The following is a 72089-nucleotide window of genomic DNA, read 5'->3' as shown; positions in this document are numbered from 1 at the left end:
TGTCATTTATAGTTGGGAAGTGTTAAAACAAACTGTTATTTGCTTTTCTTGTATTTATTCGAAAACTAAATTATATACAATCTGTATGAGTTCACCTTCACCCTTCTTGAATTCATGACTCGGCGCATCTTCTGTGCTGTGAGAAGATGAATAATGTTGTTCCCTTGGGGACACAATTTTGGCAGAAACCCAAAGTTTTTCTTGTTTAACCAACTGATTTATTGCCCTGTTCAAGTTCTGTATTTGCCATATATTATATACCTAAAGTATTGAACTAGAAAGTAAGGGCTAAAAACATTGTGCCAACTTCTATTAAAATGACTGGGTCAATATGCTAAGAGTTTCTATGAAACTATAAAAAAAACCTTATCCACAACAGGTCATTTCGAATCTTTCTGAAACCTTCACAAAATCAACTTGTAGTTCTGCTTTCTTAGGCTGGTTTCACATTTGCGTTTTTTTTCGCGGTAATTTAGCGCTAAATAGCGCATGCGTTTTTTTTTCCTATACTTTGCATGGGATGCGCTTATGTGCGCATACACATGCGTTTGTACGCGTTTTACCGCGCATGCGTTTTTTTGCGGTATGCGCTTGGGCGCACAAAATGCAACCTGTTGCATTTTTTGTGCGTCCGATTTGCCTCAAAAAAACGCATGCGCGCGTAATGCGTTTTTTTACAGCAAGACACCCAATATAAGTCTATGGGTGCGCATATGTGCGCATTGGCATGCTTATGTATGCGTTTTTTTGCACATGCGTTTTTTTTTTGTTAACCATGGAATTTAGGGGTTTGGGTTAGAGTTAGGGTTAGTTAAGGGGGTTTAGGGTTAGGGTTAGGGTCAGGGTCAGGGTTAGGGTTAAGTATGGTTTGGTTAAGGGTTAGGGTCAGGGTTAGGGTTAGGGTTAGGGTCAGGGTTAGGGTTAGGGTTAGGGTTAGGGTCAGGTTTAGGGTTAGGGTTAGGGTCAGGGTTAGGGTTAGGGTTAGGGTCAGGGTTAGGGTCAGGGTTAGGGTCAGGGTTAGGGTTAGGGTCAGGGTTAGGGTTAGGGTTAGGGTCAGGGTTAGGGTCAGGGTTAGGGTTAGGGGTTAGGGTCAGGGTTAGGGTCAGGGTTAGGGTTAGGGTTAGGGTCAGGGTTAGGGTTAGGGTTAGGGTTAGGGTCAGGGTTAGGGTTAGTAAAGTCATGGTTTGGGTTAGTGTGAGGGGCCACCTAATGTTGGAAAAAACGCAAACGCGGTAAAAACGCACTAAAACGCATACAAACGCATAAAAACGCTGCGTTTTTTTCATGCATGCTCATAAAAATGCTTGAAAAAAACGCAGCAGTTGTATGCTTTTGTATGCGTTTTTTCAATGCGTTTTTTTGCGGGAAAAACGCGCTGCAAAAAAAAGCAAGTGTGAAACAGGCCTTAGAACAGTGAAAAGTTAGAATTGTAACTTTTCAGTTTATTGTGGAATTTCATATAATAATTGCCTCTGGAATCATTTTTATGATAGACAAGCAGATTTTATATATCATCAGGTACTGGGCATAGAGAACTTCAAGAAGCAAGTCTATTCACTTGCAGTTATTTTCATAAGTCATTGGTTTTGCAACTATCAATTCCTTGCCTTACGTCTGAAAATTTATTCTATTGGCACTTTATATTCACATGTATTATGCTGTTTAACTATAGTTTTTACATTAACCCATCCTGTAGCTAGATATTGTTTTTTTTAGACCTGGGATGCACAATTCTAGGCGTAGTCACTTCACTATGTCAGGAGAAGAAATATTTGATAGATCTTGTTAAGGCCATGGTCTAGGGTTGATTCAATAGCTTCAGATAAGTACTTATCTGAGTAGCTATAGCACTTACTGAGTAGCTTCCTCAGGAACCTGGATCGTTCCTGATAATCATCTGTTTGGCGCTGAGGGTGCCAAGGGTGTGTGACAGTCACAACACATGCACGGAGAGCCTGTTTGTTGTGACTGTCACACAGCCGCTACACATGCAGCTGCAGCACCAAACAGCTGGTTATCGTGAGCGATCCAGGTGTCCAGGTTACCAAGGCAGCTATTCGGTAAGTGCTATAGCTAATTGGATAACCTCTTATCCGAAGCTATTCGATCATCGCTACTAGGGTCACATGACCGATTTTCTAGAATAATTATGCTAATCACACTCTGATCAGACTCTGATGTGGAAAAGAAATCTATCTACTCTATTCTGTCTACTCCATGAAAATCGAACTACACTGAGAAAACATTTGATTTTTCCATGGGCCCACAGACATGAATGACTGAATATGATCCGATAATCGGATGCAACTAGTGCATGCTCCAATTTTTTTGCTCAGACCACTCAGTCAGAGGAAAAAAATTGGACATGTACACAGTCCTATTAAATAACATGGGGACGATACCATGGATAGCACTTATCCGATATTTATGGTTTTCTGCATGAGCCAATAGTTTTACTGCTTCCTTTCTCCATCCCTGGCCAGAATTATGGACACCACCTGACAAGGCAGCTTTACATCACCTGATTTGTGACGTTGAGGCTATGTTCACACACTCAGTATTTGGTCAGTATTTTACATCAGTATTTGTAAGCCAAAACAGGAGTGAAACAATCAGATGAAAAGTATGATAGAAACATTTGCACCACGACAATCAGTAAACATTTACAGATCAACTGTCATTTAAAGCATGTTCAAACAGACAAACAATCTTTAATTAGACGTCCTCAACAATATATAATAAATTGTTCACTGCATATTGCTCTTGACAGCTTGAGTCCTTTACAGAAAATTATGTGTTGAGGAGTGCAGAGAATGTTGATATTAGTTGCGCAGCACACAAAATTATTAGAAATGACAAAAGAGCGTCAAATCCTATTTATACAAGAACCGCAAAGGAGATTTCTTCACCAAAGTTATCAATGTAATCAGTATAACAGCACTATTATAGCCATGCCTTTTACATTATATTGTTGAATCCTGTTGAAAGGTTCTCTTTAAGTATTTACTGCGGACATTATTACACCAGAAATGTGTCTTTTCCAACGATCTTTTTTGGTATTTTAAAATTTTTAAAGGGGATGGATAAAATATAGGGTATAAAAGGTGGGAAAGTAATGTAATAGGGAAGGGAGGGGAATAAAAGGGAAAGAAGGAATAGGGAAAGAAATGAGTATCCCTATAAAGATATTGGAAAGACAGGCATACACATATACACTGTAATGAATTAAGTATAGTATGACACATGTAGTTTAGTGCATAATCCGAAGAAGTTGCTTGTTACAAATGGTAACACCTGTAAAAGGAAAGAGTATCCTAAATATGTCGCCTATATTACACAATGTATTCATTAGCTTTGCAATATGTGGAAATATATACATTGATTTGCAGTGCGTAAGACAATGACGAATGTGAGGCTCAATACAGACTATGCAGGTGTAGAACAATATGCATAATGCACTTCTATATAAGTTGCTTAGTTTCGGCACCTAAAAATAAAAAGTTAGTACACAAATTATATCACAAAATTAAACAAAGTTACTATTCGCTTGACCAATATATGTAGACCTGTCGTGTCCAGATACACATCTGCGTGACCCCAAGACCTTGTGGAGGCAATGTCCTGTTCAATAAAGGCCTTAAAGTGGAAAATACTTCTTTAGACAAAATACTTCCAGAGTAAAAAAGCTAAAAGAAGAAGAATGAAGCTGTAGCAAAATTTGAGCAGTTCAATTTGGACGAAGATCTGAAGTAGACAGTAAGGAGTGTTCAGAAGAGGTCCCATAAGAGATTATTCTGGCAGATTTTAAGAAATCTAGTTATTCCTCTGGAGAGGCAACAGAGATTATTTTAAATGCATAGTTCACTTGCAGAGTGGAGGATTGAGTCCAGTTATAGAAAATTCCATTATGCAGGAGTTCACGGGTAGTAAGGTGAAACGATTTGCGCTTTTTTAGAGTGGCTTTAGATAGGTCTTTGAATAACATCAGCTGATTATAAGGGGACTGTAGGAGTAGAGTATCTCTTGACAATCTCAAAAGTGCATTTCCACACCCAGTTCGGGTAAAACGAGACTATAGCATCTCTACACACATTCGACGGTAAAGAGGGTGGTCTACGTAGCCTGAAAACCTTTTCAATCAAATTGGTTTCTTTAAGATTTGGGATCAAATGAGAAACCAAAGAGGAGATATATTCCTTTATTTGTGAGGGTTGTACTGATTTGGGGAATTCCTCTGATCTTTAGATTATTTTTCCTTTTATAGTCCTCAAAATTAGCCAGAGAATCTTTAAAGGTGATGATGTCATTTGGTATTTTATCCAGGGAATCAGAGAATGTAGAAAGATTCTGGGAATTATTTGAATGTAGAGTCTCATGATTCTTAATGGGGTCAGATATCTTTAGGTTATTTGTAACGTTGTCAGAATCCTTAATAGAATTTGGATATGAGTCATCCGTTAAACGTAGCAGAGTGTCTTTAAAAAAATTTTTAGCAAAAATTTCAGATGCTTTTACATTCATTTTGTTGTCTGGAGGGGTTTCCCTGAGTTATAAGATTCTTAGTAGGAACGTACAATGATTCCAGGAGAGCTTGACACAACCTGGATAAAAAGTCCTCTGTAGGATAGTTATCTGAGGCCGGTAAAGCATCTATTAGTGAAGTGACAGTCTCATGCCTGGTGTCCCCCTCAGAAGAAGGGTGAGAGGATGAAGTCTCATCAGAGGTTTTGTAAGCAGAGGAGTCATCCCCATATTCTATAAATGAATCCACCTCCCCAAACGATTCCCCAGAATGAAGACTTTCCACATCATCTGACGAATTGCCCAAATGACTCGCTCGATCGTTTGTGTCCCAAGCATAATCTTGTGGTGTTTGAGTGAAATCAGTACTATCAATACTATTGGTATAAGCATTACCATTCAGCTCCAACCCCTCTTACATATTTTGGATGCTCTTCCCCTTTAATTACAGAGGTATTAGATTTTTGCATGCTTTTACCTAAAGTAAGCCTATTCTTTTCTGTAAAAGCTTCTAACCAGGCTTTTTGATTATCAAAGAACTGCTTGAAGGAGTCCCTAATTTGAAATGTACCAGTTAGTTCATCCCCTTTAACAGTCAAATTGCATTGGTCTATTAGAGGGTTGCCTTTAGTGTTAACATTATATGAAGGGTTAATGCTGGCACCTCACTTTGTTGTATGAGGTACAGGAACTGGGTGAGGAAAACTGCTCACTGCTTTTTCCTGACCTCCTCCTTTCACCAGAGATTCTTTAAATTTGCCCTCCAGGACCCTGTCCCTAGAATGCGCTCCAGGGGAATCCCCTTCCATTTGGCATTCCCCAAGTGTCAGCATCACACTCCCCTGTTCCAAAGCTGTTTCTGCCAGTGCCCGATATCCAGCCCCAGCCTGCGCCCCTGGCACAAATACAGGCTCGTCACATCTCAAGTATCCTACACTGATTTGCTGGCCTGGAGATGCCCGCTGATGCAGGACTGCTGATTCATTACAGGCTCCTCTCTGCAGCGTCTCGTCATCTACATATGTCCCGCTGAGCTCACGCTGCAGCGGAACCGCTGAATCACTCCCGGCTTCGCTCAGCAGCTGCTCAGGTAAAGTCTCGCTGAGCTCACGCTGCCGCGAGACTGCTGTGTAATCGCCTGCTCTTCTCTGCCGTGTCCCTGGGCCTAGACTCACCGCGGCTTCCTGGCTCCTCTCCACGTCGCTGTCAGCTGATGGCAAGGAGAGATCTCCTGCCGGCGGGTGTCCTGGGGTCGGATGTGAATTAGGAAGCCCCAGCTTCCCTGGAGTTCGGCGGGGAGCTGGCACTTGAGCTGCAGGCTTGCTCTACTTGTCTCTAGAGGCTGAGTGTCCACCATTAAGTTCCCTGCTGCTGCTTTGTCCTGTGAGGGGGTTTTTCCTCACAAGATTTGGTCCCGTCTTCTTGTAGCTTGCTTCAGGCATATTCCTATTGCCTTTGGGTCCCATAAATCCACTTTTTGTAAGCTTTTAGTTGCTTTTAAAAAGGGAAATAGCAGGAGCTCCTGCTGCACAGGTCTGCTCCTTTCCCCTGCAAATCACACCTCCGAAATGAGTCTTTTGACAGAAAAAAAATGTTGCATAAATGTGGAGGGTTTTTGCAGGCCTTTTTTTTTCATTTAGCGGAATGGGTAAAAATTGTGAAAGCATTGACATGCCTCAGACATGAAAATACTTCAAATCTGCAAAGAAAAAATAAGTAGCATGTTCATGAGATTTCAGATGCGTTTTTTCTTGCAAAAAAAAAGTGGAAAAAACGCACCTTGTGAACAAGCCTTAAGAGATATTTTCTCTGCTTTGCCGGAAAAATACATGTATACCAAATATGAGCACAGTGGCTTGTCAAAGTATACACCCCCTTGGTTTTTTGCCTATTTTATTACATTACAACCTGTGTTTAAATATTTTTGTAATCTGATTTTTGTGTGATGCATAGGCACTAAATAGTTTAAGTTGATGAAGTGGAGTGAGTAAAATAAATTACATATATGGGGGAAAAAAACTAAAAATTGGCATGTGCATGTGTATACACCCATTTTGCGATGATGCTCTAAAAATTTCTGGTTCAAGTAATTACCTTCATAAGTCACATGCTTAGTGAAAGGAAGTCCACATGTGTGCAATCTAAGTTTCACATGGCCTGTCAGTATATACACACATTTTCTCAAAGGCTACAGAAGCTGCAACACTATTAAGCTAGAGCCACCGCTAACCAAACAACACTATGAAGACCAAGGAGATCTCAAAAAAGTCAGGGACAAAGTTGTTGAGAAACACAGGTCAGTGTTGGGTTATAAAATAATATCCCAATTTCTGATGATCCCACAGAGCACAATCAAATCCATTATCTTTAAATGGAAAGAACATGGTACCACAACAAACCTGCCTACAGAGGGTGGGCCACTAAAACTTTCAGCCCAAGTAAGGTGGGCATTAATCAGAGAGGCAGCACAGAGACCAAAGGTAACCCTGGAGGAGCTGCATAGTTACTAAGCAGAGACTTGAGTATCTGTCCATTTGACCACAATAAGCGTACATTCCTTAAAGGTGGTCTTTATGAAAGAGTAGGCAGAAAAACCCTTTGCTTAGACACAAAAATCGAAAGGCTTGTGTTGAGTTTGACAAAAGACATGTGAGAGACTCCCCAAATGTATGGAGAAAGGTGCAAGACAAAGAGAAATGGTGTAAGCCATCAACTACTAAAGATTAATATAAACTAAATAAATTTTATTAATACAAAATATGCAGAAATGTTAAAACAGAAAACACATAGCAAAATATAATAAAGACATATGAAGGAGACATGGAGGTCGGCATGGAGAGGGTAAAGGTCAGAGTAAGACCTGAGGAAGCAGAGCCACAGAGTCACTGTGGCGTATATAGATGCAGAACCAGAGAGTAGATACAGTTAATTGTAAATTGCATAATGTGTATCGGCAGTATGAGCTGTCGTCAAGAATCATGCCTGCTACCTTTCGATAAAGCAGGTATGTGAAACGCGCATCAAGGGCTGCAAGGAGGGTGACCGTGGTCCAGACCTTCTATGAGTAAGCATGTATGAGTCTTGATAACTGCTCACACTGCCAACCCACATTATGCACTTTACAGTTAATTATATCTACTCTCTGGTGCTGCAGCTATATACACCATGACGGCTCTGCTTCCCGAGGTCTTACTCTGACCTCTACTCCCTCCTTGCCTACCTCCATGTCTCCTTCATATTTCTTTATTATATTTTGTTTTTTTGTTTCTGTTTTAACGTCTGCATGTTTTTTAGTAATATAATTTAATTAATTTATATTAATCTTTAATGGTTTATAGCTTACTCCATTTCTCTTTGTCTTGCAATATTATTGTGAGTACTCTACTTGTGTTACTATACCTTTTCGATATGTTGGGAGAACTATACTTTAACATGCTCTCAGCCCTAATGCAGAAATTGTGCTTTATGGTTATTGTTTCAGTCTGTTTGGATAAAGGTGCTATGGTCAGATGAGACCAAAATTGAACATTTTGATCACAAAGATAAACACTATATCTGGCGCCAAACCAACACAGCTCATCACCCCAAGAACATCATCCCTACAGTGAAACATGATAGTGGCAGTATAATGCTGTGGGGATGTTTTTCGGCAGCAGGGACAAGTAAAATGGTCCGAGTCCAGGGGAAAATTGAGGATGCGTCGGTGATTTGAGACTAGGACAGAGGTTCTTCTAACAACAAGACATTAGCCCAAAGCATATTGCTAAAGCAATACTTACTGTAAGTGGTTTAAGGGGAAATGTGTAAATATTTTGGCATGGCCTAGTCAAAGCCTAGACCTTAATCTAATTGAGAATCTGTGGTCAGACTGGAAGATTGCTGTTCACCAGAGGAAACTAACTTGAGGAATGGACAAAAATCCCAAGATGTGAACAGCTTATAGAGACTGATCCAAAGTAGCTTGCAGTTGTAATTGCCACAAAAGGATAGTCTACAAAGTACTGAATTTAGGGGGATGAATAGTTATGTACATTGAAATTTCAGTTATTTTGTTGTTTGCTTTACAATAAAAAGAAAACCAAATAGTCACAGATGTAGGTATGTTCTTTACATGAACTGATGCAAGCCCTAAAAAAACAGTGAAATTCCAGGTTGTGAGGTAGCAAAACATGAAACATGCCAAGGGGATGAACACTTTTGCAAGTCACTATACAGCATATGTTGTTTCTATTGATTCTAGTAGTTTAGCAGTTTGGTATTTGCTCTCGAGAACTATGGCAATTGTCACTATTTGTGAGCAATGATCACAGTTTATGCTTCTGTCATTTTCTTTCTTGGTCATTTTCTAACCACTGATCTTTCCGATATGTCATAAAGTGATGCAGAGGGCTGGTACGGCTGCATTTATAGTCCTGAAATCAATTTTCTGATATCTGCTCTTCGCTTCTTGAAGGCTAAGCAGCACCAATAAATCTATATTAAGTCTAAATTAGGTTAATATAAAAACAATAGAACAGAAACAAGAAAGCAGAGCAACCCATAATGTTCTCATTAGGCTGCGAGTATCTGATGGGTGTCCAGTCAGGTGATGCTGAATTTCTGGATTCCCTTCATTAGCCCCAAGGTTAATTATAACAGAACAAATGAGGTGAATCCTCTATTCATGCAGGAGATTTTCCATGGAGACCTTGATTCTGCTTACACATATGACTATGATTGTTCCTGGCTTTCTGTGAGTAGGAGCTCATGCACAATTGCTGCAATGTGTCATGAACATTAAGTGATTATAGGAATTATTAACATGCCTGGGATTTTTTAAAACATAAATTCCAATTCCGATCCTGACTCCTAAAGCTTAATTCATATTGGACAACCACCAATTTGTAATCTAATTATAATATAATACTTGGAACCTGCTGCTCTACATTTTTCTAAAAAATCCCAATTTAGGGGGTTATGTTGCTTGCATTTTTCTAAAGCTCCTTAACATGGAGCTATGGGTTCATCAAGTGTATGGTGCTCTAAAGCAATGCGGCTATGGACAAATAACTCCATAAAACAGTATCACATAGGCCATTGCCAAACTTAAAAATGCATGGCATATTGAAGCATTATAGGGATCCATATGAGGCTGGTTTCACACTTGCGTTTTTTTGCGCTGGATTTTAGCGCTAAAAAACGCATGCATTTTTTTTCCTATATTTTGCATGGGATGCGCTTATGTGCGCATATGCATGCGTTTGTATGCGTTTTTCCGATCATGCGTTTTTTTGCGGTATGCGCTCGGGCGCACAAAATGCATCCTGTTGCATTTTTTGGGCGTCCGACTTGCCTCAAAAAAACGTATGTGCGCGCAATGCTTTTTTTTACAGCAAGACACCCATTATAAGTCTATGGGTGCGCATATGTGCGCATTGGCATGCTTATGTATGCGTTTTTTTGCGCATGCGTTTTTTTTACCATTAGTTAGACAATGGAATTTAGGGGTTTGGGTTAGAGTTAGGGTTAGTTAAGGGGGTTTAGGGTTAGGGTTATGGTTAGCTAGGGTTTAGGGTTAGGGTTTGGGTTAGGGTTAGTAGGGTTTGGTTAAGGGTTAGGGTTAGTATGGTTTGGTTAAGGGTTAGGGTTAGGGTCAGGGTTAGGGTCAGGGTTAGGGTTAGGGTTAGGGTCAGGGTTAGGGTTAGGGTCAGGGTTAGGGTTAGGATCAGGGTATGGTTTGGTTAAGGGTTAGGGTTAGGGTCAGGGTTAGGGTCAGGGTTAGGGTTAGTAAAGTCATGGTTTGGATTAGTGTGAGGGGCCACCTAATGTTGGAAAAAAACGCAAACGCGGTAAAAACGCACTAAAAACGCATACAAACGCATAAAAACGCTGCGTTTTTTTCATGCATGCTCATAAAAATGCTTGAAAAAAACCGCAGCATTTGTATGCGTTTGTATGCGTTTTTTCAATGCGTTTTTTTGCGGGAAAAACGCGCTGCAAAAAAAAGCCAGTGTGAAAGTAGCTTTAGTCTTTGAAGTGCTGTGCTACAGCTCTGGAAAATGTAAAGAGTATGCAAGATAATTAAGGCTCGGGATTTCAGACAAAAGGGTGCAAATGTTGCGGCTTCAGTTACCACTCAGTGCACAGTGAGCGCCAGTTACAATCACACCTCATCACTGATTGACTGTCAGCGCCAGGGTGTGGTTACATCCGCCTTACACTATGCACTGGGAGGTGGCTGAAACTGCAGCGTACCACCCCTGTGACGGAAATCCCGAGCCTGCCAGGAGGAATATAGTCAATTTCCACCTGGCACTGGGACTCTCATTGCATCGGACACCTTCAGAATGCTGTTATCCTGCAGATTAACCCCATATCTGCAGGTTGATTCTTTTTTTTCAATGACAGGTTCTCTACTTTGAGCCAATAATTCAATATTTGTGAGCATTTCACATACTGCAATAATTCTGCTTTTTTGAGCACTTCCTAAGTATATATAAATAAGATGTTTCCTCATAAAGCTTTTGAAGCTGTTTTTGATGTGGATTTAGGAACAAAATTACCGTAATTCCAAGCTTGTGCGGTATATGTGGCAACATTCCTGTGTTGTCTTCTGAACTGAACATTATTATTAGATGTGCTATTGCATAGGTATTAGGATGAAAGATCACAAGGTGTAAGTGAAATTTAAATGTCAAGCTCCTAGGGTGTTTTGGCTTAAAAACAGCTTGTGTAAGCTACAACTCAAAGCTGCACAAACACGCATGAGTACTGCATATGGAGCTATTAACATCAAATTCCCAAATGATGATTTTAGCTTTCATCATTATTCATTTTCTTTATATTATATTATAGACTCTTAATAAATGTAACACAATTTTACTTGAATTTTTCTCTATTGTCAATTCTGAAGCACTAAAATACAATTACATTTACATTTGTTTGGATTCTGTATACATTAATTCTACAGCTAAAGTTGTAAAGATTATGTTTTATTAATAAACAGATTTTCTTTTAACTTTTCAGCTTATTTTATTTAGAGACATTCAATTCTTTATTTATTAATTAAAGTATGTGACTGTAATGCTAATAATTATATTATAATACCTATTTTTACAAAGTCATGCCTCTTCAAATTAATACAAACTGTTTAAGAATTCATGTTGCTTATTAAAAGCTATAATTTTTTTTCCAGGATAACACCTAATTTGCATGTCATGAACAGGTGTCAGCTAAATTAGCGCTACAGTTGATAACTCTGTGTTATTAGGCTGTAATATATATCAGAGAATACAAGTAGAAGGGGTATTTAAAAAAACACTTCTGATCTTTGGATTAAGAGTTTAATAGCTTTTTTGGACAACACAGGTTCAAAATTGTTGACCCAACAAAAATACACTGAATATCAAACCGATTTGATGATTAACTTTTCACTAGACATTCTGCCTTACAGGTCCTAGGAGCACTTTTTTTAACCCTAGCACAGGTTAGACAATGACACTAGTCAGAATGATTGGACCACCTGTCCATTGGCCACTCCAATAACAGAGATGTCAACCTGAGAGAGCTCTTCAAATGGTAGTCAACCCCTTTAACTTAGACCAAAGTTCGGAACATATACTTAGGTCTCAAATCATAAAAGCAATTTCTCCAGAATTCAGGCATGTATTGCTTTGAAAAGCCAAAAAAATGTAGGTGCAACTCCATTTTCTCCAAGTTCCACCAAGATCGGCGGAGCTTGGGCAGTATAGGGTGCATCAGGGGCATGATGCCACATGTCATCTAATTCATGACAAGCTGTGGCATTATTTATGCCAGAAATCTTACTCCACACACACCACTCATCAGATAGTTCCAATTTATGAAGATGAGTACACTTCAACATGAAGTAGGAGCCTATGACTCCAGCATGCCTTCATCGAGAAAATCGCCAGTCTTGATGAATTGCAGCTTTAGTCTCCAAGCCTTACTCCACCAATTATAATCATAGGTAGCCATGATGTCACAGCCAAACTATCAAATTAACTTTCTTATATTAAAGTACAACACAAGGTTAGGGGAGTCATATACATAAATTTGTGTTGATCTGTGATCAAGACAATAAATCTAACCATCTTTTTAGAAAAGTTTACAATTACTGGCAAAGTGAGAGTTTCTATTAGCAATGTAAGTAAGGTGCCATGCAACCTCCACCACAGGCTGCAATACTCTATCTCTGATCATTCTCCTGACTAAACTTAGTAGTTGACTGGCAAATAGAAGCATTTCTTAAAATGACAGCTCTATTGATCATAACAGCTGGACAGCACACATTCCACTCATCATGCAAGGAGAACCTGTCCCAAGTGGAGTCCTTGTTGCTGCTAGAATCAAAGCATCCAAAAATAGAAGCATTACCCCATCTCACTAACTATTTTAACTCCCTGAAGGATGGATAAAAGCCAGGAGTAGCCGTTTTTATGGCAGCTATATCTATGATACCCAATCCAAACTCAGACCACTCATTGAAGTCCCAGAAGACTGTGGAAGAGCAAATTTTTTTCCTATCTTCACAAAGGGAAGAAGGTGGAAACAGGGAACTATAGGCTGGTGAGTCTGACTTATATACCAGGAAAGATCTTTGAACAAATTATTAATCAACATGTATGCAAGTACCTGGATAAGTATGAAGTGATTAAACAGATTCAGCATGGGTTTGTAACTAATAAGTCATGTCAGACTAACTTAATTTCCTTCAATGAAGAATCACTGACTGGGTGGATCAGGGAAATGCTGTAGATATAGTATAGCTTGACTTCAGCAAAGCATTTGACAAAGTATCTCACACCATACTTATTGAAAAAATGACTAAGTATGGAATGGACAAGGCAACTGTTAGGTGGATTTATAACTGGCTTACTGATTGCTCCCAAAGAGTGGTGGTAAATGGCTGTACATCCAGCTGGAAGAATGTCTCAAGTGTGGTACCACAGGGGTCTGTTCTGGGCCCTGTAGTGTTCAACATCTTCATCAATGATTTCAATGAAGGAATTGAGGTTACACTGATTAAATTTGCTGATGACACAAAGATAGGAGGGATAGCTAGTACTAGAGTAGAGAGAGAGGATTTAAAAAGATATAAATATACTGGAGCAGTGGACAGCAACTAACAAAATGGTTTTTAACAGGGAAAAATGCAAAGTAATACATCTGGGTAATAAAAAAGAAAAAAACATATACAGAATGGGAGGAATAGGGCTAAGCAACAGCACATGTGAAAAAGACTTGGGTATACAGTCAACAGTGTGATGCAGCAGCAAAAAGTAAAATACAATTCTAGGATGTAGGCCGGAGTCACACGAGCGATTAAATCGGACGAATGCAATGCAATAAAAAATCGCATTGCATTCGTCCCAATGTTATTCTATGGTGCTGCTCCCATCATGCGTTTTTTTATCAGATCCGTTCCTCGGACCAAGACAATCGCAGCATGCTGCGATTGTCACCGATTTTCGGATCGGATTCGCCAATGCAAGTCTATGGATGAGATTAAAAATTGCATTGAAAACGCACCACACGTGTGAATTGCAATTAAATCGCAAGACTTCTCCAGGTCAACAGGAAAGAGCATCAGGCATTGGCATTGGATGTCAATTTGATGCTTAGATGCGAATAAAATTGGTTCATAGCCGGAAAATGGGATGACAGACGGATCCCTGGACAAGAAATCTTTGTGCGATTTCGTACCGTTAAAATCGGACCAATTTTTTATTCGTTGTGTGTGACTCCAGCCGTATTAATAAAAGCATACAGTCTAGATCACATGAAATCATTATCCCTCTCTACTCCTCTTTGGTCAGACCTCATTTGGAATACTGTGTCCAGTTTTGGGCACCACATTTTAAAAAAGACATCAACAAACTGGAGCAAGTTCAGAGAAGAACGACCAGAATGGTGACTGATCTGCAAACCATGTCCTATGAGGAACTGTTACAGGATTTGGGAATGTTTAGCTTGCAAATAAGAAGACTGAGAGGAGACTTAATAGCTGTCTACAAATATCTCAAGGGCTGTCACATTGTAGATCATCATCTTTATTCTTATTTGCACAAGGAAATACTAGAAGCAATAGAATGAAACTGATTTTGAGTAGACACAGATTAGATATTAGAAAAAGCTTTTTGACAGTGAGGGTGATCAATGAGTGGAACAGGCTGCAATGAGAGGTGGTGACTTCTCCTTCAATGGAAGTCTTCAAACAGAGGCTGGACAGACATCTGTCTGGGATGATTTAGTGAATCCTGTTTTAAGCAGAGGGTTGGACCAGATGACCCAGGAGGTCCCTTCCAACTCCACCATTTTTTGATTCTATGATTCTACTTGTTGCAGAAGCAGGAAGAGGAGGAGGAGTTGATTTCCTGAAATGATTTTGGATGGTAAGGTTGGATGTTAACTAGAGTTGAGCGATACCGTCCGATACTTCAAAATATCGGATCGGAATGGATCGGCCGATCTTTAAAAAAAGTATCGGTATCGCCGATGCCGATACCGGAAGTCCCATTCAAGTCTATGAGACTTCCGGTATCGGAATTGGAAAAACCCTTTCCTGCCCTTGTACAGCCTCTCGGGGGTCTGTACGGGCCTTCTGGGGGTCTCTGCCGGCCTGCCGGGGGGCTGTGCCGGCCTGCCGGTGGGCTGTGCGGACTGCCCGGGGTCTGTACCGGCCTGCCGGGGGGCTGTGCCGGCCTGCCGGGGGGCTGTGCACCCTGTGGGGGTCTGAACCGGCCTGCCGGGGGGCTGTGCCGGCCTGCCGGGGGGCTGCGCTGATGTCCGGGGGTCCGTGCAGGCATCGTCCGATGGGACTACAAGTCCCATCGGGCGATGCCTGCTACCATGACAGTGATTGACACATTAGCCAATGATGGGACAGTAGTAGTCCCATCATCCGGCTAATGTGTTAAATGTAAAAAAAAAAAAAAAAAATACTACATACATACTACATGCATGCTACATACATACTGCATGCTACATACATAGTACATATATACTACATGCATGCTACATACATACTACATACATACTACATATATACTACATGCATGCTACATACATACTACATGCTACATATATACTACATGCATGCTACATACATGCTACATACATACTACATGCATGCTACATACATACTACATGCTACATATATACTACATACATACTACATACATACTACATGCTACATACATACCACATATATACTACATACATACTACATACATACTACATGCTACATACATACTACATATATACTACATGCATGCTACATACATACTACATACATACTACATGCTACATACATACTACATATATACTACATGCATGCTACATACATAATACATGCTACATACATACTACATATATACTACATGCATGCTACATACATACTACATGCTACATACATACTACATACATGCTACATACATACTACATGCTACATACATACTACATACATACTACATGCATGCTACATACATACTACATGCTACATACATGCTACATACATGCTACATACATGCTACATACATACTACATACATACTACATGCATGCTACATACATACTACATGCTACATACATGCTACATACATGCTACATACATACTACATACATACTGCATGCATGCTACATACAATACATTCATACAATACATACATAGACATACAGTACATATAACATAGAGTAACATACTTACCAATACTTGTCACATTGTTCCCCGAAGCCATTGTCTTTTACGGAATAAATATTAACATAACAAACCACAAAAATACACACCCATGATCAGAAGCAGTCCACGAGTGTGTCCCACGACGATCTTGGGTAGAGAACTGCAGCATCAGCTGATGCTGCCGCTCTCTACGGGCTGCAGGAATCCAATGACGGAAGGTAGGTATCCTTCCGCACTGTATTCCTCCGCCACTTAAAAAAAAAAAAGTCCCTAGTCTCACTTTATGGTAAAAGCTGTGTGGGAAATTTCCCACACAGCTTTTGCCATAAAGTGAGACTAGGGACTTTTTTTTTTTTTTAAGTGGCGGAGGAATACAGTGCGGAAGGATACCTACCTTCCGTCATTGGATTCCTGCAGCCCGTAGAGAGCGGCAGCATCAGCTGATGCTGCAGTTCTCTACCCAAGATCGTCGTGGGACACACTCGTGGACTGCTTCGGATCATGGGTGAGTATTTTTGTGGTTTGTTATGTTAATATTTATTCCATAAAAGACAATGGCTTCGGGGAACAATGTGACAAGTATTGGTAAGTATGTTACTCTATGTTATATGTACTGTATGTCTATGTATGTATTGTATGAATGTATTGTATGTAGCATGTATGTAGTATGTATGTAGCATGTAGTATGTATGTAGCATGCATGTAGTATATATGTAGTATGTATGTAGCATGTAGTATGTATGTAGCATGCATGTAGTATATATGTAGTATGTATGTAGCATGTAGTATGTATGTAGCATGCATGTAGTATATATGTAGTATGTATGTAGCATGTAGTATGTATGTAGCATGCATGTAGTATATATGTAGTATGTATGTAGCATGTAGTATGTATGTAGCATGCATGTAGTATGTATGTAGCATGCATGTAGTATGTATGTAGTATGTATGTAGCATGCATGTAGTATGTATGTAGTATGTATGTAGCATGTAGTATGCATGTAGCATGTATGTAGCATGCATGTAGTATATATGTGGTATGTATGTAGCATGTAGTATGTATGTGGCATGCATGTAGTATGTATGTAGTATGTATGTAGCATGTAGTATGTATGTAGCATGCATGTAGCAAGTAGTATGCATGTAGCATGCATGTAGTATATATGTAGTATGTATGTAGCATGTAGTATGTATGTAGCATGCATGTAGTATGTATGTAGTATGTATGTAGCATGCATGTAGTATATATGTAGTATGTATGTAGCATGTAGTATGTATGTAGCATGCATGTAGTATGTATGTAGCATGCATGTAGTATGTATGTAGTATGTATGTAGCATGTATGTAGTATGTATGTACCATGTAGTATGTATGTAGCATGCATGTAGTATGTATGTAATATGTATGTGGCATGTAGTATGTATGTAGCATGCATGTAGTATATATGTAGTATGTATGTAGCATGTAGCATGCATGTAGTATGTATGTAGCATGCATGTAGTATGTATGTAGTATGTATGTAGCATGTAGTATGTATGTAGCATGCATGTAGTATATATGTGGTATGTATGTAGCATGCATGTAGTATGTATGTAGTATGTATGTAGTATTTTTTTTTTTTAGCATTTAACACATTAGCTGATTAGATGATGGGACTACTACTGTCCCATCATTGGCTAATGTGTCAATCACTGTCATGGTAGCAGGCATCGCCCGATGGGACTTGTAGTCCCATCGGACGATGCCTGCACAGAGCCCCGGACATCAGCACAGCCCCCCGGCAGGCCGGCACAGCCCCCCGGCAGGCCGGTACAGACCCCCACAGGGTGCACAGCCCCCCGGCAGGCCGGCACAGCCCCCCGGCAGGCCGGTACAGACCCCGGGCAGTCCACACAGCCCCCCGGCAGGTCAGCACAACCCCCAGCAGGCCGCTACAGACCCCCCGGAAGGCCCGAAATGACGGCGCATCATGATGCGCACACACCGCGCATCATGATGACGTCATTTCGGCTGTCAATCACCTTTGAACTTCCGATTCCGATGCCCGATATTGAAAAAATATCGGATGTCGTTATCGGAATTCCGATACAGCAAGTGTCGGCCGATACCCGATACTTGCGGTATCGGAATGCTCAACTCTAATGTTAACACAACTTCCAAAAACAAACATTTAACCTGCATTTAAATAATGTTGCTGTCATCATCCATAGGGCTTACAAAGTCAGAGAAAATCCAGTCCTTGTTCAATTTTAGAAGAGTCAGCCTTTCTCCATTTTCCGTTGACAAGCATGTGTGCCTATCCATTACGATTGCACCTGCTGAACTAAAAACCCGCTCAGACAACACACTCACTTTAGGGCATGGAAGCATCTCTAAGACTGGTTTCACATTCGCACATCTTACATGCAGCACACGGCACCGCTAAGCCCCGCCCCCTACCTGCTCCATGCCCGCCCCATCCAGTCATCGCCTCCTACTATCACACACGGCTGCATGCGATCTGCGCACCCTATCTTTAGCATAGGGTGCGCAGACCGTGATCTGGCCGTGACCTAGTAGGATTTTGGCATTGCTCTGTGAGAAAGTTCCCACGCAGCTTTTGCCATAAAGTTAGACCAGGGACTATTTTTTACAGTGGCGGAGGAATACAGTGCGGAAGGATACCTACCTCCCGTCACTGGATTCCTGGAGCCCCGTAGAGTGGTCGCATCAGCTGATGCTGCTGTTCTCCACGGGAGATCGGCGTGGGACACGCATGGATTTCTGAGGATCAGGGAGTATATTGTTTGTTTGTTATTTTCATATTTTTCCACAGATGACACTGGCTTCAGGGATCAAAGTGACAAGTATTGGTGAGTATGTACTCTATGTTATATGTACTGTATGTCTACATGTATGTATTGTATGAATGTATTGTATGCAGTATGTATGTAGTATGTATGCAGTATGTAGTATGTATGTATGTTGTATGTCTGTAGCATGTTGTATGTAGGTATGTATGTAGTATGTATGTATGTTGTATGAATGTAATATATATGAAGCATGTATGTAGTATGTATGTATGTTGTATGAATGTAGTATATATGTAGCATGTATATAGTATGTAGTATGTATGTATGTTGTATGAATGTAGTATATATGTTGTATGTATGTAGTATGTATGTTGTATGAATGTAGTATATATGTAGCATGTATGTAGTATGTATGAATGTTGTATGAATGTAGTATATATGTAGCATTATGTAGTATGTATGTATGTTGTATGAATGTAGTATATATGTAGCATGTATGTAGTATGTAGTATGTATGTATGTTGTATGAATGTAGTATATATGTAGCATGTATGTAGCATGTAGTATGTTGTATGAATGTAGTACATATGTAGCATGTATGTATGCTGTATGAATGTAGTATATATGTAGCATGTAGTATGTTGTATGAATGTAGTACATATGTAGCATGTATGTATGTTGTATGAATTTAGTATATATGCAGTATGTATGTATGTTGTATGAATGTAGTATATATGCAGCATGTATGTAGTATGTAGTATGTATGTATGTTGTATGAATGTAGTATATATGTAGCATGTATGTAGTATGTAGTAAGTATGTATGTTGTATGAAAGTAGTATATATGTAGCATGTATGTAGTATGTAGTATGTATGTATGTATGTTGTATGAATGTAGTATATATGTAGCATGTATGTAGTATGTAGTATGTTGTTTGAATGTAGTATATACACTCACTGGCCACTTTATTAGGTACACCATGCTAGTAAGGGGTTGGACCCCCTTTTGCCTTCAGAACTGCCTCAATTCTTCGTGGCAGAGATTCAACAAGGTGCTGGAAGCATTCCTCAGAGATTTTGGACCATATTGACATGATGGCATCACACAGTTGGCGCAGATTTGTCGGCTGCACATCCCTGATGCGAATCTCCCGTTCCACCACATCCCAAAGATGCTCTATTGGATTGAGATCTGGTGACTGAGGAGGCCATTTGAGTACAGTAAACTCATTGTCATGTTCAAGAAACCAATCTGAGATGATTCGAGCTTTATGACATGGCGCATTATCCTGCTGAAAGTAGCCATCAGATGTTGGGTACATTGTGGTCATAAAGGGATGGACATGGTCAGCAACAATACTCAGGTAAGCTGTGGCGTTGCAACGATGCTCAATTGGTACCAAGGGACCCAAAGAGTGCCCAGAAAAAATTCCCCACACCATGACACCACCACCACCAGCCTGAACCGTTGATACAAGGCAAGATGGATCCATGCTTTCATGTTGTTTACGCCAAATTCTGACCCTACCATCCGAATGTCGCAGCAGAAATCGAGACTCATCAGACCAGGCAACGTTTTTCCAATCTTCTACTGTCCAATTTCGATGAGCTTGTGCAAATTGTAGCCTCAGTTTCCTGTTCTTAGCTGAGAGGAGTGGTACCCAGTGTGGTCTTCTGCTGCTGTAGCCCATCTGCCTCAAAGTTCGACGCACTGTGCGTTCAGAGATGCTCTTCTGCCTACCTTGGTTGTAACGGGTGGCAATTTGAGTCACTGTTGCCTTTCTATCAGCTCGAACCAGTCTGCCCATTCTCCTCTGACCTCTGGCATCAACATGGCATTTCCGGCCACAGAACTGCCGCTCACTGGATTTTTTTTCTTTTTCGGACCATTCTCTGTAAACCCTAGAGATGGTTGTGCATGAAAATCCCAGTAGATCAGCAGTTTCTGAAATTCTCAGACCAGCCCTTCTGGCACCAACAATCATGCCACGTTCAAAGGCACTCAAATCACCTTTCTTCCCCATACTGATGCTCGGTTTGAACTGCAGGAGATTGTCTTGACCATGTCTACATGCCTAAATGCACTGAGTTGCCGCCATGTGATTGGCTGATTAGAAATTAAGTCTTAACACACAGTTGGACAGGTGTACCTAATAAAGTGGCCAGTGAGTGTATGTAGCATGTATGTAGTATGTAGTATGTATGTTGTATGAATGTAGTATATATGTAGTATGTAGGTAGCATGTTTTTTTTGTTTTTTTTACACCAAAACACATTAGCCGGATGATGGGACTACTACTGTCTCATCATTGGCTAATGTGTCAATCACTGTCATTGTAGCAGGCATCGCCCGATGGGACTTGTAGTCCCATCAGACGATGCCTGCACACACACAAGACCCCCGGCAGGCCCGCACAGACCACCAGCAGCCGGCACAGGCCCCCGGCAGCCGGCACAGACCACCGACAGCCGACACAGGCCCCCGAGAGGCCCGTACAGACCACCGGCAGCCGGCACAGGCCCCCGGCAGCCGGAATAGACCACCGACAGCCGGCACAGGCCACCGAGAGGCCCGTACAGACCACCGGCAGCTGGTACAGGCCCCGACAGTCGGCACAGACCCCCGAGAGGCCCGTACAGACCACCGGCAGCCGGCACAGGCCCCCGACAGTCGGCACAGGCCCAGAGAGGCCCGTACAGACCACCGGCAGCCGGCACAGGCCCCTGACATTTGGCACAGACCCCCGAGAGGCCAGCACAGACCCCACCCGCACACACAGACACGCACAGTGTCCGCCCACACACCGCCCACACTCTTCCCCCCGCCCGAACAGGATGTACAAGGCAAGAAAAGGTTTTTTTTAATTCCGATATTTCTGTCCCATTGACTTGAATGTGACTTCCGGTATCGGAATCGGCGATACCTGATACTTTTTGTGTATCGGGCTGATCCAATCCTATCCGATATTTCTGAATATCGGATGGTATCGCTCAACACTACTTGTAAGAATGTTTTCTATTTTATGGGAGGCATTCATATTCATCATATTCATTTATAAATGCTTGTATTGCATTTTCATCTGTTCATGAAGGAAAGAAAAAGAAAAAAATGTAAAAAAATTTGTAATAAATAAAAAAAATTATTTAATGTTGAAATAAGGAACTAGAAAAATTGCAATAATTGAAACGCTACAATTTCATAATTTTTAAAAAATATTTTAATATAAATTTTATAAAAATAATGTAATTGGAAGAATTCACATTCACCTTCATATCATAGTATATTTATATCATGTCATTATTAAATATAATTTTTTTTTTTTAATTCTGGGGTATGATTTAATTTCTCTTAGGCTAATTTCACACTTGCGTTTTTTTGCGCTGCGTGCGCAGTGCAAATGCGCATAAAAACGTATCACATGTTTTTTATGTGTTTTCTTGTTTTTTGCGCATGGTTTTTACAAAAAAAAGCATGCATTTTTTTTTGCGCTGACGTGCACATAACATTGCTCCAGCATCTATTTGTCAAATAACAAATAGCAATAAAGCAGATTTAAGGCCCATCAATGTTGAAACGTCTGCAAGACAATTAAAAGTGGACAAGCATATGTTGTTCTTAGCTGGTTGACTGACCCTCTGAATAGCATGGGCAAAAGCAAATGTCTTCGTGTATTATGTTACATGATTTTGTCTGTCACATGTAAAACTCACCCCCGCTGCATTGACAAACTCAGCCTTACTGCTTTTTTACATATTCATCTAGCTGAAAATATAATAATTCAATTTACCATTCACGGTAAAACTATAGAAATCCTTTGACTTTGAATTCCTGTACAGAGCTGGATATTATTGTCTTTATTTAAGAAGTGCAAAAATTAAAGTGTTATGTGCGTGTAGTTCATGAATCACTGCCTTTACCATTAACCTGACAGTGAAAATCACTTGGCACAGTAGGAACCTGCTCCACTTCAGATGAGTCATCCATCTTATGTAACACATTCAGCTATTTATTTTTTTGGAGTCATCAAAGTTCTTCACTGAAGAAAAGTAATAATTTTCAGGTTTAAATAACAAAGTATGAAGCACTGATTTACTTTTAGGTGTTTGAAGGTTAAATGACAATGTAAGTTCTGTTCTTGCATGCCTTTATTGTAAAGTATAGATCACATCCTACATTGTGTAAAGCAGATTTTCACAGAATCTTTTTTTCCTAGCAAAAGAAAAGCTTTGCAATATGAAAGCCAGTGGCGACAGCACAACATTGGAGGCCTGCAGAGGTCCAAAAAGCATAAACTTCTATGTATGTTTTTACTGTTCCTTGTAACATCGTAAAGAAGTTTTGGATTTTTTGGTAAAGGAATTTAGGTACTGGGTTTAAAGGTATCCACACATATAAGGTAACAGCAAGGTAATGAATGCAATAAGTTTAGTCAACTGATCCCTGAAATTTGGACAATGGTTCCCAGAAATATAATAATAGCCACTGTACCAAGTGACAGTAAGACAGTGGATGCAATAAGATATACAGTTGTGCTCAAAAGTTTACATACCCCTGCAGAATTTTTTGCTTTCTTGGCCTTTTTTCAGAGAACATGAATGATAACACCAAAAGTTTTTCTTAACTCATGGCTAGTGGTTCGGTGAAGCAATTTATTGTCAAACTACTGTTGTGACGTCTGTCTGGTGTGAATCTGAGCTGCAAGTAAGACAGCACCCAGAGAAACTCTGAGACCTTTTACCCCTATACAGGGATTTGAAATTACAGATCCCTCACAGTCTCACAGCCTGATGACCTAATCTGGACTGCCCCCAGAACCAAGCCAGACGGTGATGCACCATCCCCTTCACCTCTGACAGAAGAGTGAAGCCTGTGCCCACCAGTTGCCTGAACAGGGGCCCTTCTCTGTCACCACCATCACCCACAGGAGAAACACGGCGATGCCCAATGACAGAGGCATGCGTCAAAGGAGCGGGACCACATGAGCACATAGCCCTCCTATCGCCGGCACCACCAGTCGAAGGAGTCCGGTGCCTCCAAGTGGCCAAGGCAGGAACACCAGCCCCCGAGTCAGATGGCAACATGACAGTCAGGCGCCTCCCAGTGGCCGAGGCAGGAGCACCAGCCCCCGAGTCCGACGGTGATGTGACAGTCCGGCGCCTCCAAGTGACCGAGGCAGGAACAACAGCCCCCCGAGTCCGACGGTGAAGTGACAGTACCCTCCCTTCTAAGAGGGGCCTCCGGATCCTCAAAACCAGGTTTGTTGGGATGAAGGAGATGAAACTTCCTGATCAAACCCTTGGCATGAATTTTACTGGCAGGCACCCAGGACCTTTCCTCTGGACCGTAGCCCTTCCAGTGCACCATATACTGCACGGATCCTCTCACTAAGCGGGAGTCAAGGATTCTTTGGACCACATATTCCAAGGCACCCCTGACCAAAACTGGAGGAGGAGGGGACAGGACAGGATGAATCGGAGAGCAGTACAGTTTGAGAAGGGACTTATGGAATCTATTAGGCAGTTTAAATGATTGAGGGAGTTTCAGACAAAAGGCTACTTGGTTAATCACCTCAATAATCTCATATGGACCAATAAACCTGGGACCCAGTTTGGCAGACGGTACTTTAAGCTTAATATTCCTGGTAGAAAGCCAGACTTTGTCTCCAACTCCCTGGTGCGGGCCCTTGGAGCACCGTCTATTAGCAGAAGAAGCTTATCTAACCTGAGCCCCTTTTAAGTTTACGTTGACTTCTGACCAGATAGTTTTCAACTGATGTATTGATCTTTCTACCCCAGGGAGCTCTGACATCTTAGAAGAGAATGAACCAATGTGCAGGTGCAGCCCATGATTACAGTAAAGGGGTAGTCTTGATGGACTCCTGGTACTGATTATTCATGGCAAACTCTACTAACGGCAGGTGTTCCACCCAATCGGACTGATGCTCAGAGACATAACAATGGAGATACTGTTCAAGAGCTTGGTTAGTGCGCTCGGGTTGACCATTGGTTTCAGGGTGATAGGCAGAGGAGAAGGACAATTCAATTCCAATCCATTTACAGAATGCCCTCCAAAATTTCGAAACAAACTGGGTACCTCTGTCGGACGCAATATTCACAGGAGCACCATGCAGTCATACAACATGAGTAATGAACAGTTTGCTCAGGGTCTCGAAATTAGGTAATCCAGACAGAGGAACAAAATAACACTGCTTACTGAATCTATCCACCACCAACCAGATACACGTCTTCCCTTCTGAGAGCGGTAAGTCAGTAATAAAGTCCATGGAGATGTGAGTCCAAGGACCCTCAGGGGTAGGCAAGGACTGGAGCCACCCGGCAGGGCGATTATGGGGAGACTTAGCACGAGCACAGGTTTCACAAGCCAGTACATAGTCCTTACAGTCCTTTACTATAGTTGGCCACCAAAAATTCCTGGTTACAAGTCTGATGGTGTTATTGATACCTGGATGCCATGCAAGGACAGAGTCATGCGATTCCTTCAGAACTTGAAGGCGGAATGTGGCCGGGACAAATAATTTTTGGGGACGAGTAGTGTCAGGGGCTTGTTCTGGGGATTTAAGGATTTCTTCCAGAAGATCCAAAGACACAGCCGAAATAACAATCCCGTTAGCTAATATTGGAGTCGGTTCAGAGTCCTCGACCTGTGAAGGGCAAAAACTTTGAGAAAGGGCATCAGCCCTTACATTTTTAATACCTGGTCTGAAAGTGATCACAAAATCAAATCTAGAGAAGAACAAGGCCCACCTTGCCTGTCTAGGATTCAGGCTTTTGCTGACTCCAAGTAGGTCAGGTTCTTGTGGTCAGTAATTACGGTGATCTTATGTTTGGCACCTTCGAGGAAGTGGAGCCATTCCTCGAAGGCCCATTTGATTGCCAATAATTCCCAATTACCTATATCATAATTCCTTTCGGTGAAAGAAGGCACATGGACGAAGTTGAGTGAGGAATGCAGTGCCTTGCGATAGCACTGCTCCTACTCCAACTTCAGAGGCATCTACCTCTACAATAAAGGGGCTGTCCAGATCAGGCTGCACCAATATCGGATTAGAAGAGAAACATTCCTTTAATACAGAAATTGCATGAAGTGCTTCAGGTTTCCAGTTAACCACATCCGCCCCTTTCTGAGTCAAATCAGTGAGTGGTTTGCCTATCTCCGAAAAACCTTTAATGAATTTGTGATAATAGTTGGTGAAACCTAGAAATCTCTGCAGCGCTTTTAGCGACTTGGGTTGTACCCATTCTTTAATGGGTTGGATCTTAGCAGGATCCATGCGAAACTCTTTAGCTGACACAATGTATCCCAGAAACTGTACCTTCTAAGCCAAGAAAACACATTTCTTTAGTTTGGCGAATAAAGAATGCTCTCTAAGTCTCTGGAGGACAGAACAGGCATGTTGGACGTGTGTCATAAGATCAGCAGAATAAATCAGGATGCCATCCAAATAAACGACTACATATACCCCACAGATGTCTCTGAAAATATCATTCACAAAATTCTGAAACACTGCTGGTGCATTACTGAGCCCGAACGGCATTACGAGGTACTCAAAGTGGCCAAGTGGCTTGTTAAATGTGGTCTTCCACTCATCTCCCTTTCTTATACGAACAAGATTAAATGCTCCTTGGAGGTCAAGCTTAGTAAACCAACGGGCTCCCAACAGCTGATTAAAAGATCAGGTATGAGTGGAAGTGGATACTGGTTTTTCACAGTGATTGAGTTTAACTCACGGTAGTAAATGCAAGGTCTGAGACCACCATCTTTCCTTTCCACAAAAAAGAACCCGGCCCCAACTAGTGAGGTGGATATTCTAATAAACCCTTTTTCGCAAACTGTCTGCTATGTAGTCTTTCATGGCCTGACGTTCTGGACCAGAGAGATTAAATATTCTCCCCTTTGGGAGACCAGAATCGGGTATCAAGTCTATGGGGCAATCGTACTCTCTGTGAGGTGGTAATTTCTCTGATTCCACCATAGAAAAGACATCCCCAAAATCTTTGAATGCATAAGGTACAAAGGGAGGTTTGACTTTAACTTGGTTCACTGATAGAAAAATACAGTTGTCTTGACACTCAGGGCTCCAGCGCACAATATCACACAAGTGCTAGGCTATGACCGGATTATGTTTGCGTAATCATGGTATACTCAGAATAACTGTGGATGATAAATTATCGATTAAAAAAAATGACACATGTTCAGCATGTAATGATCCCACTGACATTAATACTTCCTTAGTGGCAAACTCCACTCCACCCTGGACAATAGATATGCCATTAATCGCAGTGGTTTTAATGGGGGCATTAAGCCTTTGCAGTGGTACACCAAGATTCCTTGCTACCAGGAAATCTATGAAGTTCCCTTCAGAACCACTATCTACATAAGCCTCCAAACAAACAGATTTTTTAATGTATGACAAAGAAATAGGTAAAAAAAATTTGGCCGCATCCATGGGCAATACCTGGGCACCTTGGGCAGGCATGACCAGAACTAACCAGGTGCTGACATCCCAGGGAGTGAAGACTTCTGACGCCCAGTGTTTTGCCTGAGGTCTCCAGACTGTGGCTTGTGCAGCATGCTAGTGCATGATGATGGGACTGTTCCTCCACAGGGCTGAGCAATGAAGCAGGTAACAGGTGCTTTAGCCACAGAATCAACTCAGAGAAAGCGAGGCAGGAGAGAAAAAAAAAGTTCAGGGAAAAGGTAAGGTAATGCTTTTATATATATATATATATATATATATATATATATATATATATATATGCTGGATATATAAAAATGATTTTGGGCCAGATATAATATGACGTCCGTCTGGTGTGAGTCTCATATGCAAGTAAGACAGCACCCCCAGAAACCCTGAGACCCTTTACCCCTATACAGGGATCTGGAATTACAGTGGAGCCCAAGGGGTAGCTGTCTATGAGAGCAGCGGACCGGAGCAGGACGGTGACCAGGAAGGGATGATAAATGGGACCGAAAGCGTAGTCAGGAGTCCAAGTCAAAACAGAGCGGCAGCAGCGGTACAAAATCGACAGGCTGAGGCAGAGTCAAAATCCTGGCTATGGTCAGAGTCATAAACCGGGAGAGCAGCAGAGGTAAAAAATCGGTAGGCTGTAGAAGGGTCAGAAATCCAGGCTGAGGTCAGAGTCAAAATAGCAATTTAAACTCTAGCACACTGGGGAAACCAAGACTATATCTGGCAGCCTGCAGGACAGGATCCAAAGTATTTGAAGGATATGGCTATCCCTCACAGTCTCACAGTCTGATGACCTAATCTGGACCGCCCCCAGAACCAGGCCAAATGGCGATGCACCAACCCCTTCACCTCTGACAGAAGAGCAAAGCCTGCGCCCACCAGACGCCTGCGCAGGGGCCCCTTCTCTGTCACCACCATCACCCACAGGAGAAACACGGCAATGCCCAATGACAGAGGCATGAATCAAAGGAGCGGGACCACATGAGGACCTAGCCCTCCTATCGCCGGCACCACCAGTCATAGTAGTCTGGTGCCTCCCAGTGGCCGAGGCAGGAACAGCAGCCCCCGAGTCCGATGGCGACGTCACAGTCCGGTGCCTCCCAGTGGCCAAGGCAGGAACACCAGCCCCCGAGTCCGACCGAAACGTGACAACTATGCTTTCTCTTTTTAAATCATTATGGCAACCCAAAACATCCAAATTACCCTGATGAAAAGTTTACATACCCTGGTGATCTCAAAAGCTGACACAAATGGGTTTGAATGGCTACTTAAGGTAACATCATCACCTGTGACCTCTTTGCTTGTAATCAGTGTGTTTGCATAAAAGCTGAGTGAGTTTCTGGGATTCAGACAGACTCTTGCATCTTTCATCCAGCCACTGACATTTCCGGATTGTGAGTCATGGGGAAAGCAAAAGAAATGTCAATGGATCTAAGGGAAAAGGTAGTATTGTTGAACTGTATAAAACAGGAAAGTGATACAAAAAGATATCCAAGGAATTGATAATGTCAGTCAGTAGCGTTCAAACTGTGATTAACAAATGGAAAATCATGGGCTCTGTCAAAACAAAACTACGGTCAGATAAACCAACAAAAATGTTGTTCACAACTGCAAGGAAAATTATTCGGGATGCAAAGAAAAATCCACAAATAAAATCAGCTGAAATACTGATCTCTCTGAAAAAAAAGTAAGCAAAACAGCACAGAGGCAAACCTGAAAACTTCTAGAACAAGGTAATTTGGAGTGATGAGACCAATATTGAACTTTTTGGCCACAACCATAAACGTTACATTTGGAGAGAGGTTAACAAGGCCTATGATGAAAGGAACACCATTCCTACGGTAAAGCACGGAGGTGGATCGCTGATGTTTTGGGGATGTGTGACCTACAAATCCACAAGAAACTTGGTCAAAGTTGAAGGAAAGATGAATTTGGCATGTTATCTGCAAATACTGGAGGCAAATTTGCAATCATAAGCCTGGAAGCTGCGCATTGGACGTACTTGGACGTTACAACATGACAGCGATCCAAAACACAAGACCAAGTTGACCTGTCATTGGCTACAGCAGAACAAAATGAAGGTTCTGGAGTGGCCATCTCCGTCTCCTCACCTCAATATCATTGAGCTACTGTAGGGAGATGTCAAGTGCGCAGTTCATGCATGACAGCCCAGGAATTTACAGGAACTATAGGCTTTTGCCAAGAAGAGCGGGCAGCTTTATCATCTGAGAAAATAAAGAACCTCATCCACAACTACCACAAAAGACTTCAAGCTGTCATTAGTGTTAGAGCGGGCAATATATGGTATTAATAAATGGGGTATGTAAATGTTTGATCAGGGTAATTTGGATGTTTTGGGTTGTCATTATGATTTCAAAAGAGCAAACACAGTAGTTTGACAATAAATGGCTTCATCCAACCACTAGCCATAAGTGGAGAAAAAGTTTTGGTGTTATCATTCATATTCTCTGAAAAAAGGCAAAAGAAAGCAAAAATTCTGCAGGGGTTTGTAAACTTTTGAGCACAACTGTGTAGCACAGGTTGAATCAGAAATAAGATGGAAGTAGCTGGAAGAATAGACAGAAATTCAGTAGTAATACCAGAGGATGTAGAAAATAAAATAAAACTATAAGTCATGACAAAGGACTGTAACCATAATGTAATAAAAACAAGTGTGGCAAGTGTGGAAGGTCGGCTCACTTAGCTGCTCCCCAAGGTAGACACAGGAACATGTTTGTTAAAGTCTCTGGGAGGTTTATTGCATCATAAACCAATAAGCCCAAACTATTAACAGAAAAACAGCATTTATGTCTCAAATCAAAGGCAAAAATTCATATACAGTCTTTCCCAGTATGGCTCCTGCCTTCTAGGACAACATATGTGGCAGCTCTTGCAGGAACTTCAGTCTGGAGGCTGTCACATGCGTGGTTTATGGAACCACTGTGCCAGAGATCGCGGAGAGCCTGGAGGGGTGTGACTAAGCAATCACCTGACTATTCACAAGAGCCTCTGATGGTGAGGTTAGACTTGGCTCCCGATGAATGCCAGGTACCACTCCAGGGCAGACAAATGGTCACACAGCAGCTGGACCTGAAGAACAGACTGGATGAACCAGCTAGCAGAGATTGCGTCATAGTGCAGCAGACAGAGTTGGTGTCAGAGACAGAGTTTGAGTCAGAGTTCAGCTAGCAGGATTTGCTTCAGATTGCAGCAAGCGGGATTTGCTTCAGAGTGCAGCAAGCAGGATTTGCTTCAGAGTGCAGCAAGTGGCATTTGCTTCAGCGTGTAGCAAGTGGGATTTGCACTTAAAGTACCGCAGGCAGAATATGTATTTGGAGTACAGCAGGCAGGATTAATACTTGGAGTACAGCAGGCAGGATTTGCACTTGGATGCGACCTTACACAACCTAGACTGAAACAGGAAGGTTGCTCAAGCACCTCCCCAGTGGAGAAGAAGCAATATATACATAATGCCTCAAAACCATTGGCTGGGGAGGAAATAATAAGTGCATGCGCTGACCCTTTAAGAGGGCGGGAGCATGCGCATGCCGTTAGAACATGGCCAGAGGCCCAGCTGGAAGTGCTGCTGGAAGCATGCAGAGCATGAGGGGGAGAGGGACCAACTGGAGCTCGGGTGAGTGAACGGACACGCCGGGATGCCGGCGTGGTGCTAACAGAGGCTTCCTTTCTCCAAGCCACAGACAGAGAAAAAAAACTGGCCAGACAATTATCTTCCTCCAGCCACACCCTGGAGATGGAGATATGGTGGGTAGGTGTCCCGCCGATCTCTGACCTGCCCTCCATGAAAGCCAAACCCATATAGCGACTAGATTGCTCTCAGCACATATCATGCTGGAAGAAAACGCATGGCTTTCAAATCACCCAGGATAGCAGCCTTTGCGACACATATCTCCACTCACATATGGCGCTAGTGATTCTGTCACACAAGGTAAATATAAAGTAGCTAAACAGTCCTGGATCTGTCGATAACAGTCCATGTGATTTTCACATCAAGCGTACACTGCTCAAAAGAATTAAGGGTAAACGTACATCACATATTGGATCTCAATAACCCAGATATTCAAGTAGAAAATGTTTATTGATCTAAATTGTGTAATTTGTTGAGAACAAAATGAAATATCAATGGTCTATGAGAAGCAAAATCATGAACTCAAAAGGGCTGAATTCTGAATCACCCCAAAAATAAAAATTAAATCATAATAGTATTCAATTTCTGTGAATTCCATCATGGCATCTCATAGAGTGGCTCAGTAATATGTAAGACTTCCACATGCCCATAAACACTTATGACAGCATCTGCTGAGTATGCAACTGGCAAAATGGTGAATGGTATCCAGGGGAATCTCCCAATTTACCTTGATTGTGTAATAAGTGAGCATCATGAAAGTCTATGGCAGTACTTGCATGCACCGATACACAATACCTCAGTGGCTATCAACTGGATTCCAGTCCCATGAATATCACTGCCAGTCAATGGCATCAATGTCTTCATCATCCAATAACTGAGTGAAAACTCTGGCCACCAAGAGGAACCCACACAATGTCCTGCAACAGGAGAAGCCCACAGCTCATGGCACCAGCCTAAGATATGACAAAGCCATTGAGGATTTGATCTGAGTATTAACAGTAGTAAGGTTTGCTACATTTATAGCATACTGGCAATTCTGGTGTTCTCTGGTGAATCCGAGTCGAGTTACATGGTACTGTACTGTATGAGCACTACAGGACATCAAGCTCATATGCAACCCTCATGAGTCTTATTCTGACACTTTGGTAAAAAGCATGCCCAGCAGTTGGATATAGTTTTGCAGAGCTCTGCCATTGCTCTCCCTGTTTATTCTCACGCAAAGGAGCACATACCTTTCCTGCTGGTGAGTTTATGCCCTACCATGGCCCTCTCTGACTCACCTCATGTATTGGCCCATGCTTTAGTATCTGCTCCATGCACTTGACACTGTGCTTGGAAACACTAAATCTTCTTGCAATGGCACATGTGGATGTACCATCCTGGGGCTACTGGACTACCTACAGAATGTGCATGGATCGCATATCTCACCTCATGCCAACAATAGTGACTAGAACTCTAGCAAAACTAAGAAAGATTGATGAGAGAGTCATTTTATGTGACTAAAGGCCCTTTTACATTTAGCGATGCACCAGCGATCCGACGAGCGATCCGACCCGGTCAGGATCGCTGGTGCATCGCTAAATGGTCGCTAGTGAGCTTTCATACAGAAAAATCTCACAGCGATGCAGCAGCGATGCAGCGCATGATACTTACCTTTCACACACAGCGATGAAGACATCCTCCCGCCCGCCTCCACGCGTCACTCGTCGTCACAGCAGGAAGCCCCAGCAGGAAGCAGACGACGAGAAATGGAGCCCGACATTCTCGCGCGATCAGCGATGGACAGCGGGGGAGCCGGTCGGAGGTAAGTATCACACATAGCGATATCGCTAGCAATATCGCTATAGCGTCACAAAATCAGTGACGTTTTAGCGATATTGCTAGCGATATCGCTATGTGTAAAACCCCCTTTAGGCCTGAAAAGACTTTTGGATTTTTCTGTTGTATCTCCAAAAAGAATACAAGTTGCCTGATAGCTGGACAGATTGATACTCATAAAGTATAATTGACTTGGAGTTTTTCTGTGATTTGTAATTTTTTAAGCTTTGAATTTTGTGAAACACCAGAAAATTTGTTATATTGATAGGTCATCATGGACTGAACCCATTATATAGTACTCTGTTAAACAATGTCCGCAAACAATGTCTGCAGTAATCCAGACAGAATTACCATCAATGTGACAATGATTCACAATGACATTAACCCAAACTGTCAAGGAGAGATTGTCAACATTAAAGAAATAATCTTCTACCAGTGTACAGTGAAATCATCTACACCATCTGCATTTTTATCCTGACCAGTGAGCTTAAGAAAGATTGCTGAAAGTTTGACAGTCAAATCTGAACAGAAGAAAGGTTGGTTATTGACAATGTATTATCCACATAATAAATTTATATGGTAACTGATGTTCAAACAAACTAATCAATATTACTAGCCAAAATTTTAAACATGCATTTTTCATCATTTATCAGCCACTTTTACCACATTTACAGACTTGAGAACCCATCATTTATTTGGAAATACTGCAATCATTTCACTTGCAAGAGAAGGGAGAATTTCAGCTCACTGAGGGATCAGAAGCCTAATGTGAGAGATGGAATGAACATATACACACAGAAAGATGGCTGCTGCATTCTAATGTATTTTATTTCACCACTGTGCTGGATTCACAGATACACAGCACTGTTATATAATCTCCTGTTGCTGATTTTTCTGGGGCTTAGCTAAGCAAATAATTATTAATGTCTTTATGTACAGTGAGAGGCAGACATCATAGTAGCTAGTCTTCATCTCAGGGACAATTTAAAATCAGAGATGTAGCCTGCATTGGCAAAAACTTGCACAGAAGGAAGAATTTACTCTAAGGCTGGTGTTACACTAGAGAGAAATACGGACAAGTGAGACGTAAAAACCATGCATTGCACACGGACCAATGATTCTCTATGGGTCAGCTCGCAACAGGCGTATATTTCTTGGCAGTGTTTTACTGGCCGAGACAATCGCAGCATGCTGCGATTGTCAGCGTACTACGGCCGTAATACGCCAATGCAAGTCTATGGGTGCGCAAAAAATATGGGTTACACACGGACCAGACGTGTGACTTGCGAGAAATATGCACCCAAGCTGGCAATTCATTTTGCGAGACAGTAAAATCACACTGACAGGTTTAATAAAGAAATGAAAAAATAGATATAGGCACATGGAATATATATACTCGTGTATATATATATATATATATATATATATATATATATATATATATACAGTACAGACCAAAGGTTTGGACACATCTTCTCATTCAAAGAGTTTTCTTTATTTTCATGACTATGAAAATTGTAGATTCACTCTGAAGGCATCAAAACTATGAATTAACACATGTGGAATTATATAATTTACAAAAAAGTGTGAAACAACTGAAACTATGTCTTATATTCTAGTTTCTTCAAAGTAGCCACCTTTTGCTTTGATTACTGCTTTGCACACTCTTGGCATTCACTTGATGAACTTCTAGAGGTAGTCACCAGAAATGGTCTTCCAACAGTCTTGAAGGAGTTCCTAGAGATGCTTAGCACTTGTTGGCCCTTTTGCCTTCACTCTGCTGTCCAGCTAGTAATTAGCTGAGTGTTTGTGTGTAAAATTTGGGAGGTGTAGGTGCTAATTTAAGTGGTTAATTCGTTGTAAATTTGCATGGGCTCCCGTGGTAATTTGTCAACCAGAGAGGTAAAGCAGGTGAGTGAGGGCAGGTTTTAATAGCCTTGAGGGGACCATTGTTTTTGGCCCCTCTCCCCTGGCTACAAAAATCTGCCCCCATATAATATAAGATGTGCCTTTTCTGGCACTTATCCTCTCTATTCCCATTGCCCTGTAGTGGTGGCGAATGGGTTAATAACAAAGAATTAATGTCACCTTGAGATTAGAAGGTGACATTAAGCCAATTAATAATGGAGAGGTGTCAATAAGTCACCTATCCATCAATAACCTTAGACAATGAAAGGGTTAAAAAACACACACAGACATTAATTAAAAGTCTTTTAATGAAATAAAGACACCTAGTTTTTGACAAATGTTTATTACTCTGCTATTCCAAAATTAAACCATGATCTGCAAAAAAACCATAAAAAAACATAAAAAAACAACAATATACTTACCTCTCCACCGTTCAGTCATGTCCCATGCTGTAATCCTTCACAAGGGGTTAAATAGTTTACAATGAGAACAGGTGCTAATGCAACCAGCCCCACTGTAAACTACTGTAGAATGACTTAGTTCAGCTCTGCACAGGTTCCCTGACTGCCCGGAGATGAACTAATAAGTGTGGGAAAGTTTCTGACTTTTTTCCCATGCTCATCAGTTCACCTCAGGTCAGCCAGGAGACTCCCTGCAGCCTCAGTGACGTCAGCGGGAGTCCCCAGTTGACAATGGATGACATACGGATCACTATTCAGGGACCATTTCTGCATATTCGGACCATACAATATGGTCTGTATTTTTATACATTAAGTGTGACTCCAGCCTAAGTCATATAATGGCAGAAATAGTGTATACACATGCCAGCTCATTCTGCAAAAATCTCTTGAAATAACAGGCACACTTTAATGTACACCTCTGCTTATGTTTTTTCTACAACAACAACAACACATCATGGTCTTGAGAAACCTATGATGCCATTTCTTGTTATTAAATCAAATTCTGTAAAACGATGTATGTATGCATTTATATTAACTCTGCTTTACTAGTTAAAGTAAATTCTTTAGTTATAATGCTAAAAATTGTTACATTTATGAATTCTACATATTGCCTTGCATTTATTACTGAACTCTAGAACAGCTATAATAGAGATTCATAAAAATGTAAAATCCAACAAAATTATGTCTCTGTGGAACAAGTTATCAGCTATAAACAAACCACAGACACTCTCAAGGACCTGTTAACCATCACTCATTAAAAAGCCCCCGGGCTACAAGTCAGACACCCTGACTGCAAGTCGGCATAACCACAGAGACACAAGCAGCCTCTATCAGTACAAAGGCTGACATGTTTCTCAAGCAATTAGCTTTGCGCTGTTCTAAATTCTAAAAGCAAGAATTTTAAATGTACATTTGAGAAGATCAAGCTCATGTTCTTTAAGTAGTTTAAGTAGAAAAAGCCTTAAAAATAGTAATGTCCCTTTTCAAACAAAAAGGTGAAGGGCAGGACATTTGTGAAGGTTGAATTTCTAGTAATTTGTCAAAAAGTAAGAGAAATGGAAAACTATGGGAAAAGTAATATTTGAATGGGGAGAATTCTAAATCAATTTCAATACCCGGTAAGTTGATCAGGCAATTATTCTTGTTTGCCCTTTCAATTTTTTTTTTCAAAATGCCTACATTGATGAGAAAAAGGGTAATAATGTTTTAAACTTTTTACTTTCATGCTCCATATCTCACCATCCACTACTGCTTAGAACGTGAGACTACTATCATTTTATTAACAAGTATCTTGGCTATCTCTTACATGAATTTGACTTGCAACTAGTTTTGATATGATTAGTTATGCAGATTTTTGTCATGTCACTGCATTGTTACTGTTTTACTCCTAAAAATCTAAATTTTAATTATTATTTTGTTAATCCACCTTTACCTTTCAACACTACCTGGACCCTTTTGGGCATGCTCTCGATCAGATTCAAGCATATTTCAATAGAAATCTGATTGCAGGTCTCTTCTACATGTTCTCAGAGTTGGTGAATACAAGTCAATTCACTTGGGTATGTATACAGCTTTTTCTTCAACTCTACCCTCAAGTGTTCAATTGGATTGAGGTTTGGGGACTGTGGGGGTCAATCCAACACCTCTACTTCATTGTCGCTGAACTATTTCTTAGTCAATTTCTACGTGTGCTTTGGGTTGTTGTCCTGCTGGAAAACTATTTAGTCCTTTTCATATCAATAGTCAGGGCCTGGGCAAGGTATTTTGTTGCACTAGGCAGATTAAACCATTGGTGAACCCCTCAATAAACGCTTTAGCCCCCATCGGTCGAATAGAGAGGGGGCAGGGGGCTTGGAGATGTTAGAGGACTGTCTGAAGAGATTACAGGAGGGGCGCCAGATTTTTTTTTACCTTAACTTTATGTGTTTGATTCTGGCAACCAATCAGGGTGCAAAAACCATCCACAATGTTATAACACAAGATTGGCTTCGAAAGTCATATGTCCCTGGCCATATAAAAAGCCAATATCTTGCTTTGCTGGTGCCATTTGCTCAGTGTCACAGTGCAGAGAGGTTGCTCCTGCGCTAGTGCTGGTGCTGAAAGTGAACTTGTCAGTGAAATAGATAGGATCCTGTCCTGTGTGAAATTGCTCTTCCAGAATCGAAGTAAATGTGCAAAAACTGTGTGGCAGTCTCTGGAAGCCCCATTTGCTACACCAAATCATTTGTGGTAAAAATATGTTTCAGTCACTCTTCAGAAGGCCAGATTTTCACTTAAAAATCATTAGGCCTGATATAGTGGTGCAGCCATGCTGCCAATTACCTACTTCATATCATTTGTGCAAAAACTGTGTTTCAGTATCAAATCAGAAGGCCACATTTCCACTTAAAATTGTTGGGCCTCATGCTGTGTTGCAGTCACGAGGCCCAATTAGCTACTCTAAATTGTTTGTGATAAAACTGTGTTTCAGTGGCAAATCAGAAGTCCACATTTGAAAATATAAATTATTATTGCTAAACCTTTGTCCTGAAACAATGCCACATTTTGTCAGTATACTATGTTGTGCTGATAATACAGTGTGTCCGTAAAGTCATGGTGCACTTTTGTCCAGTCAATGGAAAGCAACAAAAAAGATAGAAATGTTAACTCTGCTTCAAATAAAAGAAAACCTCAACCAGTTTCATACCTATTCAATGCAGTTCGATGTGGACTTCGTTTGCTGCCCTACACACATCCAAACGATAGTGAAGTTCTTGCCACACATGGGTAAGAATGTCTGGTGTAACAGAGTGAATAACGTCTGTGAGTCTCTGTTTTAAGTGATTAATGTCATTGATATGCTCAATGTACATATGTTGCTTCACATAACTCCAATAGTAAACACCTAAGGGCGTCAGATCCAGGGATCGTGGTTTACTTGTATACTTTCCTGTGACTTGTCAAAAATGCACCATGACTTTTACGGACTTTTATTTTGGCCTAGGCAGGAGCCCACATTTCAAAATATAATATCTTTGTGGTAATTCTGTGGTAAAGAAGTAAGGCCACATTTCTCCAGAAAATTACTTTGTGCTGGTAATATTTTTTTGCATGGATGAGTCCACATTTGAAAATACAAATTGTTTGTGCTAATAGGATGTTCCTAAAACAAGGCCACATTTAAGTATATAAATATTTACTGAATATAACCATGAACCGAATATTGAAATATTCACTCATCTCTAGTGATGAGCGAGTACCATAATATTAGCCATACTTTTAAACGAGTACTTTGTAAAATTTACGTATTTGTTTCAAACAGCAAGTACAATTCAAGTCAATGGGGGGGAAATACGAGTAAATTTCTGCTGGACACTACAAAGGGGTCTGGGGGCCTGAGGAAAAGGCTGAGATGGATGGAAAAGTGATAAAACAGAATGGGAAGAGCCTGGAGAATAAGACTGCATGCATTTGTAACTCACATATGGTTTCTGTGAATAAGTTTGTTGCAGTATTACACCACTTTTACAGATACACAAGAAAAACTACCAAACCTAGATTTCTATTGAATATGTATCCCATATCTCAGTCACAATGTGGGACAACTTGTCACAAGGACATCCAATGACAAATATTAGTTTGGTAGGACGACTCTACATTCAACATTTTTCCACTGCACAATGTGCATAGGATTTGTTAAAATTAGCCCTATGGGCTGAGTCATGGTTGACTCAGGAAACCACCATCCCAAGGGCCTCCAATATCAAATAGGTAGACAGGCTGGAGTAGGAATACTACCCTGGTTTGTCCACTGCACAATGTGCATAGAGTTTGCAAAAATTAGCGCTATGGGAAGGGAATTGAAACTTGATGCTTTTGACAAGCAGGGACAGGTGGCCTCCTTTAAAGAGTGCCTTAAGGTCACTATTGATACATTTGAAAAGGAGGTCATTATGGGAAAGAAACATAAATTCCAACGTGATAAAGTCGATCATGACAACCAGAGGATGTATAGGTGGTCGCACCATGGTAATACTAGAAGGGCTGGCCCAGTCCCCTCTAATGAGAATGCACAAGTTGAACATGTGGAGCCTGTATTAATTGATTTTTTATCATCCGACATCAGGACCAGGATTGTGCAGCAGGAGGGTTTAGATGTAAGTCATGTAAATTTGAGAAAGAGGGGAAGGCGGTACAAAGACTGGTCCCCTACCTTCAGGAGGAACACAAGGAGCAACAACAGGAACCGTTAATGTATGATACCATGAGGACTGTGAGCCGGGATACTGGTGAGTTACAGATCATAAACCTGTCTCCCTATCCCCTATCCTCTGGAGAAATCTCTTTATTGTCTAAAGGGCTCTCCTTTCCACCAACCAGTCCCTTTGATAAATTTGAACTTACCAAAGATCTATACCTTTTTTGTAGGCAGCTTACATTCAAACTTCTCTATCAGCAACCTTCTTTAATAGACACACTTCCTGACAACGACAGACAAGTATTTTGTGATTTACTGGAGCTTCTGCCTTCTGCAAGAGAACGAGGAGGAATATGGTAAGTCTCGCAGGTTCACAGAGCATATACCCTCACAGGCTACTCTGACATTTCCCTCTTCCCGGTTATACAAATCTTTTTTGACACAGCAAGGATATATACGTAATATTAAGTTAAAGAGTGGTAATTTAATGAATCTTACTAGAGAAGAGATGTAGTGTTTGCAAGGGCTTAGGAAACAGGATTCCTTTGTCATCAAAGAAGCCAATAAGGGGGGCAACGTTGTAATTTGGCCCAAGAATATGCATATGACAGAGGCTAAACGTCAACTTCTAAATACTTCTCCTTACCAGATTTTACCTTCTGACCCAACGGAGGTCTTCAAGAAACAGCTTGATCGACTTATTTTGGCAGCTTTCGACATTGGAATCATCAATAAAAAAGAAAGGGATTTCCTCACAATGGATACTCTGAGGGTTCCAACATTTTATATGTTGCCAAAAATGCATAAGTCCCTGCTGAACCCTCCAGGTAGGCCCATAATATCAGGGATTGGTGATCTCTTTGAACGATCGTGTGTTTATCTTGATTACTTCTTACAGCCTCTTGTTTATAACCTATTTTCATTTATCAGGGATTCTGCACATCTCATTGAACTTTTTGAGGACCTCGTTGTACCAATGGGCACTTTAATCTTGACCCTTGATGTAGAGTCACTCAACACTTCCATTGAACATCATCTGGGGATCCAGGCTGTGGCATTTTTCTTGGATCAAAATTCCAGTAGGGATAGAAATCATGATTATTTCATCTTGGATCTTTTGAAGATAGTCCTGGATAAAAATTATTTTGTTTTTGATCGGGTTTTTTACAGGCAGGCTTTCAGTACAGCCATGGGTGTGAGATATGTGCCATCATACGCAAATCTATTTATGGGGTGGTTGGAGTAGAGCCATGTTCGAAAGTTGAGCACCTTTCAGAACCATGCTTTAAAATGGTATTGATTTCTAGATGATATTCTGCTTTTTGGACAGGTACCCCTGATGCATGTAATTTTTCTTTATCAATGGCCTCAATGACAATCCGTGGAATATCAGATTGACATCTAACATATCAGCCACCTCGGATAATTTTTTGGATTTGAGTATCACCATTAGGGATAACCGGATCTTTACTAATCGTATCGGAAAGAAACAGTGACCAACAGTTGACTGCACTACACGAGTGCTCTTCCAGCCCATTTACGGAATAGTATCCCCAATGGTCATTTCCTGAGATTGATAAGGAACTGTACTTCTTTTGAGGACTTTCAGGAAGAATCCTGGAAACTAACCGAAAGGTTCAGAGCTAGAGGGTATCCACGTAAAACTGTGTCACCGTCCTTTCGACATTCCCAACAATCAGAACGGAAATAGATATTGAAACTGAAACCAAAGAATTCCACTCATACTATTGTTTTCATAACAACTTACTATAATCAATGGAGTGATGTTTATGCTATCTTGAAGAAAAATTGGGATATTCTTCTAACTAAACCCAAACTTTCACCATGGCTGTCAATGACCCAGAAGATGGTTGCTAGAAGGTCACGTAATCTGAAGGATGACCTGGTTTCAAGCCACTTTAGGCAAGCAACTGCTAAAGCGAATTCCGGCAGCTCTACCCATGGATCGTATCCTTGTGGTAGGTGTAATATTTGCTGCTATATTATTGCTGATCATGGGATCTCTCTCCCACACATCCCACAAGGGATAAAAACCTATTCTTATGTTAACTGTCATACCAGAAACCTTGTCTATTCCTTGATTTGCAGTTGTCTGGAACTTTATATTGGTAGGACCACGCAGGAGCTGAGACGTCAGGTGCAACAGCATCTTTCCAACATAGGTACGGCAAAGAATGATCTGGACAAGGGTAAGAAGCTCTCTTCTGTAGGTGCTCATTTTGTACAAGTTCATTCAAGTGCAACCAGAGGTTTGAGGGTTATGGGACTTGAAGCAGTCAGACCAGATATTAGGGGCGGTAATATTACATTAGATTTTCTTTAATGCGAATCAAAATGGATATAAATTTAAGTAGCCTGGCCCCTATGGGCATCAATGAGGAGCTTTTATATACAGGCTTTTAAAAACAGATTTGCTAGGCCATTGTTGTCTTTGGTCTTTTAACTCTCACTAATTCATTATATTTTTTAATTTTCACTTTTTCAGGTACCGATGTCTGGTTATACAATCCTTTGTATGCTCTGATCTGCTTTGGAATCAAGACTATCCATCATATGAATACATACTCTATTTAATTTTTATAAATTATAAATGTTTCTCATTTGTGTTTCTGGATGTTAGTGGTTGTTAAGTGGGAAGCATGAATATTCTTTATCAGCGTACACCACCTTCTTTCTACTGATATAGTTTTTATTAATTGGACACTAGGCCGATAATTTATATTTTATTTTTTAAATATTCGGCTTAATATTACCTTTTGCATTGTTTGCATTTTTTATGCGATCGTTTTAGGATGTAGCACTTCTCACAACGACCATTATGGATTGCATTCTTCAGACACTGTAGTTATCCCTCCGTTATCCATACCTGTAATTTAGGTTCTAGTTCATCGTATATTGATCATTATTGGAGAGATTGTGCTGGAGGGCTTATATAGCTATGAAGAATGAAGAACTAGATATTTGGAGATTATGTGTGTACTAAGTTGTAGAATCTTCTGTACATGACTGAGGCGCCCTTGATATGAATTCGCCTTAAGATCAATATTATTTCTTCTGTTTGGATTTGATATGTCGTCCCTATAATCGGTAGAAGAGTAACTGAAAAAAAAAATGAAAAAAGAAAAGAAAAAAAGAAAAGATAATAAATATTCCTTCACTCTCTGGTAAAATCTTTTGTCCCTTGATCTATCACATTTGTTCGTTCCAATTGTATATATACATGCTTTTGGGTTTTATTCAAACTTAAACATGTCTTACTTTACCAGTCTTTTTTGACGTTTTTTTTTAAACTTGTGTATTGGTTATTTTTTCTTTTTGACGCAAATATTAATACTTGTCAGTGTATACCATGTACAACACTTTTGCCATAAACTGTGGTCCCTTTTGGTCTTTGTATGCCTCTCGTACACTTGTATGATTGGCATGCAATCTTCTTTTAGGGCAATTACGTGATAATATACCCACAAAGCTCAGTGGTTGTATTTAAATACAGATGTTTCTTACGTTTGGAATAGGTGGTATACTCCCCATGATCATCCTTTTACCCATGCGCATTATATGGGGTTAAGTTTTGGTGCATGAATTGAGCAAACTTTGACTTGGGTACAGCGTTTTGCGTCAATGCAATGTGATCATTACATCGTTGGTTTGACGATTCTGTTTATAATGCGTGTGCGCGCACTATAACTGGGAGATGTTAGTTTCGACATCCCATATTACATATCTTGTGATTTGGGCGCATGCGCTGACCATCTGATAGCCTGGGGACGGTATTTAACATTTCCATGGCCTTTTACATGCTTGCGCAATGTGATTGGTATAATGTTGCAAGCATCTTATATTGATATGGAGCTGCATATATATTTTTAATGAATATTTACCTCTCACTTATGTGGATTTTATGTAGCACGCGCGTTGATTATCTGTTGATTTTGGTGCTGCTCTCAAGTTCTTTGTAGTGGGACAACGCGATTACCATTATACTGGGTTGAGATCCTAGGATGTGACATGTTTACGCGTGCGCACATTTCACTTGGGTGATGTCTGATTCACATTCAGGTGCTCTGAAACTTGGGTGCATGCGTAGGATATCTTATGACTTGTGGTTAGTGTTCACGCTGCCATGGCTACTCATACGCTTGCGCAGTGTGAGTGGTATTGCGCTGTATTGACATCTTTTCCTGCAACTGTGCTTGCGCTTTCATTCTGGTAAAACCGGAACTAAAACCCCGGATGCTTGAGCAAAAGCACGCAGCCGGTAAATATTTTCTGTAATTATCTTGATTATTTGGGTATAAAAAGAATGGGGCATAGCTGGAATGCTATTCTTGCATTAACCCTGATGAAGACACCTTTGGTATCAACACGCGTTGTGTTCTAGCTTCCCATGGACTGCACTTAGCACTTTATTGTTATATCTTATTATGACCATTTGGGCACTTTATGGCTGTACCGTTCAGCTAGTTTTGGTGGGTAACAAACATTGTTTGAATGACTTCATATTCTACTAGAGGCCTTGTGTATTTCATGTACAAAAAGTGATTTTGTGTTGTGCGCACTGGTAACTTGGAATATTTATGCTTCCCATTAGGGTTTCCTATTACGGTCTGTCCTTCATTTCTAGCCTTGTGCTTTTTAATTGATTTTATTTGGTCTTTTTCTATGTCTCATTTGTTCTTATATAATAAAGATTGTGTGTTAAGGTTGATCCCTAGTAATATGCATTTTTTTTTCTATTTTGTTCTATTGAGATATTGTCGAAACCATAATAATCTTATTAACATTACTTGCACTCCCTCATCTCCATCTTTTAATTGTGCCCTCTGGAATCCATGGTCTGCTTGCAACAAGCTTCCTTTCCTACACAACTACTTTCTGAACAACTCTCTTAATCTGTTGGCCCTCACTGAAACCTGGATTCAGGATTCTGACACTGTCTCTCCTGCTGCCATTTCCTACGGTGGCTTACAATACTCTCACTCCCCGAGACCCACAAGCAGACATGGTGGTGGAGTCGGCATACTCCTGTCCCCACAATGCACTTTCCAGGTCATCCCCCCAGTTCCATAACTCTTATTCCCTTCTTTTGAGGTCCACACCATCAGGCTCTTCCGTCCCCTCCCCCTCAGGGTAGCGGTCATATACCGACCCCCAGGCTCACCCACCCACTTCCTTGACCACTTTTCAGCCTGGCTGCCGCACTTCATGTCCTCAGAACTTCCAACCCTCATCCTGGGAGACTTCAACATCCCCATTAACAGCCATACTTCCACATCTGCATCCCAGCTTCTATCACTAACCACCTCTCTAGGCCTCTCGCAGCTTTCAACCTCTGAGACACACAAGGACGGTAACACCCTTGATCTGGTCTTCGGCCGGCTCTGTTCAATCTCCCACCTAAATAACTCACCGCTTCCACTCTCTGATCACAATATTCGCGCTTTCACGCTCACAAATCATCGCTCACCCCAGCTAACTCCTACCTACCACACAGTCAGAAATCTACAAGCCATTAACCCTCAGACACTTTCAGATTCCGTACACTCATCACTGTCCCCAATCTGCTCTTTTTCCTGTCCTAATCAGGCTGTTAATCACTACAATGACACTCTTAGAAGCACCCTTGACCAAGTAGCTCCCCTCACCCTCAGAACCTCCAAGCACAGAGTAAAACAGGCCTGGCTCACATCGCAAACTCAACTTCTCCAACGATGCTCTAGGAGTGCTGAACGCCTATGGAGAAAAACTCGCACACCAGAAGACTTCATCCACTTTAAATTTATGTTAAGAACCTATAACACTGCCCTTCACCTTGCCAAACAGACCTACTTCACCACCCTGATCTCACTAGCCAACAACCCCAAGAAACTTTTTGACACTTTTCACTCCCTCCTCAGGCCAAAAGCACAAGCCCCTATCACAGACATTTGTGCTGATGACCTGGCCTCCCACTTTACAGAAAAAATAGATAATATCTGTCAGGAAATCTGCTCCCAACCACCAAGTGCTGTGACTTCCATCCCTTCCTGCATCTCCCCTGGCTCACTTTCCACATTTGATCCCATCACAGAAGAAGAAGTCTCTAGACTTCTCTCTTCTTCTCATCCGACTACATGCACTACCAACCCCATTCCCTCACATCTCCTCCAGTCTTTCTCTGCAGTCGTCACAACCCACCTAACTACAATCTTTAATCTCTCCCTCTCCTTGGGCATTTTCCCATCCTCCTTCAAACACGCCATTGTTACTCCATTACTAAAGAAACCACCATCTCCTACTTTCTAGGCTCCAGTCACTAGGCATTAAGGACACTGCTCTCTCCTGGTTCACTTCCTATCTCTCTGACCGCTCCTTCATTGTTTTGTTCTCTGGCTCCACGTCATCTCCTCTTCCTCTTGCTGTCAGGGTACCTCAGGGCTCAGTCCTTGGCCCCCTTCTTTTCTCTCTCTACATGGCCCCAATTGGACAGATAATCAGCAGATTTGGCTTTCAATACCATCTTTATGCTGATGACACATAACTATATACATCTTCCCCTGACCTTACCCCCGCTGTACTACAGAACGCCAGTGACTGTCTGTCCGCAGTCTCCAATATCATGTCCACTCTCTATCTGAAACTCAACCTCTCCAAAACTGAGCTTCTTCTGCTCCCGCCGTCTACTAACCTCTAAATCTGACATTTCCCTCTCCGTGGGTGGTACCACAATAACACCCCAGCAGCAGGCGCGCTGTCTGAGTGTTATGTTTGACACCAATCTCTCCTTCACATCCCATATACAATGTCTTGCCTGCTCTTGCCGCTTACACCTAAAGAACATCTCTAGAATTCGTCCTTTTTTCACCATGGAAACAACAAAAACCCTCACTGTAGCATTGATCCACTCCCGCCTGGATTACCGCAACGGTCTATTAATTGGCCTCCCCGTCACTCGACTTTCCCCTCTCCAGTCCATAATTAATGCAGTGGCCAGGATCATCCATCTGGCTAATCGGTACTCGGATGTGTCCGCTTTTCGCCAGTCCTTACATTGGCTGGCCATTCATTATAGGATCCAATTCAAAGTACTTTTTCTCACCCACAAAGCTCTCCATAGTGCAGCACCCCCCTACATCTCCTCCCTCATTTCTGTTTATCGGCCTAGCCAATTGCCGCGCTCTGCAAGCGACTTTCGACTAACCTCTGCACTAATCCGTACCTCCCACTCACGACTCCAAGACTTCTCCCATGCTGCTCCTATCCTCTGGAATGCTCTGCCCCAAGGAATTAGGACTACCCACAATTTGCATAGTTTTAGGCGCTCCCTCAAAACACATTTGTTCAGAGCGGCCTATCACGTTCACTAATCAAAGTCATTCTATGTGTAAGTGTGCGTGTGTAGCCCATTCACTATCTCCATCCATCCCTCACTCCCTCAAGATGGCTGGACCTTCATTGTAAATACACAATTATAAATACACACCTGTACTCTGCATCTCCCCCACCTCATTGTAAGCTCTCGTGAGCAGGATCATCTTATTTCATTTTATTTTGCTTTAATTATTGTATTGTTAACGTTGCTACTTATGACTTGTGTTTTGAAACTGTAAAGTGCTGCGGAATATGTTGGCGCTATATAAATAAAGATTATTATTATTATTGTTATTGTTACCAGACACGTTTCGAACGTCACACATGTTCTTACACTTGGTATGATTTTTTTCCCGCAGGAGGGTGAGCTGGTTCCTTTTTCTTTTCATTGTATTTGATGAAAGATGGCAAATTTAAGAATCAATATAGTCTATATGGGAAAACAGTTTTTATTTTTGATGTCAGAATATGAAATTTCATGTTAGAAGGCATTTTGTATCATACAATAACTAGTTCAGCAAAAGTTCTCTCTAAATAACTTGGGAAATAAGCATTTGCTTAAATTGACATAATTGTCTTTAACAACCAACGTTCTGCTTCTGATATTATCCGCTATTGTTGTACATTTTTGTTATTGTCATGATATATTTATGTCCAAGGATAATAGATGTCAGATTAATTTAAAGAATTTAAATGTAATCTTCAGAGACAATTACACAGATTGTTGTTTTCTTCCAAAGAGACCAGTCAGGTTGTATATCAGTCAAAATACCAAGTGTCTAATCGTAGGTTAAATAAAAGCTTTGCTATAAAGCCTGATATTATTAAGCAAGAAAGCACTGACAGCCATACAAATTAGGTCAAATTTGGATGAAAACACTGATTTTTGGGGGAAGCAAAAAGACCAGAATCTTAATTTTCAATATGCTTTATCTTTTTCTTGTACTATATTGGAGATAATCTATTTGCAGACAATTATGGCATTTGTTTATTTTACTCTTTCCAGTGAAATAAGGAATATTGTAACCTTGCCACAACAGAATTCAATTTTTCGACTAAAGTGAAACAAAAAACATAAAAAAGTGAACCTGTCCCTTGAAAAATCACTATTAGCCTGCATTAATAGGTTTAATCTGCAGGTTAATAGCATTTTAAACCTGCTTGGCTCCTGCACTTTGATCCCCAATGGTAGGAAGGAATTAACTTTACTGCCACAAGCAGCTTTTGGGTTCCAGTCACGAGAGCAGCGCCGTCGTGGGTTCAGTCACCACTTTTTGCACGGAGAGTGGTGGCTGTAACCACACTCCGGGAACTGACTGAAAGCAGCTCAGCATTAGAAGTCAGTCAATACTGGGTTGTGGTTACTGCCACCACACTCTATACACTGAGTGGAGACTGAAGCCGCTATGGTGCCACCCATGTAACTGATACCTGCCAGTGGCCGGCGCTCATAGCAAGTGAACAATTCTGCTTCATACAGGAAATTGGATTATGGCAGCTTTTAATCTACCATGGAGACTATTGAAGCATGCCAAAAGTAAAAATGTTTTTAAAAATATTAAAAAAATAAAAATAATTTAAAAGTTCAAATCACCCCCCTTTCGCCCCATTCAAAATAAAATAATAAAAAATGAAACATACACATATTTGGTATCGCTGCATTCAGAATCGCCTCATCTATGAACATAAAAAAAAGAATTAACCTGATCGCTAAACGGTGTAAAGAGAAAAAATTCAAAACGCGAGAATTAAGTTTTTTTGGTTGCCGCAACATTGCATTAAAATGCAATAACAGGCGATCAAAAGATGTTATCTGTGCCAAAATGGTAATATTAAAAATATCACCTCGACGAGCAAAAAATAAGCCCTCACCCAACCTGAAATCACAAAAAATGGAGACGCTATGGGTATTGGAAAATGATACAATTTTTTTAACAAACTTTGGAAATTTTTTTCCCCACTTAGATAAGAAAGAACCTAAACATGTTTGGTGTCTCTGAACTCATAATGATGTGGAGAATCATAATAGCAGGTCAGTTTTAGCCTTTAGTGAACATGGTAAAAAAAACAACTGGGATTGCACTGTTTTTTCAATTTTACCACACTTGGAATTTTTTCTCGTTTTTCAGTACACGCTATGTTAAAACCAATAGTGTCATTCAAAAGTACAACTTGTCCTGCCGAAAAAACCCTCACATGGCTATATTGACCAAAAAATGAAAATGAAATGGCTCTGGGAAGAAGGGGAGCAAAAAACGAAAGCGCAAAAATGAAAATACCTTTGGGGTTAAGAGGGTTAATATCATTATAAATCAGCTACAAAAATGTACAGGAGAGGAAAATGAATAGCTAAAGACTGAATTGTAAAATAGCCAGTCTAATAGGTTTCCTAGTGATCAGCATTCTGCAGTTCTCGCAATGTATTGTAAGTTATCATCATCTTAAAATCAAACAGTTTAAATGTTGGAATAAAATTTGCTAAAAAATTATTGTCTGTCAAAAATGCATATGCTTTTTTAAAAAATATGCCCCTGAAAGTGTTCAAAGCCTTCACAAAGTGGTCTTTAACACTTTACTTGTAATGTTTGGGAAACTGCAAAAAAATAATTTTAGGCAAACAAGAATATAGATCTAGAAAGTTCATAAACATCATAGCAAAGATATACATTGAAAAATGTATTGTTAGAAACAAGATAAGGAGACAGCATTTAAAATAAATCAACCAAAAGCATAACTTGACAAGCTAGATAAACAAATTTTCCCAAGCTTCCTTCATGTTTTAATTACTTGCTTGAAAATATCACTTTAAAGTTAGCAATATTCTATTTCTATTATGTTACTGTAGGTACAGTTTGTGGAAAAAATGCCAGCTAATACTTCAAGTACAATACATATTAACTTTCAATTTAGAATGCAAAGAAATATAGCTAAGTGCTCTTTTTTGTGTTATGGGAACAACAAAATATCCCAGGTATAAAAGAATAAAAAGCTGTTACCCCTACATCACACCTATTTTTAATCAGTGTTTTGATTGCAAATGACAAAAGTCCTAGATTATGCTTTGCACATTACTGACACTAACATTGTATATTTGGCTTCCCAACCAATTTTTGCAAAATTTTTGGCAACATATTTGTTTTGGGTTTACCTCTAAAATGGATTCTTTAAGTGGTAGGTCAGAGTGAGCAGTATGGACCAGTTGTGTTGGTGCTTAGGAGTTAAACATGTAGAAATGAGGACCAGTCAAGCAAGATTTTTAGGATGGTGGGTGGATAAGCTGAGCTGGAAACGATAGATGCAACAGAGCCAAATGTGCAAATTCCATAGAAATGGTAAAGTTGAGAGTGCAATCAGGCACCTTGTTGCAGAAATGCGCTAGTACATAGGAAAAGCAAGGTTTTGTAAACAATCTGGAACCCTGTTACAAGAATGTGATAGCACATAGGAACAGCAGAGCTGTTTAGACAACCTGGAACCCTGCTGCAGGAATGGAGTAGAACTCAAGAACAACAGAGTTCTGCAGAAAATCTGGCTCCCTAATGCAGCAGATGAAAGTGCATTGGAGGTGCAGGCAGCACCAGAAAAAGCTGAGATGAGTTGAGGGTGTGGACAGCACCAGGACTGTGCTGATAGAAGTTGTGGATTGCTGACTAATGGTCAGAAGCAGCCTAGAAAATAATGAGACACTTGGCTGGAGCGAAGCAAAGTGGAAATTGGGGCTTGACTCCAGGAAATGATATGGACCATTTAGTCAGTGTGCAAACTCCTCAGTCAGCCTTTAAAGGTCTTGGATTATGACATTAGAAGTGAAATGTATGCTGGATTACCTTGCAAACCTAAAGGTGACTTGTAGAGATGAGTAGATGTTTGATGTTTTGAAATTAAAATTCGCCAGCCTCACCAAATGTTCCAACAAGATTAGACTTTCGGTGAATAAATTAGCATGAATTGCAAAATTAAAATGCCTCTGATGGCCTGGAAAATGTGTAGAACAACTAAGTTCCTCTTCCATTGGAATTAAGTAAACATATTTTGACCTCTATAATGAAAACACAGCCATTTCAATATGCAAATGACTTCAACCTATCTGGCTAAAGGAAAATGAATGGTAACCAAGAACAAATTTAACTACACATTACAGTATCAGTCTTTTTAAGCTACTAAAAAGCATAAGCAGTATAAAAAGTACCCCTCTTGGGGGAATATTAATGCATGCATTACTGATGATAATAAACAGGTGCAAACGGAAGAGGCTTATTTGGGGAGTATAAAGAGCTTTCCGCTATTATTATTATTTATTTGTATAGCGCTATTAATTCCATGGTGCTGTACATGAGAAGGGGGGGTTACATACAAAGTTATAGATATTGTTAACAGTGAACAAATTTACAATGACAGACTGGTACAGAGGGGAGAGAGGACCCTGTCCTTGCGGACTTACATTCTATGGGATAGTGGGGAAGAGACAGAAGGTTGGGGGTGCAGCAGCTCTGGTTGTTTTGAGGCGACAGCTCGGGCAGTGGTGAGGCGGCAGAATGGTTATAGCAGGCTGTAAGCTTTCCAGTTAAAAAAAACAGAGGTTGAGGAATCCATGGGGGTTCAGGGGTGCAGTGGGTATTCTGGATTAAGCGGGTTCAGACGTACCATTCAAATGAATAAAGAAACAATATGTATTTCATAAGTAGTCCTTTTAATCAGGGAAAAAGTTGTTTTACAGTATATAGTTTTAAATGTGGAAAAGTAATGTAATTGCAAATTGAAATTAGCGATAAGAAATATCATTTTATGAAGTGGTTAGCTAATCACAAAAGGATTAGGCAACTAAAAGGTCTTCTTATCAAGCCTTGCAAAAATTATCTGCTTTTTGTTAAAACAAGAGAAATGTTTTGAATGTAAAAAATGAATAGATTGTTTTCACCAAGTCTTCTTAGATATTATCACAAGTTTCAGAACTGTTTCCTGAGGGTACAAAAACATCAGAGTATGTTTCTCAGCATCAGTAGCACTGTCTATATTAAAAACAGTTGTTAACCAAGAAATGTGTGACTTGTGTGGTTGTACAGTGGCTACAATAGGAACAGCATCGTAGAGAGTTTGGACATGGCTGTCAAAGCAAAGCTTGGCAATTTAGGGCCAGCAACTGCAGCAGCAACAGAACAGTCTAAAACTGTGAAGCACAGTGCACAGCCAGGAATGGCTGTGACAGTAGTAAATCAGTAACGAGTTAGGATGTGCCAGGCCATGAGATGCCTGGCAGATGAATGTCATCAGCGGCAGCCCCGTTAACAGTGCTACAGTATAGATTTACATGATGGACAGGGAGTAAATGACTGGCAGTGTGTGGTTCATTGGCATTGGTGGCAGCAGAAGGGTGTAGACAACAGTCAGGCAGTCAGATGTTAGGGCTGACTTAATCATTTGCATTAGTTGATAATGTATGAAAATCTGCACTGATCCATGCCTGAATTATTCTTACAAATATTAGGTTTTTCACATTCGTACAGAATAAAATGGTCCGTTTTGATTTGACAAAACCACCGGCCATGCTGAACATCCTTTCTGACATGACACTGGAAGCTGGAAATTATAGAATGCTTACAGCAATTGGGCCAGATCTTGCCACTGGTCTAAATTATTGACCCATAAATATATGGGATTAGTATTAGAGCTCAGGGTATCTGCTCAACAAAGTCTAGGTACAATGAAACCTAGCTGTTCAGGTGGTGCAATTCTACTGGTGAGCATCAGTTTTTGCACATGTTGACTCTGAAGGGAGTGCATAGTGGTCACCTGGTCATACATGAGGTTGGCAACCATCCAATGTGAAACAGCTTCTTCATTTAAGCAACAGAGGTTTTCCTAATAATATGACAAATTAACTTTCCCAAAAAGCTTTGAAAAATTATGGAGAAAAATGATTATTTTAGTATAGAGAAATGCTGTCATAGAATGAAAATTATTTTGGTTTGAAATGAAAATTTGCAAAAATGTTTCCCTTTTTCGGATTTTTTCTCTTTCTGTCCTCCATTGCACACACATGAAGTACTAACTGCACAGAGATCAAAAATAATTATCCTGGTCAGACATACATTCAACATCCGTTCGCATGTCTATAAACCAGTAGTACCTGGTAATTGGATGAAAGGTCTGTGAATCTCTTACTTTCATGCGTTTTTTGATTAGCCAGGACTGGCCCAACACCATTTCTGCATCATCCTCATCTCTAGTTGGGACTTAATTTTTATCAAAGCTTCACTACATGACATCCTGCTTTTTTTGTGTTAGTAAGGATGTGTTCAAACGTAGTGCAAATACTGTGTGTTATTTGATTTCTGAAAGTTTTCTGCAGCTGTTGGCACCAAACTACTCAGCAGCAATCCTCTCTGGTTGTTGCATTTTATGTGCTTTCCCCCTTGTTTGATGCGTTTTTTGAAACATATTTGTAGTAGTGTTTTTAATGTTTTTTATAGTACCAAAAAACCTTGACTCTGCACTTAAAAAGTAACTGCAGTTTTTTACATATGGAATTTTTCATGCTCCACTTAAAAGTCTACAGCTTTTTTTTCTGATCCTGGCAAATCCAATTTCAGATTGTTTTGTATGCATGTGAATCCATGAATTTCAGGAAATGTAACTCAACTTTGATCCTCTGCAAACTGATCCATTTATGTCTAGTAATGAGTTTAAAGAGACCAAGAAGACAAGTCAGTAACTATATTGAATGTTTATATGTGCAATTTCCAATTTTTTTTTGTTTGGTTAGGTAACAACTGTGACTTTTTTTTAACATTAATATTTGTTAGATTTTTAATTTAGCAAAATGATATAAAGTTAGCAGTGAAGAATGGATTCCCTATTATATTTCAGTAGTTTTGATATATTTACATACACTATATGTACGGAGCTGTTTACGACAATATAATCCTGAAAAGAAAGCAATAAACGCCACTATAGCAAGTTCAGCGAGCTGGTGATTGGTAATGTCATAACCTTAATTTAATTTTATTACAATCTTTTTCAAGCAGAAGTCATAGTTAGGGTGGTGCATTTACTAATATAAGTTGATGGTGACATGTAAAAAGTAGTGTTCAAATTCATGATCCAGCTTTAATGTGCTGTGACAAATTCTGTATATTAATTCAAAATGATTGATACTTGCCTGTTGGTTGATAATTTGCATGTATAAATAGGTGATGGATGCCTATAATAAAGAGATTTCGCAAAGACAATGAGATAAGGTGAAAGACACACAGAGGTGACAGAAACGTCATTCATCATTTCAGTTCTTAGGATGAACACAGTGTCACTATGTCTCTCAAAGTATCAGCCTAACAGAACGGAGTAGGAATTTCCCAAGTGTCTTATTCTTATAATGGGTCAATAGTCCAGATTATATTTTTTTAGTATCCTCCGGTTACATTAAGAAGTGTGGCCTATCAGGATGACAGACTCAAATGTGAAAAGTAGAAATAAAAAATAGATATATTTTTAAACAAGTAACAGAAACTATATTTTACAGTTTGTACCAAAGCTATTTTTTGACAGCTTTAATATTTCTAGTTTTTTTCCAAAGTTTTTAAAACATTTTCTTAAAATATAGTAGTCTTATTGCATAAGTTTATACTAGAGTTACCGGTACATATTTTAGGTCTGTCAGTGTCTAACAAATGCCAGATAGGTTAAACTCTATTAATCTTTCAAGCATTTAAAAAACAATAATTTGAAAAAAAAAATAAAAAATGTTTTTTGATATTCTGTCTAAATAAATAATATATACTGTATAACATAGCAGAAAATAGCTCAATACTAAATAATGGTTTTTCAGAAAATATAGTATTTATCTTAAAATGAAGGTAAAGTATCACACGTTTAATCTACGTATATATATAATTGCCTTAAATTGTCTGTCATCCACTTCCGTCTGGATGTCCCTGAATCCCACAATCCACCGCACCACACCGGAAGTATACCGACCGCCATATTGGAATATTCAATTGGACTGCCCACCCACCTCCGTGCAGTCACCGCCGCCGCCAGAACCCCCGCTGCTGCTGAACCCCCCCTGCCGCTGCTGGACCCGCCGCTGCTGGCCATGCCACCGGACCCGCCATGCCTGCCAACCACCTCCGTGCAGTCACAGCCGGCAGGAAAGACCGTGGATTGTGGCCTGTGATGGTCGCACCCCATCTCCAGCACAGGCCGCAAGCCGCGGTCTTTCCTGCCGGCTGCCCGCCGCCTGCCGCCGCCGCCAGGACCCCCCGCAGCTGGACCCACCACTGGTTGTAATGAGGGGGGTATAACAAGAGGGGTGTAGCAAGGGGGTGTAACAAGGGTGTATAATGAGAGGGGTGTAATGAAGGGGGTATAACGAGAGCGGTGTAATGAGGGAGGTATAATGAGAGGGGTGTAATGATGGGGGAGTGATGAGAGGGATGCCGCTAGGACCCACCGCCTGACTACACACACCAGATCCCACTGCTGCCTGCCTGCCCACCCACCTCCGTGCAGTCACAGCCAGCAGGAAAGACCACTGCTTGAGGCCTGTGCTGGAGATAGGGTGTGGACACCCTCTGGTGGCACCGCACCCCATCTCCAGCACAGGCTGCAAAGCACCGTCTTTCCTGCCGGCTGTGAATGCACGGAGGTGGGTGGACCGCCACCCCCAGTGCCACACAGCTGCCCCACATCTAGTATTATGATAATCTCTCAAAAGATAGATGCATAAAAATACAATAATGGTACAACAGTTTATCCACTTTCTTCACTTAAAAGGAATCTGTCAGGTAATTTCTTTGCAATATACTAATAGGATCTTGAAATAGGGCTTGGGAAGTACTTTCAGGATATGCTATTTTAATTTTAACCCCTTCCTGACATGAGATGTACTATCCCGTCCATGGGACCCGGGCCCCTATGCCCATGGACGGGATAGTACGTCTTCCGCGTTCAGCGGCGCCCACGTGGTGAGCGCCGCTGATCGCGGCCGGGTGTCAGCTGATTATCACAGCTGACACCCGGAACAATGTGTCAGGGGTGGTCACGGACCACCCCGACACGTTAACCCCTTGCACACCGCGATCAAACATGATCGCGGTGTACCGGGGGTTAAAGGGAAGCATCGGCAGGGAGGGGGCTCCCTCCGTGCTTCCCTGAGCCCCCCACGGCAGCGCAATGTGCAGCGCTGCTGCCGGGGGCTCCTTTCCTGCAGGCCCCCGAATCCAAGATGGCGACGGGGGCCTTCGGGGGCCTGCAGGAAGCTGGCTTCCTCAGTGCCTGCAAAGCGCAGGCATGAGGAAGCCTTCTGCAGTGCCTGTGACAGATTGCTGATCTGTCACAGTGATCTGTGATGTGACAGATCAGCGATCTGTCACAGGACAGTGATGTCCCATCTGGGACTATTTAATAAAGTAAAAAAAAAATAAAAAAAGTGTTAAAATAAATTTAAAAAAATCGCCAAATAAATTAGAAAAAAAAAAATATTCCCCCAAATAAATCCATTTTTTAGAAATAAAAACAAACAAACAATAAAAGTACACATATTAGGTATTGCCGCGTCCGTAACGACCCACCCTATAAAACTGTTCCATTAGTTAACCCCTTTAGCGAACCCCTTAAAAAATAAAAATAAAAAATGAAGCAAAAAATAATGATTTATTATCATACCGCCAAACAAAAAGTGTAATAACGCGCGATCAAAAAGACGCATATAAATTTCCATGGTACCTCTGAAAACGTCATCTTGTCCCGCAAAAAAAGAGCCATGACACAGCATCATCCGCAAAAAAATAAAAAAGTTATAGCTCGCAGAATAAAGCGATGCAAAAATAATTATTTTTTTATATAAAATAGTTTTCATTGCATAAAACCGACAAAACATAAAAAAAACCTAAATAAGGTATCTCTGTAAGCATACTGACCCAAAGAATAAAACCGCTTTATCAATTTTATCGCACGCGGAACGGTGTAAACGCACCCCCCCCAAAAGAAATTCATGAAACGCTGGTTTTTGTTCATTCTGTGTCCCAAAAATCGGAATAAAAAACGATCAAAAAATGTCACGTGCCCGAAAATGGTACCAATAAAAACGTCAACTCGTCCCGCAAAAAATAAGACCTCACATGACTCGGTGGGTCAAAATACGGAAAAATTAGAGCTCTCAATATGTGGTGATGCAAAAACTATTTTTACAATAAAAAGCGTCTTTTAACGTGTGACAGCCGCCAAACATAAAAACCGCCATAAATAGTAAATCAACCCCTCCGTTATCACCCCCTTAGTTAGGGAAAAATAGTAAAATAAAAAAAAATGTATTTATTTCCATTTTTCCATTAGAGTTAGGGTTAGGGCTAGGGTTAGGGTTAGGGCTAGGGTTAGGGTTACGGTAGGGTTAGGGTTAGGGTTAGGGTAGGGTTAGGGCTAGGGTTAGGGTTAGGGCTAGGGTTAGGGTTAGGGCTAGGGTTGGGGCTAGGGTTAGGGCTGAGATTAGGGTTAGGGGTGTGTTGGGGTTCGCGTTGGAGTTAGAATTGGGGGTTTCCATTGTTTGGGCACATCAGGGGCTCTCCAAATGCAGCATGGCGTCTGATCTCAATTCCAGCCAATTCTGAGTTGAAAAAGTCAAATGGTGCTCCTTCCCTTCCAAGCTCTGCCATGCGCCCAAACAGTGTTTTACCCCCACATGTAGGGTATCAGCCTACTCAGGTCAAATTGCCAAACAATTTTTGGGGTCCAATTTCTCCTGTTACCCTTAGGAAAAGTTTGTTTTGCGCTCTTTTTCAGCCAATCAGGATCCACGGACACTGTGGGCAACGTGATGACCTAGGCACGGGTCACCACCATCTTTCAGAAGGGCATGCAAGTGATTGGCTTGCTTTGGTGGGCGTCACAGGGGGTATAAAAGGGCGTGCTCGCCGACCGCCATCTTACTTCTGCCGATCTTAGTATAGGGAGAGGTTGCTGCTGATTCTGTAGGGAGAGCGTTAGGCAGGGAAGAAGACAAAAAAACTGCTTCTGCTGCTAGCGATTTGGCCTGCACAACACACAAGTCACTGTGTGTGCAGTGCAAGGGGAGGCTATATTGTGGTGTATCAGTGGTGTTGGTTGTTGGGCTGCCTTTTAAGGCTTCCTGACACGCTGGCATTGCTGTTTACCCACTGCTCCGCAAAACTGCTTTTTTAAAAGCAATCCAATCTCCCTTATCCTCTAGTCACTTTTGTCACAACTGTGCCATCGAGCGTATCACATAGCGCTCAGATATCAGTGGGCCTCACACAATCCACAAGTGTCCAGTGTCCAAAAGTGTGCGCAGAGATTCAAAATCTCCATTATCCTCTCGTCACTTTGGTCACAGGCAGCTGTGCCATCGAGCGTGTCACATAGCGCTCAGATATCAGTGGGCCTCACACAATCCACAAGTGTCCAGTGTCCAAAAGTGTGCGCAGAGATTCAAAATCTCCATTATCCTATTGTCACTTTGGTCACAGGCAGCTCTGCCATCGAGCCTGTCACATAGCGCTCAGATATCAGTGGGCCTCACACAATCCACAAGTGTCCAGTGTCCAAAAGTGTGCGCAGAGATTCAAAATCTCCATTATCCTCTCGTCACTTTGGTCACAGGCAGCTGTGCCATCGAGCGTGTCACATAGCGCTCAGATATCAGTGGGCCTCAAACAATCCACAAGTGTCCAGTGTCCAAAAGTGTGTGCAGAGATTCAAAATCTCCATTATCCTCTCGTCACTTTGGTCACAGCTGTGCCATCGAGCCTGTCACATAGCGCTCAGATATCAGTGGGCCTCACACAATCCACAAGTGTCCAGTGTCCAAAAGTGTGCGCAGAGATTCAAAATCTCCATTATCCTCTCGTCACTTTGGTCACAGGCAGCTGTGCCATCGAGCGTGTCACATAGCGCTAAGATATCAGTGGGCCTCACACAATCCACAAGTGTCCAGTGTCCAAAAGTGTGCGCAGAGATTCAAAATCTCCATTATCCTCTCGTCACTTTGGTCACAGGCAGCTGTGCCATCGAGCGTGTCACATAGCGCTCAGATATCAGTGGGCCTCACACAATCCACAAGTGTCCAGTGTCCAAAAGTGTGCGCAGAGATTCAAAATCTCCATTATCCTCTCGTCACTTTGGTCACAGGCAGCTGTGCCATCGAGCCTGTCACATAGCGCTCAGATATCAGTGGGCCTCACACAATCCAAAAGTGTCCACTGTCCACAAGTGTGTGCAGAAATTCTAAATCTCCCCTGTCCCATAGACACCTTGCACCTTGTTTTACATTACTATATAGTTTGTTGGATTTTGTCTACATTTCTACCAAAAATGAGGAAGGCTGGTGGAAGAGGCCGTGGAATTGGGCGGGGGTTGGCATCTGGTAATGATGGTGTTGGTGGTGGATCTGATGGTAGTGGCAAGAGCAAAATAGGACCGAATGCAGGAGGTGCTGACCCTGCGTCATCGTCTGGCTACATAAGGCCTCGAACGCTTAGCTTTCTAGGAGTTGGCAAACCGCTTTTAAAGGCAGAGCATCAGGAAAAAGTTTTGTCTTACATTGCTGACTCAGCCTCCAGCTCTATCGCCTCCTCTTCTTCAGTTGTAAAAAGTAAAAGCACTGAGTCGTCATTGGAGGCTCATGTTCATGAACCACACCTTTCCTTGTGTCCTTCACCCCAACCAAGATTGAAGGATGACGCAGGCCATACTACTGATTACTCCATGGAGCTGTTTTCACATACCATGCCTGGATTATCAAGTGAAATGGTGAATTACCCAGGCCAAGATGAATCTGACATGGAGTGCACTGATGCACAGCCGCTGATGGATGATTCTGCTGGTACATTCACTCAGAGCACTACATTGTCCTCGCAGTGTACAGAGCCAGATTTTGACCCTGATGAGACTCAGGTGCCCCTTCCCGCCCACTATACCACCATACACGGTGACACAGAGAAAGGTGCACATGACATAGAAGAGGAGGTGATGGATGACCCAGTTGTTGACCCAGATTGGCATCCATTGGGGGAAGAGGGTGCTGCTTCCAATAGCTCAGATGAGGAGCATCCACAGCAGACATTGACATCGCAACAGCTGTTATCTGGCAGGCCCGGAGCACTCCAAAGACAGGTTCCAAACATCAAAAGAGTTGCTGGACAGCTTGTCCAGAGGGTCAAAAGATCACAGCGTGCTAGGCCGCAAAATGTCTGCCAAAGTAGGAAGAGTGCAGTGTGGCACTTTTTTGAACAAAATCCTCATGATCAGGCCAAGGTTATCTGTAAGAAGTGCGCAAAGACCTTTAGCCGAGGGAAAAATCTGAAAAATTTGAATACCAGTTGCATGCTTAGACATTTAACCAGCATGCACTTGCAAGCGTGGACACAACACCAAACCTCAAGTGCCACATGTGCAACTGATCACAACGAAGGTAGTCAGCAACGCTACATTGTTTCCCCCACTGTAAGCCCACCGGTTAGCACAGCAGCAAATGTTGAGGTGTCGTTGCAAGACCACAGCAGTCAGGGAATCCCACTGTTATATCAACGAAAGACTGATTCTAGGCCATCAGAAAGAACACCAACTCCATCACCATCATCAACCCTCTCTCAGACCACCCTGTCCACCGCTACTTCCACCATATGCAGCTCTCAAGTCCAGCTCACCCTCCCAGACACTATGAGTAGGTCAAGAAAGTACTCAGTCTCTCATCCGCGTACACTGGGTTTGAACGCCCACATTGCCAAACTAATCTCGTTTGAGATGATGCCCTTTCGGTTGGTGGAAAGCAAAGCTTTCCGCGAACTCATGGCCTATGCAGTACCACGCTATGACCTACCCAGTCGCCACTTCTTCTCTCGCAAAGCCATCCCAGCCCTCCACCATCATGTGAAAGACCGCATTGTCCATGCACTCAAGCAGTCAGTGAGCGGAAAGGTGCACCTCACAACTGATGCATGGTCAGGCCGGCATGGCCAGGGCCGTTACGTGTCCATCACTGCGCACTGGGTTAATGTGGTGGATGCAGGGTCCACAGGGGACAGCGGTGGTGGGACAGTGCTGCCTAGCCCACGGTATAGGAAACAGTTGGCTGTAGGCGTTCGACCCTCCTCCTCCTCCTTCTCCTCCTCCAGAAGCGAAAGCTCATCCACAGAGCGCAGTCGTACAAGCACTCCATCTGCAGCTGCCACTGTTGCACACGATGTGTCCCCCTATCGAGCAGCTAGTGGAAAGCGTCAGCAGGCTGTGTTGCAGATGATGTGTTTGGGCGACAGACACACCGCCGAGGTGCTGGCCGAGTACTTGAAGCGACAAACTGAGTCATGGCTGGGCAGTGTACATCTTGAGGCAGGCAAGGTAGTTAGTGATAACGGCCGTAATTTTGTGGCAGCCATAGCCCTTTCAAAACTCAGCCACATACCTTGCTTGGCTCACACCTTGAACCTGGTGGTGCAGTGCTTCCTCAAAAATTATCCGGAGTTAACAGCCCTGCTCCAGAAGGTGTGAAGACTGTGCGCACACATCCGCCGGTCGCCTGTACACTCCGTTCGTATGCAGAAGCTGCAGCGATTGCTCCACCTTCCCAACCACCGCCTCATTATCGACATTGCAACAAGGTGGAACTCCACCCTGCACATGGTGGAGCGGCTGTGCGAGCAGAGGCAGGCCATAATGCATTTGTGGGAGGATACACGGCCAGGCACTTTGAGAGCAGACATGGAGTTGACAGGCGTGCAGTGGTCGAAGCTGAAAGACCTTTGTAAAGTCCTTCAGTGTTTTGAGGAATGCACACGGCTGGTAAGCGCAGACGACGCCATCCTTAGCATGAGCATCCCACTTATACGTCTGCTAATGCAAACTTTGACGCACCTTAAGGAGCAGGCGTCTGCAGCCAATGTTGATGAGGAGGAAGAGGAGGAGGGAATCCTTGATGACATTCAGCCATTGTCTGCTCAGGGACCTCTCCTGGACGAGGTGGAGGAAGAAGAGGAGGAGGAGGAGGATGATGGGGATGATTACTTAGGGGAGGAGGATGCATCTCGTGGGGCAAGTGAAAATGTTGGCGTGGCAAGGTCTGGTACAGGGTTTGTGCGTGACTGGAGGGATGTGGATTTGCCAGAAAATGCTCCTCCACCCAGCACTCGCAGTGCATCATTGACACCGGGAACATTGGCCCACATGTCAGATTATGCCTTGCGGATCCTAAAAAGGGACCCCCGCATTGCCAAAATGATGAACGATGATGACTACTGGTTGGCCAGCATCCTGGATCCACGCTATAAAGGCAAATTACAAATCATCATGCCACAGGAGAACCTTGACCTAATATTGGCTAATAAACAAGCAACTCTGGTAAATCGGTTGCTTGAGGCATTCCCAGCACACAGCAGCGGTGATGGTTCTCACACGAGCCGTACGGGCCGGGGGCAGCTTGGCAGAGGTGTTCGTGGTGCACACAGCAGAAGTGGTGTTGGAGACAGGGGTTTCATGACAATGTTGTGGACTGATTTTTCAAATACCGCTCACACAACTGGTAATACTGCATCGATGGAAAGTGATAGGAGACAGCAGTTGTCAACTATGGTTACAAACTACTTTTCCTCCCATATCGATGTTCTCCCACACAGGTCATTCCCCTTTGACTATTGGGCCGCTAAACTGGACACCTGGCCTGAATTGGCCCAATATGCCTTACAGGAGCTCGCTTGCCCAGCTGCAAGTGTGCTATCGGAAAGAGTCTTCAGTGCGGCTGGATCACTCCTGACAGAAAAAAGGACCCGTCTGTCAACCCAAAATGTGGATGATCTAACCTTCATTAAAATGAACCACGCATGGGTTTCCAAGGATTTTGTCCCACCTTCCCCTGATGACACATAGGGTGACAGAAAAATGGCTTGCTTTGGTCCACCTCTTCCTGGTACTTCACCTATTTCGCCTTTTGCATCAGCTGAATGTCCAACATCAACATATGCCACTTTCTAAAACTCCCTAACTGTGCTGCCTCCCCCCCCATGGCCGGGGTCACCACCTACCGCACGACACCGTGCGAGTGCCGTTGCCCTGGACAGGTGGGTAGGCCGACTCTTGGGCGCGGGCACTGGCACAGGGTCCCTCATAGTGCAATCAAGTGTCTCTGACGGTGGTGGTGCACACCCGCCGTCAGACACACCGCTGTACTATGAGGGGCCCAGTGCCAGTACCGACACCCACGAGTGGGCCCCCCTTGCTTGGGCAGGGCCCCAGCATTTGCAATCTTTACCTCTCCCTGCTCCTCCGCTGTGTAATCTGGGACGTCAAATCCATACTGTGCCTGACACCGTCTGAGCCTGCCTCCTGAGACATATATTTTGAATGTGTACACTATCCATACATGTTATCCGGGGATACGGTACCCTTTCTAATCTTTGTGCAATCACGTGCAATCCATACTGGGCCTAACACCGTCTGAGCCTGCCTCCTGAGACATATATTTTGAATGTGTACGCTATCCATACATGTTATCCGGGGATACGGTACCCTTTCTAACCTTTGTGCAATCACGTGCAATCCATACTGGGCCTAACACCATCTGAGCCTGCCTCCTGAGACATATATTTTGAATGTGTACGCTATCCATACATGTTATCCGGGGATACGGTACCCTTTCTTACCTTTGTGCAATCACATGCAATCCATACTGTGCCTGACACGGTCTGAGCCTGCCTCCTGAGACATATATTTTGAATGTGTGCGCTATCCATACATGTTATCCAGGGATACAGTACCCTTTCTAACCTTTGTGCAATCACGTGCAATCCATACTGGGCCTAACACCGTCTGAGCCTGCCTCCTGAGACATATATTTTGAATGTGTACGCTATCCATACATGTTATCCAGGGATACGGTACCCTTTCTAACCTTTGTGCAATCACGTGCAATCCATACTGGGCCTAACACCGTCTGAGCCTGCCTCCTGAGACATATATTTTGAATGTGTATGCTATCCATACATGTTATCCGGGTATACGGTACCCTTTCTAACCTTTGTGCAATCACGTGCAATCCATACTGGGCCTAACACCGTCTGAGCCTGCCTCCTGAGACATATATTTTGAATGTGTACGCTATCCATACATGTTATCTGGGGATACGGTACCCTTTCTAACCTTTGTGCAATCACGTGCAATCCATACTGGGCCTAACACCGTCTGAGCCTGCCTCCTGAGACAAATATTTTGAATGTGTACGCTATCCATACATGTTATCCGGGTATACGGTACCCTTTCTAACCTTTGTGCAATCACGTACAATCCATACTGGGCCTAACACCGTCTGAGCCTGCCTCCTGAGACATATATTTTGAATGTGTACGCTATCCATACATGTTATCCGGGGATACGGTACCCTTTCTAACCTTTGTGCAATCACGTGCAATCCATACTGTGCCTGACACCGTCTGACCCTGCCTCCTGAGACATAAATTTTGAATGTGTACGCTATCCATACATGTTATCCAGGGATACGGTACCCTTTCTAACCTTTGTGCAATCACGTGCAATCCATACTGGGCCTGGCACCGTCTGAGCCTGCCTCCTGAGACATATATTTTGAATGTGTACGCTATCCATACATGTTATCCAGGGATACAGTACCCTTTCTAACCTTTGTGCAATCACGTGCAATCCATACTGGGCCTAACACCGTCTGAGCCTGCCTCCTGAGACATATATTTTGAATGTGTACGCTATCCATACATGTTATCCGGGGATACGGTACCCTTTCTAACCTTTGTGCAATCACGTGCAATCCATACTGGGCCTAACACCGTCTGAGCCTGCCTCCTGAGACATATATTTTGAATGTGTACGCTATCCATACATGTTATCCGGGGATACGGTACCCTTTCTAACCTTTGTGCAATCACGTGCAATCCATACTGTGCCTGACACCGTCTGAGCCTTCCTCCTGAGATGTATATTTTGAATGTGTACGCTATCCATACATGTTATCCAGGGATACGGTACCCTTTCTAACCTTTGTGCAATCACGTGCAATCCATACTGGGCCTGACACCGTCTGAGCCTGCCTCCTGAGACATATATTTTGAATGTGTACGCTATCCATACATGTTATCCAGGGATACGGTACCCTTTCTAACCTTTGTGCAATCACGTGCAATCCATACTGGGCCTAACACCGTCTGAGCCTGCCTCCTGAGACATATATTTTGAATGTGTACGCTATCCATACATGTTATCCGGGGATACGGTACCCTTTCTAACCTTTGTGCAATCACGTGCAATCCATACTGGGCCTAACACCGTCTGAGCCTGCCTCCTGAGACATATATTTTGAATGTGTACGCTATCCATACATGTTATCCGGGGATACGGTACCCTTTCTAACCTTTGTGCAATCACGTGCAATCCATACTGGGCCTAACACCGTCTGAGGCTGCCTCCTGAGACATATATTTTGAATGTGTACGCTATCCATACATGTTATCCGGGGATACGGTACCCTTTCTAACCTTTGTGCAATCACGTGCAATCCATACTGTGCCTAACACCGTCTGAGCCTGCCTCCTGAGACATATATTTTGAATGTGTACGCTATCCATACATGTTATCCGGGGATACGGTACCCTTTCTAACCTTTGTGCAATCACGTGCAATCCATACTGGGCCTAACACCGTCTGAGCCTGCCTCCTGAGACATTTATTTTGAATGTGTACGCTATCCATACATGTTATCCGGGGATACGGTACCCTTTCTAACCTTTGTGCAATCACGTGCAATCCATACTGAGCCTGACACCGTCTGAGCCTGCCTCCTGAGACATATATTTTGAATGTGTACGCTATCCATACATGTTATCCAGGGATACGGTACCCTTTCTAACCTTTGTGCAATCACGTGCAATCCATACTGGGCCTGACACCGTCTGAGCCTGCCTCCTGAGACATATATTTTGAATGTGTACGCTATCCATACATGTTATCCAGGGATACGGTACCCTTTCTAACCTTTGTGCAATCACGTGCAAACCATACTGGGCCTAACACCGTCTGAGCCTGCCTCCTGAGACATATATTTTGAATGTGTACGCTATCCATACATGTTATCCGGGGATACGGTACCCTTTCTAACCTTTGTGCAATCACGTGCAATCCATACTGGGCCTAACACCGTCTGAGCCTGCCTCCTGAGACATATATTTTGAATGTGTACGCTATCCACACATGTTATCCGGGGATACGGTACCCTTTCTAACCTTTGTGCAATCACGTACAATCCATACTGGGCCTAACACCGTCTGAGCCTGCCTCCTGAGACATATATTTTGAATGTGTACGCTATCCATACATGTTATCTGGGGATACGGTACCCTTTCTAACCTTTGTGCAATCACGTGCAATCCATACTGTGCCTGACACCGTCTGAGCCTGCCTCCTGAGACATATATTTTGAATGTGTACGCTATCCATACATGTTATCCAGGGATACGGTACCCTTTCTAACCTTTGTGCAATCACGTGCAATCCATACTGGGCCTAACACCGTCTGAGCCTGCCTCCTGAGACATATATTTTGAATGTGTACGCTATCCATACATGTTATCCGGGGATACGGTACCCTTTCTAACCTTTGTGCAATCACGTGCAATCCATACTGTGCCTGACACCGTCTGAGCCTGCCTCCTGAGACATATATTTTGAATGTGTACGCTATCCATACATGTTATCCAGGGATACGGTACCCTTTCTAACCTTTGTGCAATCACGTGCAATCCATACTGGGCCTAACACCGTCTGAGCCTGCCTCCTGAGACATATATTTTGAATGTGTACGCTATCCATACATGTTATCCGGGGATACGGTACCCTTTCTAACCTTTGTGCAATCACGTGCAATCCATACTGGGCCTAACACCATCTGAGGCTGCCTCCTGAGACATATATTTTGAATGTGTACGCTATCCATACATGTTATCCGGGGATATGGTACCCTTTCTAACCTTTGTGCAATCACGTGCAATCCATACTGGGCCTAACACCGTCTGAGCCTGCCTCCTGAGACATATATTTTGAATGTGTACGCTATCCATACATGTTATCCGGGGATACGGTACCCTTTCTAACCTTTGTGCAATCACGTGCAATCCATACTGAGCCTAACACCGTCTGAGCCTGCCTCCTGAGACATATATTTTGAATTTGTACGCTATCCATACATGTTATCCGGGGATACGGTACCCTTTCTAACCTTTGTGCAATCACGTGCAATCCATACTGTGCCTGACACCGTCTGAGCCTGCCTCCTGAGACATATATTTTGAATGTGTACGCTATCCATACATGTTATCCAGGGATACGGTACCCTTTCTAACCTTTGTGCAATCACGTGCAATCCATACTGTGCCTGACACCGTCTGAGCCTGCCTCCTGAGACATATTTTTTGAATGTGTATGCTATCCATACATGTTATCCAGGGATACGGTACCCTTTCTAACCTTTGTACAATCACGTGCAATCCATACTGGGCGTGAGAAAGGCTGGCCAGCTGTTAAGCAAGCTACAGCACCTGTCCAGACAAGTACAGGGATTCCCTAGCGAGGAGACTTATTTGATTGTTTTCAATGTTGGGACAGCAATTTTTGGGGAGCACTATACTCTGGAGAATGATAGATGGGGCCCACCATACACTGGAACATTCCAAAGGTGGACATCAGACACTGGAGCAGCATTTACAGGGCCCATTATACACTAGAGCATTAGAAATGGGGCCCATTATGTTTGGAGCATTATTTGGGCCCATAAGACAGTGGAGCTTCATCCATGGGGACCAACATATACTGTAGCATTATGTGGAGCTCATCATATACTGTTTCAAACATTATATGGGACCAATGATTCTGTATGGAGAAATAGATGGGCCTCGTCATGAGATGTAAAAAGTGAGGTATTTTTCATTGTACTATACCGCTATTTATCTGCCGTATCGGAGCATGATGAGTTGTGGTATGTGTTAAATGGCCGCTCTTTTGCCCAGGGCACATGAATACCTGCAGCCAGCCCTCCCCCCCACAACTTTAGCCAAATAACCCCCATTTTTCAGTGCGTAACTTGTATTATGAAGTTAATTAAGGTTGACAAGCTTAAGTAAGAAGAATTGATGCTTTTGGCATTCAAATGGGCACTGTAGGTGTGTTTCCTGTCCTCTCACTGCCGACTTTTATTCCCCATTGACTTACATTGGGTTTCGTGTTTCGGGACGACCCCGACTTTTCCCTATAATCGGACGATCTTGCTCGACCCGACTTTTGGAAAAGTCGGGTTTCACAAAACGAAACGCGACCCTAAAAAACCAAAAGTCGCTCAACTCTAACAACAACTTTTGGGGTTCAATTTCTCCTGTTACCCTTGGGAAAATAAAAAAATTGGGGACTAATTGATCATATTTGTGGAAAAAATGCGATTTTTTTATTTTCATGCCCTGGCATTATAAACTTCTGTGAAGCCTTTGGGGGTTCAAAGTGCTCACCTCACATCTAGATAAGTTCCTTAGGGGGTCTAGTTTTCAAAATGGGGTCATTTGTGGGGGGTTTCCACTGTTTAGGTACATTAGGGGCTCTCCAAAGGCAACATGACACCCGCAGACCATTCCATCAAAGTCTGCATTCCAAAACGTCACTACTTCCCTTCCGAGCCCTGACGTGTGTCCATACAGTAGTTTTCTCCCACATATGGGGTATCAGGGTACTCAGGACAAATTGGACAACAACTTTTGGGTTCCAATTTCTCCTGGTACCCTTGGGAAAATAAAAAAATGGTGACTAAAAGATCATGTTTGTGGAAAAAATACGAATTTTTTATTTTCACGCCCGGGCGTTATAAACTTCTGTGAAGCACTGGGGGGTTCAAAGTGCTCACCACACATCTAGATAAGTTCCTTGGGGGGTCTAGTTTACAAAATGGTGTCATTTGTGGGGGGGTTTCCACTGTTTAGGTACATCAGTGGTTTTCCAATCGCGACATGGTGTCCGATCTCAATTCCAGCCAAAAACGTCAAATGGCGATGCTTCCCTTCCGAGCTCTGCCATGCGCCCAAATAGTGGTTTACCCCCACATGTGGGGTATCAGCGTACTCAGGACAAATTGCACAATAACCTTTAGGGTCCTGTTACCCTTGGAAAAATAAGAATTGAGGGTGAAAAGATCATTTTCGTGGAAAAAATATGACTTTTTAATTGTACGGCTTTATGTTATAAACTTCTGTGAAGCCCTTGGGGGTTCAAAGTTCTCACCACACATCTAGATAAGTTCCTTAGGGGGTCTAGTTTCCAAAATGGTGTCATTTGTGGGGGGTTTCCACTGTTTTGGTACATCAGGAGTTTTCCAATCGCGACATGGTGTCCGATCTCAATTCCAGCCAAAAAAGTCAAATGGCGCTGCTTCCTTTCCGAGCTCTGCCATGCACCCAAATAGTGGTTTACCCACACATGTGGGGTATCAGCGTACTCAGGACAAATTGCACAATAACTTTTAGGGTCCTGTTACCCCTGGAAAAATAAGAATTGAGGGTGAAAAGATCATTTTCGTGGAAAAAATATGATTTTTTAATTGTACGGCTGTATGTTATAAACTTCTGTGAAGCCCTTGGGGGTTCAAAGTTCTCACCACACATCTAGATAAGTTCCTCAGGGGGTCTAGTTTCCAAAATGGTGTCATTTGTGGGGGGTTTCCACTGTTTTGGTACATCAGGGGTTTTCCAATCGCGACATGATGTCCGATCTCAATTCCAGCCAAAAACGTCAAATGGCGCTGCTTCCCTTCCGAGCTCTGCCATGCGCCCAAATAGTGGTTTACCCCCACATGTGGGGTATCAGCATACTTAGGACAAATTGCACAATAACTTTTAGGGTCCTGTTACCCTTGGGAAAATAAAAGTTGGGGTGAAAAGATCATTTTTGTGGATAAAATATGATTTTTTAATTGTACCACTGTACGTTATAAACTTCTGTAAAGCCCTTGTGGGTTCAAAGTTCTCACCACATATCTAGATAAGTTCCTTGGGGGGTCTAGTTTCCAAAATGGGGTCACTTGTAGGGGGTTTCCACTGTTTAGGTACATCAGGGAAAAAGTTAAACGGCGCTCCTTCCATTCTGAGCTCTGCCATGCGCCGAAACAGTGGTTCCCCCCCACATATCAGGTATCAGCGTACTCAGGACAATTTGCACAATAACTTTTGCAGTCCAATTTCTCCTGTTACCCTTGGTAAAGTAAAAAAAATTGAACCTGAAGTATTTTTTTTGTGAAAAAAAGTTAGATGTTCATTTTTTTTTTAAATATTCAAAAAAATTCCTGTGACGCACCTAAAGGGTTAATAAACTTCTTGAATGTGGTTTTGAGCACCATAAGGGGTGCAGTTTTTAGAATGGTGTCACTTTTGGGTATTTTCCATCATATAGACCCCTCAAAGTGACCTCAAATGTGATGTGGTCCTAAAAATAAAATGGTGTTGTAAAAATGAGAAATCGCTGGTCAACTTTTAACCCTTATAACTTTCTAACAAAAAAAAATTTTGGTTCCAAAATTGTGCTGATGTAAAGTAAACATGTGGGAAATGTTAGTTATCAAGTTTCTTGTGTGCTGTATCTCTGTGATTTAAGGGCATAAAAATTCAAAGTTGGAAAATTGCAAAATTTTCAAAATTTTCACCAAATTTCCGTTTTTCTCACAAATAAACGCAAGTTATTTGAATGAAATTTTACCACTAACATGAAGTACAATATGTCACAAGAAAACAATGTCAGAATCACTGGGATCCATGGAAGCATTCCAGAGTTATGACCTCATAAAGGTACAGTGGTCAGAATTGTAAAAATTGGCCCGGTCATGAACGTGCAAACCACCCTTGGGGGTGAAGGGGTTAAATAAGACCTGTAACTTAAAAAATTAAAAATTACTGTAGCTTAATTTTTTTTTTTAAAATACCTTGTAAAATCCCTGAGCTAAACTGATTCTGATGCTTTTTTCTGCTTTCCACTTTGTCGCTCCATTAACCCCTTCACTCCGAAGCCTGTTTTTGGCTTCAGCTTGTTTCTCAATGGATTCGTACAGAAAATGTGTTACAATAAATGTGTAAAAAGAACACAAATAATTCTTATTAATATAATTTTTAACTTACAAACAGGAATTTTTACATGAGTGTGTAGACCTTTTACATCAATTGTTAATAAATATATAATGGATAAGTAAATTAATTTATTTGGGCTTCATCTGATTAAAATAAACTGCTTATACATTATTTTAGACTTGTGAATACTAACAGCTTTTCCACATCATCCCTTCCTGCTATTGAAACTCTGGAACATAGGAGAGTAGTAGTGGATTGACTGCACCACGGCGGGATTTGGTGTTCCAACTTTCCAGTGCTGCTGCTTTCCTGTGCTCTGGTGCTTCAATAGTAAGAATGGCTGTGACTGTGGAGTTCTCAGCGTATTTATGTGAGATAAGTGTTTTTTCATTTAAGACAAATTAAATGAAGATAATAATACCAAAGAATTTGTGTTTGCAATCATTTTCAGGAAGAAACTGAGTATTATCTGACAGAATTGCAGGGGTGTCAATACTTTTGGCCAACACTGTACCTAATTGATTGAATGTAAAATGTACATCGCTAATACAAGGGGCATAACTTTAGTATGGAGGGAAATAGCTACACTTTATAGATATGTTGCTGCCATCAATTTCTAAATTAGCTAATTTTTTCAAATGAAATAAAAAAAGTGTAACTTTCACCTTCTTATCTGTGTTCTCTGATCTGTTGTGATTAAAATATGGGTTTAAGAGATGTTCACATGATTGCAATCTTGATTTGTTATAGTGATCAATCATTATAGGAATTGGAGTTGTAGAGCTATGGCATCAATCATATTTGTTTCTTTATTTTCCGCCTTCCGGATCTAAAAATACTTACTAGAGATGAGCGGATCGATCTCAGAAAGTTCAACTTGGATTCAAGTTTCCTGAAATTTGCAGACCCCGGAAAATTCAAACACTTTGTGATTTGATTCACAAGGATTGCTGAAGCATTAGAGAGTTGGCTACTATGTTATCTTCCCCATAATGCCTGGCAGCCATAACATTACATAGTCTACAGCAGCCAAATAAAGGGATTTTCAGATCTTCTATAAAATACTAGGCAGATATTTTAGGATGATTTTAGGTTATTGGGAGAATGT

The sequence above is a fragment of the Dendrobates tinctorius genome, unplaced genomic scaffold, assembly GCF_039654945.1.
Source record: "Dendrobates tinctorius isolate UK_male_01 unplaced genomic scaffold, ASM3965494v1 ptg000040l, whole genome shotgun sequence".
Taxonomy (NCBI): Eukaryota; Metazoa; Chordata; class Amphibia; order Anura; family Dendrobatidae; genus Dendrobates; species Dendrobates tinctorius.
Note: the sequence above shows the minus strand (reverse complement) of the source record.